Below are 72089 nucleotides of genomic sequence, written 5' to 3'. Positions count from 1 at the left end.
ACTGACAATATCATCCCAGTTTTGGTGTAAAACTGTTTCCCTTCCTGGGGCGCCTGGGTGGCTCAGTCGGTTAAGCATCTGACTTCAGCTCAGGTCATGATCTCAGGGTCCATGAGTTCAAGCCCTGCGTCAGGCTCCGTGCTGACAGCTCAGAGCCTGGAGCCTGCTTCGGATTCTCTGTCTCCCTCTCTCTTTGCCCCTCTACCACTCGTGCTCTGCCTCTTTCTCCCTCTCTCTCTCTCTCTCTCTCTCTCTCTCTTTGTCAAAAATAAATAAACATAAAAAAAAAACTGTTTACCTTCCCTTCCCTTAAAATAGTTTCTGATATATGTTTTAGCTACCCTGTGCTATAGGGTTTTTTTTAATTACAAGTTGATATAAAACATTTTTTGAAGTAGGAAGAGTGGGAATTATGAAGAGGTTATTCTTAATGGCTTTGAAGAATACTAAAGTCCTTTAGTCTAAATATTGTCTAGATATTGTTCTCTCCTATCTTGGGAGATCTTTATCTCCTTTATCTCCTTTATCTCTCCTATCTTGGGAGATAGGATCTTTATTTCCCCCATCTAACTTCTAGAAGCTTTCTGAGTCATTAGTGTTCATGAGCCCTACAACCCTAATCAACTACTAGAAATGAAGGAGTTTCTGCACCGGATGTTATAAGCTGTTATGGGGGCCCAGGCAGGTCATGCCCACCACAGAAAGATTCCGCCAGCCTTAATAGAAATAAGCTGTCCCATGACATCCCAGTGATTCAGTTCTCCCAAGCATTAACGAGCGGTTATGCAAATATTCATGAACTGCAGAGGGACTTTGCCTTTTAAGAAGCTACTCACCAAACCAGCATCTGATTTTTTTAATCAATGCAATTGCCACCCACCCACCCACCACACTATTCCTCCCTCTTTCATCCTTATGCCCGTCCCCCCACAATCCAGGTACACTCACGTCACGGAAACTCCCAGAAGCTTCCCAAGGCTTCCCAAAGTCTTCCAGGAAAATCAAAGGAATAAATGTTCTGAGAGAGAAGAGTGAACCCACATAGGTCACTTTAAATCCGGAATGAGACTCCTTGAAACTTTACTCTGAATGAAGCACCCATTGTCTCCACCCACTAAATGTTGATTTTGGCCTGACTCACTGCTATTGAGAGGAAGTAATGAGTTTTCTTACTGAGTTTCTGATAAAGAATAAGGAGAGCTAAGTGGTCTAACTTCAGTTCTGCCTTTGACCTTCTGGAGACCCTAGGCATATTTTACCCACTGGTTTCTCAACAGGCGCTAATGATTGAATTACTCCTTAGAAAGTACTCTGATCTCTTGAGAGGAAAAACTATAACCACAACCTACACAAGGGCTTGACTTCTGCTAGCAAAGAATGGTTTTCTGCTTAGGGAGTAGTGGTCAACTGAAAAGAAGGAGGAGAAGGAAGAGGGGAAGGAAGAGAAGGCAAAACAAAACAAACCAAAATGCTGAGGCTGAGGCTGAAATTTCAAAACTGATCTTACACACTGTCCTTTGCCAAAGTCTGTTTAATCACAATGATGATTTGAGTTTACACTAGAATCATAATTTCACGATAAAAATGCCATCCTTGAGAAATGGACAGATACTTCTCAGGAAATCAGAACACTAAAAACAGCATTAAATCATTCAATAAAGAGATAGTAAATAACTACTATGGGTCAGGCCTTGAAATAGAAATCGGGCATTACTTTAGTGAATAAAACAAACATGGACAGCTTTTTGGTCTTTTTTCAGAAAGTTAAACATACATCCAACCTTTGACTCAGCAACCCTATCTCTAGGTACTTGTCCATAGGAAATGAACACATATGTACATAAAAATACAGTAAAATCTTGGATTGCCAGTAACTTGTTCTACTAGTGTTCTGCAAGACAAGCTAACATTTCTAATACATTTCAACTTGACAAACAGGCAATGTCTTGCAACAGGAGTAGTACGTGACACTGAACATCACATAATCACAAGTGACTGCCAATGGTTCTTGAAATTCGCTTTGATATAAAAGTGCTTTGAATTACAAGCATGTTTCTGGGATGAATTATGCTCGCAAACCAAGGTTTTACTGTACTTGTACAAGAATGTTCATTATATGTATGTCAGCTATACTTCAATAGTAAAAAGTGTTTGAAAAAAGAATGTTCATAATGGCCTTACCCATAATGCCAAAAACTGGAAATAACTGAAAATATCAGCAATAAGAAAATGGAGGACCAATTTTTTAGTGTATTCATGCAATGGATTGTTACTCAGCAATAAAAGGGAATAAGTTTTTGATATCTACAAAAACATGAATGAATCTCAGGCATTATGTTGCCTGTTCTTGGGCAGGCTAACTAAATGTATGATAACATATGTCAGCAAGTGGTTACCTCTGGTGAGGAATCAATCAGAGAGGAGCATGAAGGAACTTTCACAGATGATGAAAATATTCCATATGTCATTATAAGTGGTGATGACGTGGGCATACATATTGTCAAAACTCATCAAACTGAACATTTCAAGTATTTCCTCCTTATTTTATGTAAATTCTACCATAATTTTTAAATAATCTATAATTATTTCTTCTAGATCATCTGCTTATTCTCAAAAGAGAGAGAGAAAAGAAAAAAATAACAAGCACAGTCCTTGTGAATCACAGTACTTGTGGTGCAGTAATAGAAAATAATGGAGGTGTCCTATTGTGTGGTTGTAGAAGGCCTTTCTGAGAAGATGGCCTAAGAGTCAAATGGTGAAAAGAAACAGCCATGTAAAGAACCCACAAGTAAAGAGAAGCATTTTGAGAAGAACAAACGGTGTGTGCAAAGACCCTGAGGTAAGAGAGTGTGGTGGTTCCAGGAACTGAAGGGGCAGTGTGACTTGAACACAGTAGGTGAGGGCTTTGGGGAAGATGGCGGCATAGGAGGATGCTGGGCTCACCGCGTCCTGCTGATCACTTAGATTCCACCTACACCTGCCTAAATAACCCAGAAAACCGCCAGAGGATTAGCAGAACAGAGTCTCCGGAGCCAAGCGCAGACGAGAGGCCCATGGAAGAGGGTAGGAAGGGCGGCGAGGCGGTGCGCACTCCACGGACTGGCGGGAGGGAGCCGGGGCGGAGGGGCAGCCTGCCGGCCAAGCAGAGCCCCCCAGTCTGGCTGGCAAAAGCGGAGGAGCCGGAAGGAGTGTGTTCTGACAGCAAGCTCGACTTAGCGTCTGGGAGGTCATAAGTTAACAGCTCTGCTCAGAAAGCAGGAAGGCTGGAGGACAAAGGGAGGGAGAGCTGCTGAGCCCCGGACGACAGAGCTCAGTTTGGTGGGGAACAAAGGCGCTCGCCAGCGCCATCTCCCCCGCCCATCCCCCAGCCAAAATCCCAAAGGGAACCAGTTCCTGCCAGGGAACTTGCTCGCTCCGCGCAAACACCCAACTCTGTGCTTCTGCGGAGCCAAACCTCTGGCAGCAGATCTGACTCCCTCCCGCTGCCACAGGGCCCTTCCTGAAGTGGATCACCTAAGGAGAAGTGAGCTAAGCCTGCCCCTCCTGCCCCCGTGCACCTTGCCTACCCACCCCAGCTAATACGCCAGATCCCCAGCACCACAAGCCCGGCAGTGTGCAAGTAGCCCAGATGGGCCACGCCACCCCACAGTGAATCCCGCCCCTAGGAGAGGGGAAGAGAAGGCACACACCAGTCTGACTGTGGCCCCAGCGGTGGGCTGGGGGCAGACATCGGGTCGGACTGCGGCCCCGCCCACCAACTCCAGTTATACACCACAGCACAGGGGAAGTGCCCTGCAGGTCCTCACCACTCCAGGGACTATCCAAAATGACCAAACGGAAGAATTCCCCTCAGAAGAATCTCCAGGAAATAACAACAGCTAATGAACTGATCAAAAAGGATTTAAATAATATAACAGAAAGTGAATTTAGAATAATAGTCATAAAATTAATCGCTGGGCTTGAAAACAGTATAGAGGACAGCAGAGAATCTCTTGCTACAGAGATCAAGGGACTAAGGAACAGTCACGAGGACCTGAAAAGCGCTTTAAACAAAATGCAAAACAAAATGGAAACGACGACGGCTCAGATTGAAGAGGCAGAGGAGAGAATAGGTGAACTAGAAGATAAAGTTATGGAAAAAGAGGAAGCTGAGAAAAAGAGAGATAAAAAAAATCCAGGAGTATGAGGGGAAAATTAGAGAACTAAGTCATACATAAAAAGAAATAATATACGCATAATTGGTATCCCAGAGGAGGAAGAGAGAGGGAAAGGTGCTGAAGGGGTACTTGAAGAAATAATAGCTGAGAACTTCCCTGAACTGGGGAAGGAAAAAGGCATTGAAATCCAAGAGGCACAGAGAACTCCCTTCAGACGTAACTTGAATCGATCTTCTGCACGACATATCATAGTGAAACTGGCAAAATACAAGGATAAAGAGAAAATTCTGAAAGCAGCAAGGGATAAACGTGCCCTCACATATAAAGGGAGACCTATAAGACTCGTGACTGATCTCTCTTTTGAAACTTGGCAGGCCAGAAAGGATTGGCACGATATCTTCAGTGTGCTAAACAGAAAAAATATGCAGCCGAGAATCCTTTATCCAGCAAGTCTGTCATTTAGAATAGAAGGAGAGATAAAGGTCTTCCCAAACAAACAAAAACTGAAGGAATTTGTCACCACTAAACCAGACCTACAAGAGATCCTAAGGGGGATCCTGTGAGACAAAGTACCAGAGACATCACTACAAGCATAAAACATACAGACATCACAATGACTCTAAACCCATATCCTTCTTTAATAACACTAAATGTAAATGGATTAAATGCACCAACCAAAAGACATAGGGTATCAGAATGGATAAAAAAACAAGACCCATCTATTTGCTGTCTACAAGAGACTCATTTTAGATCTGAGGACACCTTTAGATTGAGAGTGAGGGAATGGAGAACTATTTATCATGCTACTGGAAGCCAAAAGAAAGCTGGAGTAGCCATACTTATATCAGACAAACTAGACTTTAAATTAAAGGCTGTAACAAGAGATGAAGAAGGGCATTGTATAATAATTACAGGGTCTATCCATCAGGAAGAGCTAACAATTATAAATGTCTATGTGCCGAATACCGGAACCCCCAAATATATAAAACAATTACTCATAAACATAAGCCACCTTATTGATAAGAATGTGGTAATTGCAGGGGACTTTAACACCCCACTTACAGAAATGGATAGATCATCTAGACACATGGTCAATAAAGAAACAAGGGCCCTGAATGATACATTGGATCAGATGGACTTGACAGATATATTTAGAACTCTGCATCCCAGAGCAACAGAATACACTTTCTTCTCGAGTGTACATGGAACATTCTCCAAAATAGATCATATACTGGGTCACAAAACAGCCCTTCATAAGTTTACAAGAATTGAAATTATACCATGCATACTTTCAGACCACAATGCTATGAAGCTTGAAATCAACCACAGGAAAAAGTCTGGAAAACTTCCAAAAGCATGGAGGTTAAAGAACACCCTACTAAAGAATGAGTGGGTCAACCAGGCAATTAGAGAAGAAATTAAAAAATATATGGAAACAAACGAAAATGAAAATACAACAATCCAGACGCTTTGGGATGCAGCAAAGGCAGTCCTGAGAGGAAAATACATCGCAATCCAGGCCTATCTCAAGAAACAAGAAAAATCCCAAATACAAAATCTAACAGCACACCTAAAGGAAATAGAAGCAGAACAGCAAAGGCAGCCTAAACCCAGCAGAAGAAGAGAAATAATAAAGATCAGAGCAGAAATAAACAATATAGAATCTAAAAAAACGGTAGAGCAGATCAACGAAACCAAGAGTTGGTTTTTTGAAAAAATAAAATTGACAAACCTCTAGCCAGGCTTCTCAAAAAGAAAAGGGAGATGACCCAAATACATAAAATCATGAATGAAAATGGAATTATTACAACCAATCCCTCAGAGATACAAGCAATTATCAGGGAATACTATGAAAAATTATATGCCAACAAATTGGACAACCTGGAAGAAATGGACAAATTCCTAAACACCCACACTCTTCCAAAACTCAATCAGGAGGAAATAGAAAGCTTGAACAGACCCATAACCAGCGAAGAAATTGAATCGGTTATCAAAAATCTCCCAACAAATAAGAGTCCAGGACCAGATGGCTTCCCAGGGGAGTTCTACCAGATGTTTAAAGCAGAGATAATACCTATCCTTCTCAACCTATTCCAAGAAATAGAAAGGGAAGGAAAACTTCCAGACTCATTCTATGAAGCCAGTATTACTTTGATTCCTAAACCAGACAGAGACCCAGTAAAAAAAGAGAACTACAGTCCAATATCCCTGATGAATATGGATGCAAAAATTCTCAACAAGATACTAGCAAATCGAATTCAACAGCATATAAAAAGAATTATTCACCATGATCAAGTGGGATTCATTCCTGGGATGCAGGGCTGGTTCAACATTCGCAAATCAATCAACATGATACATCACATTAATAAAAAAAAAAGAGAAGAACCATATGATCCTGTCAATCGATGCAGAAAAGGCCTTTGACAAAATCCAGCACCCTTTCTTAATAAAAACCCTTGAGAAAGTCGGGATAGAAGGAACATACTTACACATCATAAAAGCCATTTATGAAAAGCCCACAGCTAACATCATCCTCAACGGGGAAAAACTGAGAGCTTTTTCCCTGAGATCAGGAACACGACAGGGATGCCCACTCTCACCGCTGTTGTTTAACATAGTGCTGGAAGTTCTAGCATCAGCAATCAGACAACAAAAGGAAATCAAAGGCATCAAAATTGGCAAAGATGAAGTCAAGCTTTCGCTTTTTGCAGATGACATGATATTATACATGGAAAATCCGATAGACTCCACCAAAAGTCTGCTAGAACTGACACATGAATTCAGCAAAGTTGCAGGATACAAAATCAATGTACAGAAATCAGTTGTTCTTATACACTAACAATAAAGCAACAGAAAGACAAATAAAGAAACTGATCCCATTCACAATTGCACCAAGACGCATAAAATACCTAGGAATAAATCTAACCAAAGATGTAAAAGATCTGTGTGCTGAAAACTATAGAAAGCTTATGAAGGTAATTGAAGAAGATATAAAGAAATGGAAAGACATTCCCTGCTCATGGATTGGAAGAATAAATATTGTCAAAATGTCAATACTACCCAAAGCTATCTACACATTCAATGCAATCCCAATCAAAATTGCACCAGCATTCTTCTCAAAGCTAGAACAAGCAATCCTAAAATTCATATGGAACCACAAAAGGCCCCGAATAGCCAAAGTAATTTTGAAGAAGACCAAAGCAGGAGGCATCACAATCCCAGACTTTAGCCTCTACTACAAAGCTGTAATCATCAAGACAGCATGGTATTGGCACAAAAACAGACACATAGACCAATGGAATAGAATAGAAACCCCACAACTAGACCCACAAACGTATGGCCAACTAATCTTTGACAAAGCAGGAAAGAACATCCAATGGAAAAAAGACAGTCTCTTTAACAAATGGTGCTGGGAGAACTGGACAGCAACATGCAGAAGGTTGAAACTAGACCACTTTCTCACACCATTCACAAAAATAAATTCAAAATGGATAAAGGACCTGAATGTGAGACAGGAAACCATCAAAACCGTAGAGGAGAAAGCAGGAAAAGACCTCTCTGACCTCAGCCGAAGCAATCTCTTACTCGACACATCCCCAAAGGCAAGGGAATTAAAAGCAAAAATGAATTACTGGGACCTTATGAAGATAAAAAGCTTCTGCACAGCAAAGGAAACAACCAACAAAACTAAAAGGCAACCAACGGAATGGGAAAAGATATTTGCAAATGACATATCGGACAAAGGGCTAGTATCCAAAATCTATAAAGAGCTCACCAAACTCCACTCCGAAAAACAAATAACCCAGTGAAGAAATGGGCAGAAAACATGAATAGACACTTCTCTAAAGAAGACATCCGGATGGCCAACAGGCACATGAAAAGATGTTCAACGTCGCTCCTTATCAGGGAAATACAAATCAAAACCACACTCAGATATCACCTCACACCAGTCAGAGAGGCCAAAATGAACAAATCAGGAGACTATAGATGCTGGAGAGGATGTGGAGAAACGGGAACCCTCTTGCACTGTTGGTGGGAATGCAAATTGGTGCAGCCGCTCTGGAAAGCAATGTGGAGGTTCCTCAGAAAATTAAAAATAGACCTACCCTATGACCCAGCAATAGCACTGCTAGGAATTTACCCAAGGGATACAGGAGTACTGATGCATAGGGGCACTTGTACCCCAATGTTTATAGCAGCACTCTCAACAATAGCCAAATTATGGAAAGAGCCTAAATGTCCATCAACTGATGAATGGATAAAGAAATTGTGGTTTATATGCACAATGGAATACTACATGGCAATGAGAAAGAATGAAATATGGCCCTTTGTAGCAACGTGGATGGAACTGGAGAGTGTGATGCTACGTGAAATAAGCCATACAGAGAAAGACAGATACCATATGGTTTCACTCTTATGTGGATCCTGAGAAATGTAACAGAAACCCATGGGGGAGGGGAAGGAAAAAAAAAAAAAAAGAGGTTAGAGTGGGAGAGAGCCAAAGCATAAGAGACTGTTAAACACTGAGAACAAACTGAGGGTTGATGGGGGGTGGGAGGGAGGGGAGGGTGGGTGATGGGTATTGAGGAGGGCACCTTTTGGGATGAGCACTGGGTGTTGTATGGAAACCAATTTGACAATAAACTTCATATATTGAAAAAAAATAAAAATAAAAAGGTTGAAATTAAAAAAAAAAAAAAGAACATAGTAGATGATGGGGAAGCTAGCATGAGATGAGGCTGGAAGGGGAAGGCAGAGGTCAGACAATATAGGTCAGAAAGGCCATGTTAAGATTTTATCTTCAGAGCAATAGAAAGGTATTGAAGCGTTTAATATGAGGAAATCGTGTCATCTAATTTATGTGTTTTAAAGATCAATTTGGCTTCTGGGATAGAACTGGAGGAACACATGAGCTAAGTGAACCAGATTCTCTCTTAAAAGCCATTATTAAACCCTTTCAGATTGAATTTAGTTTTTCAAGTGTATAAAGTAATTTTACTCTATCATATCAATCTTTTGGGCATAAGTGGCAAGTGTAAAAGAAGAGTCATTCTCTACTCAATGAAATGAGTTTGCCTTTTTCTGAATCTTTCATTCTTCAACCTGAAAGTACTCAAATACTCTTGACTACTGAATGGAGCTCATTCATTAAGAAATTCAGCCTTTGGGCACCTGGGGAGCTTAGTCAGTTAATTAAGCACCTGACTCTTCATTTCGGCTCAGGTCATGATCTCACAGTTTGTGGATGGAGCCCCGAGTCAGTCCCTGCACTGACAGGGTGGAGCCTTCTTAGGATTCTCTCTCCCTCTCTCTCTCTGCCCCTCCCTGCTCACTCACTAGCTCCCTCTTGGTCTCTCTCTCTCTCTCATAAATAAATAAAATTTAAGAAATGAAACCTCTTCTGTTGATACTGAAACTTCAGAAAGGACATACACAAAGCAAAGATAAAGGAAGAAGTTATCGCAATCAGCCAGTCTGCTGGGTCAACTCCAAATTAATGCCCACATTAGCCCTCAGGCTTTCTGCAGCTATCTTACAGACAAATGCTTAGGTTAGCAGAAAGAAAAGCAGTTTTCTCATGTCTTCCCCCAGACCTTGTCTCCCAACCTCACAAAGGAGATAGCTCAGCCTGCAAAGCTAACGTGGAAAATACCCATCAGATCAGCAGCTGAGGAGCCCCCAGAGACAGGATTTCTTTATGCACCAAAAACTCTGCAAACACCCTGAAGTGGTCTGATTATGCACAACTTGGAACAATGAATAAGATTCCACCCACATGGGGTTGCCTGATTAAACAAAAAGTAAAAGTTGACAAACAAAGGGAAAGAGTGACTGACATGCTCAGACATCTTATATCTGCCGTGGAAATCAATGCTCAGCAAACACGCGATAGGGAAATACTACATCGCAGAGATCAAAAGAACAAGCTCCAGCTGTTTAGTTTGTTTTCAGCCTGTCAGCTAAAGTAGGTGTCTTCTCACTCAGAAATCAGTAGGAGAGGGAATACCCACAGTGACCCCCGCCCCCTCCTCCCACTCGGAGAGCAAACTTTTACTTGAAAAAAACACAAATTTCCCCAATATCTTTAAAGTGCTAAGTAGCTTTAAGAGCAACAAAATAAATACAGGTAAAAAAGAACCACGATGGGGTCTAATCAAGTCATAAGCAGAAAAATAATAGACATATCACAGAGAATGAGCTCTAATATAGATACACTGGAACCTCATTGTCATGCCTCTGGCCAGGAGCTGCCAACCAGGGGTACCTGGGTGACTCAGTCAGTTGGGTGTGTGACTCTTGATTTGGGCTCAGGTCAGGATCTCACAGTTCGTGAGATTGAGCCCCATGTTGGGCTCCGAGCTGGTAGCCTCGAGCCTGCTTGGGATCCTCCACACGCCCCCTCCCCCACTCCAGTGCACATGCCCATACATGCTCATTCGCTCGCTCTCTATCTCACGTGTGTGCATGCTCTATCTCAAAATAAATAATAATAATAATAAAAAAGAAGCCAACCAAGGACCTTGATTTATTTCAACTGTCCAAGAGTTCTTCACTCAACATGAATTAAGCCCTGGCCACAGTACTTGCCACTCTTTTACTCCCAAAAGTCAACTCCTGATTTCTTTACTCTCAAAATCTATACTCTCTCCCCCCCCTACTCTCTTTCTCTCCATATATATGAGTTTAAATGCTGTGTTAAAGTAAAGGATCTGAAGGTTAACAATTGGTTCCAACAGACTCCTGGAAGGGTATTTAGACTCTTTTTAATTAACCATGAAGTTAAAACTCAGTATACTTCAAGCCTATTACCTAAAGGAGAATACATACATGAGGACTGCTTGTTTAGCTTCAGAACCTAAGCATCTCCATGTTATTCCAAAATGAAAATAAGGTAGTATTTCAAAAGGTACTAGAACAGCCAAACATTCAAGATGCCTTCATAGCTATTTCAGAAAAGGTGAAGCAGGCCAATGTTGGAGGAGGTCGTTAAGAGGACATGACCACTGGCTGACCCTCTGGAGGGACCCAGGTCACTGTAGGCTCCTCACCACTCCCCAATAAAAAGTGGCCTGCCTCTTTCTTTGGTCTCTCCTTACTCTCTGTATACAGAGGCCAGTTAATTAATCAACAGCCAACATTTTATTTAAAATATCTTAAGTGAATAAATCACCTAAGTGCTGGTTTTCATGGAATCTTGGGGGTCTTTAAAAGTGCTGAATTAGTGGTACCAGGAGGCGGGGAATGCCACAGCCCACGCTTGGGGCTGTTTTAGTTCTGGAGACCCTAAACCTAGATTCCCTGTAACATGTCCATGAATGTAGTCACTTCCTTCTCAGCCTGGCTGGGCAGTGCAGCAGATCCTGGGAGCTATCTGATGACCACACAGGGAAAGTGAGTCAAGAAGCCAGCACAGTAGAAAGCAGAGGACCCTGCAGGACTGCAGGGCTGCAGGACTCCACTGGGCTGCTAAATCCATACTAACCAAGAAGTATTGTCCTGCCTCTGAGCTTTCAGAGAAGTGAAAGAATTCCAAACCTTATCTTCAAGGCATATTTGAGTCTGGGAATTTTGCTACTTGCTGGCAAAACCATCCTGACACAGGGAATCAGCATTAAGCAGAAAATGTCTTTTGGGTGTCTCCTATGTGCCAAGCACAACACAAGGCACTTGAGTCCACTGTGGTGAAAAGAAAAAGAAGTCTCCCTTATGGAGTGCAAACCCCAGTGGGGAAGACACACATGAAATACATGAACACAAATAATTAAGAAATTTCTAGTGTGAGAACATTGGAGACTATGAGAGCTTATAACTAGGAGACCTAATAAAGTCTGGGGGACCCGAGATGACCTTCCTGAATAAAGTGATATTTAAGCTGAGTAGTGAATGAAGGTTATTTAAGCCAAACATGTGTGTGTATAAATGTGTGGCTGAGGAGGAGGGAAAAAGGAGGGAGGAATGGTTGGTAGTTTCCAGGTAAAGGGACAGCCTGGAGGTAGCAGGAGACTATGTGTCATCTGCTATATCTGAGGAACTGAAAAACATGAGGTAAAGCTGGAGCAGAGCAAGCAGGAGGTTCAGGAGGTTCAACTGAGGTTCAACTCAGGAGGGGTAACTGAGGTTCAACTGAGGTTCAGTAGGGGTAAGCTGTGTTAAGAATCTGAGGCTAAACTAAGTCAATGAAAACCCATAGCAAAGGAATGAGTGGCACAATCATGTGATTTTAAAAGAACATTCCAATATTAGGGTGACAAATGAGTTATTGGAGTTCAAGAGTGTGGCCAGAATAACAGGTGAAAAAGGATGAGGATGGGAAGACATCTGAGAGGATGGAGAGAATTTTAGTGGTAGACCTAACTATGGGTTGGATATAGGGGTGAAGGAGAAGTGAAATCAGAAAGGACCCAAAGATCTCTGACCTACACAGAGGGGTGGAGGACAATGCCATTTACTGAAATTCAGGACAAGGAAAGTAGAATTGGTGGTAGGGAGGGAGAGGAGGACCATGAGTTTAGTTTGAGGAACGTTCATTTTGAGGTACATGAGAGAGAGCAAAGTTTACTCTCCCTGTAGAAAAAATACGTTGATCAGATTTAAGTGGGCTCAGAAATCTTGGGACCTAATTTACAACACTGAGTTTAGATACTTGAGATAGTTATACACACAACTGAGGGCTTAAGACCAACACACACACCTGACCCTTGTGGTTTTCCAGCTGGGTGAACTACCCTAAACTCCTACTTGGGTGTGGGGACCCATATAATGTTGCACTTTTCTCCTCTTTCCTGAAGCCCATAAAATGACCACAATGTACTGTTGAGATTACTAGAGGTGATCTTCGATGAGGTCACAAAAATAAAACTGAACTGAAAAAAGGCTTCTATCCCACTGCCTGTGCTCCTCACGTCAATGCAGGTAATCCTTCATTAAGGTCACGCCATCTTGGCAATCATTGTTTATTCTGCTCCCAACGGGGCACTGTAGGCCATTTCAACATGTGATCCTCATTGGCCCTAATATGGTCCAGATAGAGGACTTTATTCACTGGCACAATTAAATAACATGTCTATACTCTCAATCAGGGAGAACCTATTCCATTTATATTTGCTGCTATATCTATACTTAATATAACTATTAATCACTATATACAAGGTACAGGTACAAGCAAATGACCTGAGTTATGTTTTCCTTGAGAAGAAAAAGATTGAAAACAACCAATAATCATGTTAAATTATTACAGACTCCTCTAACCAAGTCATCTAAAGGGAGTGTCCTTTATTTATGGCATATAAAATTTAGAATATAATTGGATGTTTAACGTGGTAGTCATGGTGGGGAGGGAGGGCAGTTTTGGGTTTTGTGTTCTTCTTTTTTCCTTTCCCCCCACCCTTTGGACTGGATAAGGAGGAGCTGGCCTCATGGAAGAAGTCTATCAAATGAAAAACAAACAAAACAAACTGTTTCTGTCCAGTGGCTATAACCACAGCATTTTAAGACAGGAAAGACTGTCTGACTATGATTGATTTCTCCAATAATCATCACTGCTTTCCTCTTTTTGTATAGCCTCTTGCAATTATGGTAAAACGTCACCAGGACATGTTGAGATGAATCATCCATCCCCCTAAATGTCTGTTTAGGAGTTAACAGAAGTTACCAAAAGCAACTCTGGTCTAAGGCTCATCTACTTATAGCCCTTGTTCGTTATGAAAATTCTTGAAACCTCAACCAAAGCCATCTTCAGATCAGACCACAGCACCCTGCCAGGAAGTGCGTTTTCTTTCACACAACGGGACTCACACAAAAGCAATTTTCTTTTCTTCTGGAAGGAAAGGGGTTTTTGGTGTCTTGGAATGAGAGCTCAGACAGGTAAAGCTAGGAGAATGAAAGGTCAGGAGCTGAAGGACTGGTTTTAACAACTGGCTCACCCTAACATTAGACAAGCCCAGGCCAGTCTCCTGAAGTGAAGTCGTGGAAGGTAACAAAGTGTACTTGGAAGGAGCCAGGATGCAGGGCATAAGCACATCACTGAAAGAATGTCATGTAGATTGGGAAAGCGGCTGAGGAAGAGGGCACAGCCAAGGCGCTCTCTTTGCATTTTTCATTCAGTACATTGTGCCATGGCCCCTTTGTTCAGCAGCCCTCCACATGCACACGTGCTTGTTCCTATAGATTCTCCCAGGAAACAAGCGTTTCACCTGTGAGTTGTCTGGGTGGCTCTGAGCTGGGTAAGCCAGCAAGCTCCTCTTGTATTCCTTCTCCTTAGGATGCAAGGTATAAAGTTATAGAAGTGGAGAGAAGATGTACATATTGCATATGCTATGGATATCTTAATTAATAAGGGGACTTATCCACGTGAATACTACAAAAAATGCCTTCCCCCTGCACAGGGAAGACACGTAAGCCACGGCACAGGGCCAAGGAGCACTCTCCTTGAAGTCTGACCCTGTCTATCTAAACAGTGCTTCATACTCTCTTTCTCTCTGCCCATCTCTGGGTGTACCCTCTTTGTAAGTACCACCCAGAGCAGGGAAGAGGTAGGGTGGCTACCTCCAAAAGGATGAATAATTTTTTAGTTTTGTTTCTTCTCAATGACTCAAAATTATAGTTTGTTGAGAGGGGGGTATCACAGCTATGGACTAAAATAAGATACTAAAAAGATGTACAGGCCCCATCCATTAACTTGTTTCCTAACTTTCCCCTATGAAACATCTGCTCAGCTATAGTGAGAACACCAATAACGTTACCATTCCTCGCCTTTGTCTATGTCTCTCTGCCAGCTCCACTTGTCCATCTCTAAAGGGATGTGAATCCAGCTCTGGACCCAGATATTTTTCTAGAAATGGTTTTTACCACCTCATCTCACAGGGCTGATCTGGAACTTCCACTTTTTTTAATTTTTTTAATGTTTATTTATTTTTGAGAGAGAGAGAGAGCAAGTTGGGGAGGGGAAGAGACAGAAGGAGGCACAGAAGCTGAAGCAGGATACAGGCTCTGAGGCATCAGCACCGAGTCCAACGCGGGGCTCGAATTCACAAGCTGTGAGATCATGCCCTGAGCTGAAGTCAGACACTTAACCGACTGAGCCACCCAGGTGCCCATGGAAACTTTCACTTTTATATATAGATCCTGTCTTACCAAGTTGGCTACAAACTTCCTGAAGGTGCTTGAAGCACCTAGCACAGTGCTGACTGTGCTAATAGAGGGCTTTTGGTAACCCTTAGAAGTAAATGTCACTATGAGAAAAGATCTTTAGAGATTATCAAATCCAGTCATCTCCTTTTACAAATAAAAGGTAAAAGTGAGGTGTTTTGCCAAGGTTACAGTGTCAACCAGAACTTAATCTTAAGCCTCATCCCCCCCACTACCAATCCATGTCTTTACTCTAAACTGTTGAATGATTGAGGCACCTGGCTGGTTCAGTCAGTTAAGCATCCAACTTCTGCTCAGGTCATGATTTCCTGGTTCATGAATTCAAGCCCCGTATCAGGCACTGCATTAACAGTGCAGAGCCTGCTTGGGATATTCTCTCTCTCTCTCTCTCTCTCTCTTTCTCTCTGCCCCTGTCCCACTTGCTCACTCGCTCTCTCTCTCTCCCAAAATAAATAAACTAAAAAAAAAATTACAAGCTGTTAAATGAATTGATTCCTTCTCTACCCTTGTACTCCCTTACCAAGAACAACCAATCAGAATCCCATATTTGTAAGGGGAAACTATTTGGCCATCAGTTCCAAATAAATCTGCGAAAGAACAGGCACCATCATCCTGAATCACCAGGACAGTTTAAAGAAAGGGGAGTAGATGAGGGACTTACTTCCTATAATTCTCCTCATTCTTCAGTTCACTTTCGACACTGAATTCCTTGCTATCCTGAGAATATGCCAGCAACTCTGCTACCTCAGGTCCCTTTGCACCAGTTGTCACCTCAGCTTGGTAACAGACAAAGCCCTAAAATCTCCCTTACTCTCCCCAAGTCTCTACCCAAATGTCATTTTTTTCAATGAGACTTACTCTGACCACCCTATTTAATACTATGACCTCCCTCCACCTCATACTCTTATAACTAACTCTCCTACCTTGATCTACACTTCCTTTGTCCTTTTGTCTTTTTGTCTACCCTGATCGATATCTCCCCTTATCACCTATGCATTTATCTCCTTATCACATATACTTATTCATTTATTATTTGTCTCCACTAGCTACAATAAAAGTTCCATGAGGATAGAAGTTTTCTTTGTGTGTTCACCAACGCATCTCAAGTCCCTAGAATGGTGCTTTCACATACATAATGAATGAATGTGTTCAGGAACCCTCTCAATTCCAGAGCATTAGGGAACCATCTCTGCACATGGCTTTAAATGAAAAAAGACAAATCCAAAAGGGACTTGACTACTAATCAAAGTAGAAGTTCAAGTCTTAGGATCCCATTTTCTCTCTCCTTCTCCCACATAGGTCTCCTATGCCTCTCTTCAGGTGAGTAGCTATATAGGAAGGGATTTTCACTTTCCTAAAAAAAATGAAAAGGTATGTAGATTCCATTCAACCACAAAACTGGGAAGGAATGGGAGAATGAGGCTATAAATTCTTATCTACTCTCCCCAAGCAAGGACAAATTCTCTTCTTTCAACAATTATGGAGCTCTCTGTGCCAGGAACTCAGAACATATTGGTGAAGAAGACAGAAAAGAACCCTGATCTCCTGGAGATTAAATTCTAGTATAATTATGTATCCTAATCCTCAGTCCTTACCAACATCTGTACCCAGATGCCCAATTATCAGAACTTATTTCCCCTGATGAGGAGAGAAAAAAAAAACCCAAGTATTTGATGTTATACTCATTCCTTAGAACCCTGCTGCTCAAGTATGGACCCCCAACTAACAGCATCAGCTCACCTGGGAGCTTATTAGAAATGCAGACTCTCGACCCTATCAGGGCTTAATGAATCAAAAACTGCATTTTAATAAGATCCCCAGGTAATTCTTATGCACAGAAATGTTTGAGATGCATTTGCTTGGGAACTCTCCACTGAATACAAGCCCATTAGCATCACATAAATTGTGGGCAAGGAAAATGTGAGAAGTAAAGAGGAGAGAATTCAGTTCATTTTTCTTTTTGCTAATGAACAAAGAATATTATTTGATGCCATGGATGATAATAGAAATTGTAGCAAAATATTCTAAACTAATATCCTTGATCATTTAAAAATTCACAGAATACAAGGGTACTTGGGTGGCTCAGTCAGTTAAGCGTCTGACTCAGCTCATGATCTCATGGTTCATGGGTTTGAGCCCTGCATCAGCCTCCCTCCTGCCAGCACACAGCCTGCCTCAGATCATCTTGTCCCCTCTCTGCCCCTCCCCCACTCTTGCGTGTGCGTGTGTGTGTGTGTGTGTGCAAAAATAAATAAACAAAATAAATAAATAAACATTTAAAACAATTTTTGAATAACAAAAATTCACAGAATACAAGGCTGCTCTGAAATAAATATATGGTAATCATTTGCTAATGCTTTGTGCAGTTATACACTTTCAAGAAGTAGTATTTAAAAGTATTAAGTAAATATGTTTAAGAGCACAGGCTCTGAGGTCAGACTTCCTGATTTCTAAACTGTCACTATATCATTAGTTGTGTTTCCTGGCCTCTCAAGTTTTAGTTTCCTCTTGTGTAAAATAGAAATAATAATACTACTTACCTCATGAGTTTACTCTGGGGACTAAATGGGGTAATATCTATAATAAAATAAGCATACAGCATACATACAAACTTTCTGTTGCAATATGAGAAAATTCTAGAGATCTAATGTACCACATGGTACTATACTTAATAATATATACTTGGAATTTGCTAAAAATAGATCTAAAGTATCCTTGCCGCAAAAAAAGTTACAAAAAAATTAAAAATTAAAAAAAAGCATAATGTCCAGTATCTAATAAGCACTCAACAAATATTACCTTTTGCTAATATCATTATTGTTATTTGAATCAACATTTAACTTATTCAATAAATATTTTAGTAATAGGATACAACAATAAAGAAAATCATGATAGAGGATGAGGAGCCTACCTAAATAAGCTGGTCAAACAAGACCCCTCTGAGGAAACATGGAAACCTGGAGAGGGAGAACAGCCAATCACAAAACAAGTGTTAGAGTCACATGGCAAGAAGGAAAGAGCAGTTCAAAATTGACACATTTCATGCAGGGCTTCAAAGTCCAGAAGAAAGCGCTGGATTTTATTCATAATCAATGGAAGGCTACTGAATCATTTTTAGACCAGAGAGTGAATTGTTGTGGCTCCACTGGGGGCAAAGGTCTAGGAAAAGTCACTGGGACATGCAAAGATGAATCAGATATGGTGTCAGCTTCTAAGAAATTATCATTCTAATAATCTGACTTGACTTGTAATGCCAAAGTGGAAAATCCTCCTCCCAAGTCTTCCTGCCCTTCATTTCACTCCCTGAGCCCCTCCTCACTGAACATTTCCATGGCCCAGTTCATGTGTCAGCTCCTTTGTGGAACTTGTCTGACATCTGTACCCTGCGTTCCCATTCCTTGTCTGATCTGTCAGAGCATACCTGTGGAATACACAGAGCCTTAGTCTCATGTGACTGTAATTAGCGGTACCCCTTGTTACACTTATTTAAGGCTGAATCTACCCTTTCTATCTGCAGTCTCACCAGAGATAGAATTACAATGCTGGCATGGTGGCACATGGTAGGTACTCAATAGATATTATTTGACATGAGAGAACTAATATTTGTTTACCATCTATTTCATTACAGCAAAATATATGTGCCAAATTCAGCTTCTGCATTTCAATGACAAAGTAGAGACCCTGAGACTGGGGGTTTTCTTGAGGAAAACTATCTCTTTTAGCGACAACCCCTCGTAAGAGAAAAATCTCAATCTGAAATGCACTTTACTAACAAGTAGACAAGTATTTTATTCACTTTATATGTTTTTTTTAAACTTCAGCCCAAGATTATTGCCATAGAAACCATAGGAGAATGTATCTACCACTAGTGTTTTGGGTCTATTTTTCTTAGCTTTTCCTCCGCACAGCCCTTTGTGGTGCTTCTCATCTTACAGAAGGGGAAACTAAAGCACAGGAAGAGCAGGCCCACAATGAGTCAGTGATCAAACAAGCTCTTCCTGTGAGCAGGGTGCTCTGGAGGTGTCTCTGAGGCAGCCACACTCACCTCTGACATCACCTCACTTTCTGCACTTCTGTCTCTCTCTTGTGTATTCTTCCGTATAACTTCAACTCTTCCCTTGTCCTGTGAGTCTGGGCCCGTGTCCTTGGCCAATCCCAGAAAATCCAGCCACCCCCACTCCAGACCCCTTACCTGGACAAAACCTCTATGATGGCTGGCTCACTTATTCTTCCTTAGAGCTACTCACCTCCTCCCCATGGCCATTCTCTCTCTGCCGCCACTTCCCCTGCCTTGTCCCAGATACTAATTGATTCTTCCAGCCCTGCCTCCCTTATCCTTGAAGTCCTATTCTTTGCAACAAATACAGAACTTCAAGATGACAAAGGTTCATTCAATCACACCCATTAAGATATCTTCCAAAGTATTAGTAACTAACCTGCTCAACCAGTCTGTGCTAATAGGAGGTTAAAGGAAAAGAAGAAAGGCCAACATGGAGAGGAACCAAACTAAAGTATGCTTTCAACATTCAGGACAACTTAACTGCTGTGCTTGCTCACGACCACCATATTAACATGTTCTAACATAAGTTAGAAGTCATCTCTACCAAAACTGTTCTTGGACCCAAGAAGACAAGAGAAAAGAAATCCCCTTACTGAAGAATCTGTTACATGAACATAGATTCTTGCCGGGAAGGATTCAAAGGTGGGAAGGACCCAAAGCTTCCAGAGGACCAGAAGCTTAGGCGATATGAGTAGTATCTTTTAGGAAAAAGAATATAAACTGACAAACATGAAATACGGTACTAAAGTGAACACTTCTTTAGAATGAGAAATCATAACAAACAGCACATTTTTTAAAAGCTGATAAATATCAGAGGTGCCTGGGTGGCTCAGTTGGTTAAGCCTCCGACTCTTGATCTCAGTTCAGGTCTTGATCTCAGTCAGGGTTTTGAGTTCAAGCCCCGCACTGGGCTCCACACTGGGTGTGGAGCCTACTTAGCCAATAAATATCACAAAATCCAAGGCATCCCAGGGCCAGAGCAGCGAAGAGCCCTGAAGTCGTTTCACCGGAGTTTGGTAACAATGACTTTAATCCTGGAGTTCTTTTTCTTTCTTCATTTCCTCCCTGCATTTTTTGAAACGTTGTCTGTCTCCCTCTCCCCCATTTACTCACTACTAAATCTCTCCCTAATCACAGGCACTCAGTTCCAGTTCATGCCAGTCCACTGAAACTAGCTTCTCAATTGTCCCCAGTGGTTCCTGGTCACCAAGTCAGATGGCTTTTGCTCAGCTTTCATGCTCCCAGTCTCTCATTAGCCAGAGACACTCACAACTATGCCTACACTCGCAGAATTCTATCCGCCTTAGCAGGCAAGAGACTGTATTGCCACAATTTCCCTACTACACATGCTCATCTTACTCTTTCATTGGTTTTACTTCCTCCTTCCTTCTGCTAAATTGGGTACAACCCAAGGCTCAATCCTCAGCCTTTGCTTTTATCAGTCCATGTGTTTCTCTACCACCTCTCAGAGCTTTAAAAACAAGAATAACACCCAAATCTGTAACGGTGACCCTGACGTCTCCCCTGTGTGTCAGTCCTGTCAACTGGACACCTCTACATAAAAGTCCCCCCAGACCTCAAATTCAGCATGCTAAAAGACAAACTAATACCATGCATCCCAATACTAGTTGACCTCCATAGATACTGAAATTCAGTGTTTCTAAAATTAAACGCATCATCTTCTCCATAATTAGCTGGCTGTCCGAACTTCCCCCTTTCTATTAAACGTCTGACTTAAATGAATGAGTGTCAAGTCATAATCTCAGCAGAGGAAATGACACTCTCTTTTTTCTGTCTTTTCTGCATAAAGTAATTCATTCGGGTTTGTTCCTCATGAGAACAGGAAGTTGCTCTGAAGGGTTGTCTGGGAGAAAGAGCATCTGCAACCCACTTCATGAGGTTGGTTTAAATATAATTCTGTGTCTGTCTCCATCAAGACTTGGAGCAGAGGCTCCAGGCCCCACCAGAATAAAAGCATTTTTGTGGTCAATGATGCTACTGTGGTTGTAGCAGTTAACAGGAACTGTGGTATTTAAAAGGAAGGGGAACATTATATTACTGGCAAACAATAACAACAAACAAACAAAATCTATGTACCTGTAGAGTTGGTACACAAGAGTAAAAACAACAGTTAATCCTCTTCATAGTACCTGAAGGAATCAGAAAATGTCATTACCAATGGCAGCGAATGGCAGAGTTGGGGGGTGAGAGGGTAAGGGCTTAAGGAGAAGAAAAGGAGAGAAGAGGGAGTGGGGAAGCAGGAGAGGGGAAAAGAGAGCACTAACATAAAAATGGAAACTAACCCTTGAAGAATACAACTGACTTTTCAATGCCATAAAGGAAAAAAATAAAATTTTCTCAACTGGCTATTGAGGAAAGATGGATAGAAACTGACTAATCAGTCTCTAAGACTGACATACAGAATGGTTTCTGATGGAAATAGACCTACAAGTCTGAAGAGATGTTTTGCTGTGGAAGCAGAACCCCGCCAAGAAAACAAGCTAGAATGGAAAACCAAGAGAATTAGGATCCATTTCCCTACAAAATCAAATGAAAGACCTACCCTGGGAGGGAAAGTGTTTTATTCAGGAAGAAATGTACAGATTGCTATTTTATCTTCTCTAGGTAATCCAGAGAATCCATGTGCATATTATAGCTCTAAGTGATTGGGTGGCATATACAGGGAATTATTATAGTAATACATACCCTCATTTATATGCTAAAGTACATAATATCACAGAATAAAGAAATACCTTCAATACTCAGAACTGAGCATGTCCAAATGACAAATGGTCAGTATGTGAATATTTACCTAAGGTTCTGTCTTTGGCCCTTATTCATTTTCCCTTTGTGATCTTCACTTAATTTTGAGAATTGCACATAACAACTCCCTACTACATATTTTCATTTGTGTGACCCTCAGGGTTTTTGTTTCCATCCTACTCCCAAATAACACACTACCATTCAATAACACATAACACATTCAATGGCAAAAAACACTGATTCTCATGCTCATGAATTTGCAGATTGACTGCAATTCAGCCAACCTAGACTGGGCTCGACTAGGCAGCTCTGCTCTAAGCTGTGGTTTTGGCTCAGATCCACTCCGTATGTGTTTGTTTTGAGTCCCAGACTGAAGGGACCTTTTATTTTCATGGTAGGGATTGGATGCTCCTTCCCTGAGTAGAAACACAGAGTTCCTCTTATGGCTTAGCCTTTGAAAGGGCACACTATCATTTTTATCCGTATTCTGTTAGTGAAAGCACATCATGCAGCCAAGCACAACACCAAAGGCTCAGAGAAGTAGTTTTCTCATAGAAGCTAAGAAAGAGGAAGTGCAGACCTGCTGAATGATCACTTCATCTACTACACTTCTCAAACTCAATGTCTCCAAATCTCTCATCTGCCTTGTTTTTCTCTTTTAAATGACTGGCATTGTCATCTACCCAGTGAGAAAACCAAGAGTCATTCTAACTTCTGCGTGCCCTCAGTAACTCTTTATTGCCAAATCTTATTGGTTCTCATTCCTAAATTATGCAATTATCTATACTTAATTTAGGCCTGCAGAAAAAATTGTAATGATTCCCTGACTTCCTACTGACCCTTTCCATAGCTAGTTATTCTATTACCCTAAAATGAAAATGTTAGAATAATCAAGGAAACCTAGATAATGACAAATTAAAAAAAAAGTTCCTTTATTAAAAACAGAACTCCAGCTAATAAATGTGGACACAATTATAGAATGTGTACACCCTAATGAAACAGTTAATTCATAAATATTTGAACTCATCAGATCAGGGCTTCTAAACCTCAGCATTACTAACATTTTGCATCATCAGACTTAACTGTCTTTCTTCAGCACTCGGCCATCTAAGTCCATCATCCTAATGATTTCACATCCCTTGAACATTTCAAATGCTTGAGATACTGCACCTGCCAACACATTCCCTTCAACTGCTTCCCATCCCAGTTCCCCACCAGCAAAAGATTTAACAACTGCACTACAGGTCTTAGAACTCCCCTCCCACTGGTCATGGGATCCTTAGTGCCAGCTGGCTGGTGAGCTATTCCACTCTAAAATTCTACTTTATAGTCTGCTTCCTCAGACCGACTCTCTTATGTTGAGTTCACTGGGAATAGACATTAAGAGAGAGACGTGTGGAAGATCTATTTATTGGGGTTTGCTCTCAGGAAGAACACTTGAGTGAAAGAAGCTAGACTCTACACAGAGAGAAAGTGAACTGCAGTGAAGTTGCAGCAAAGGCCACTGCCTATCCCGCGGGAGCTCTGGAGGTAGGATGGCCCTTTAAAGTTGTTGTGGCAAAGAGACAGCATACTATCCTATTAAGCGGTCACTAGATGCAGGTGCCTACAAAGAGGGTGTGAAACCCTGCACAAGGCAGCTTCCTTCAGCTGAGGGCAATCTTCTTCAGCTGTGAACCCTCCGTGGCCAACATTTTCAGATGCTGGGAAACGATTACCTCAGTCCTGAAGGGAAATGGGGGCAGTGCACTACATTACCCACTACACCTGTTAAATGTGTTCTAAGGTTTGAACAGAATCAGGTTCACTTTTTTTTTTTTTTGTATTAGGGGAGAGGGCGGAGGGCATATGACATCAGGACAGTTGAAGCACATAACACCTTGCTCCACCCTAACAACCTTTTATCTCATGCAGTGGTTCTCCACAGGGTCAACTTTGCCCTCATGAGCAATCATTTGGTAATCTCTGGAGATACTTTTGGTTGCCACAACTGGGGAGAAGATGGGGTGCTACTGGCTCTGGTATGTACATGCTAGTGATGCTACTAATCATCCAACAGTGCACAAGACAACACCACCCCCAACAAAGACGGATCGTGTCCAAAATATTAATAGTGCTGAAGAGTGAGAAAGTCAGGAGGCCTCTTGGCAGCATCAAAGAGACTCTAACCCCTAAAGCTGGAGGACAGAGCCATCTGAACATCAGGTCTAAGTTAACAGGCTCCAGAGAAATTTAATCTCAACTCTGGCAAATCCACTATGCCAGAGCAAGGACCCAGGTTGGAAAAAAATGGCACCCTGAGACTGGGAAATGGGACACTTGGGTTAAGGCATTCAAAAACCTCAAAACACCAGATTCCCAGGCCCGTTCTGGGCCTAAAAGAGGCCTACTCCTCCTTATTAAAAGTTAACATTCCCCTTGCTTGAAGATGACACAGAGGCCTCTGCTTTGCAAGAAACCACTTGCAAATATCAAAATTTACTTCCACCTCCCTCCTAGCCACCTGACAGATAACTAGGGTCATTCGCAACCTAACACATTATAGTGGGGAAGGCCAAACTCCACCACCAATCACCCTTCAGCCAAGATAGTAAATCATAAACATTACTGCATGCTGGGAACAATGGCAGGAGTGGCAGTCCTCATCATATCTCCATTTAATTCACCAGTCTGACTCTTGAAGTAACCATGTGGATCCTGGAGGATGACAATGGACTGCTATAAACTCCATCAATACTACCTCTAAGTGCAGCTGTGGTGACAAATGTGAGGTCACCACAGCTTTGTTAGAGCAGGTTAGTGCTGTCTCAGCTACAAAGTACAAGCTATTGATCTGGGCAATGAGTTCTCTTCTGTCTAATCAAGACAACAGATCAGACACAGTTCACATTCACATATGGAAGGGACAACAGTCTTTGTGTATGGCCTTGCCCCAAAGCTATAACTCTCCCTCTGTCATAATATACTCTGAATGGGCTGGCACATCTGAGCACACCACAGAATATCACTTTAGTCTATTCTACAGATGGCACCAAGTTAATCAGCCAAGAAACGGCAAGTATTTTGGAAGCCTTGGTAAGATACATGCACTCCAGAGGGTGGGAGAGGTATCTCATGAAGACAGATCTCATCAGTAAAGACTGTAGGGGTCTAGTGGCCTGGGGCATAATTTCCCAGCATCTCCATCTCCCCTTGCAGTTATCCTTCCACCAAATTTACGCAGACTTCTAATCACCCCATTCTTTATGTCATGAATGACACCAAAAAGCACATATCTAAAACTCAACACCCTCCCCAGAGACCTTGCTCCTCTCCTGGTTTTTATCTCCTGTCAAATGTCTCTACCACCCACCCACTGCCCTAACAGGAAATGTGGCTATATGCCCAGGCTTTAACTCTCCCTTTATCCCCACATCCAATTAATCACTGAATCCTAAATATCTCCCACGTCAGGCTTCTCATGTCCTTCTCCACTACTACTCTCATCCAGGCCTTCAGCATCCTTTTCCTGGGCTGACAGTGGAGACGAATATTTGAGTGGAAAGGATAACAATTTTGGAAACTTGTTGGTCATCTGACTCGTAGGTCTAGCCACCCCATAAGGCTGGTATGAGGAAAAAAATGGAACAAATGTGTAAGGTGCCTGACAAAAAGGTAGAAGTTCATAAATGACAGCAATCTGCAACATGGCTGTAAGTACTAGGGGTCCAAAAGCCTTCCCTGCTGATCTCACTGCCTTTAATTTCAAGTCTGGTTTACCTTACCAAAGTGATTATTTCAACAGGTAGATCTGGTTACGGTGCTGTGTTGCCCCCTTGCTGAAATTTTTTCATTGATTTCTATCTAACGAAATGAAATTCCTTTGCGTGATTAACAAGTTCATTTATGACCTGTCCTGTATTGTCTTTACACATTCCCCACCCTGTGCTACCACCACATCTTCATTCAGACAACACTAAAACATTTGTACATCTCTCAACAACCAATACTCTCTCGCGCCTCAGTGCCTTTGCACATGCTAGTCACTCCACCTAAATGTTCACCTGCCCAGCTCCTACTCATCTCTTATGTTTTGGCTAAAAGCTCTTTCCTCCAAAGAGCCACCACTGAATCCCTCGAATAGATTTAAACACTATCTAAAGCTCCCATGAAGTTTATACTCTGCTCCACTCTTGCAAGATCCCATTATATCCCCCTGTAACTCTATTCATGCTATTCTCCCCAACTTTACTGTGCAACCCTTGAGGTCAGGGAGTCTGTCTTATTCATATTTGTACCTCACCTCACTCTCTACATGTGGTACCTAGTAAAAGCTGAATGAAGGAATGATAGCCACCATCTTGTGCATAAGTAAGTCCATATTTAATAACATAATAATGATAAAAATAGCCTAAAAATGCAGGAGTGTGCAAATACACCTTTATTTTATCATTCATTTCAATGTTTATTTTGTGTCCTCATTCCAGTGCTGCAGGAAATTTAGTTTTAATTTAACTCAGGGTTTTCTTAGTTAATTCCAGATTTCTTTTCCCACCCTTCCACCTGGATACATCTAAGTATCTCAGGTTGTAAAGTGTACCAAGGCAAGGGTAAGCGAAGGAGAAAAACCTGGCCCTTGGTGTTCACTTGGGTCCTTTAGCATCAGCTCAGACACCATCAATTCCATCTAATTTATAGTTGCTGGGCTATAATAGGACACAGCTACATTCTCCTTGCCCTACCTATTATGTCTCCTCAGGTTGGTGTCCATCTGTCTGTCAGTATCTCTCTCTCTCTCTCTCTCTCTCTCTCTCTCTCTCTCTCTCTCTCTGCTACATCCAGAACATATGTAGTTGTTTCACATGCTTTATGGGGCAAAAGGAAATTCTACACGGTCTTTCTGCTTGACTATTGCACATGGTCCTGTCTACTCCACTACACCCATACTATGCAGAGTGGAGGGAAACTTCTATAAAACTGTCACTACTCCTGGCTCCATCGAGATTATAAGCACAGTTATCATCTGCTCTCTGACTCCCCTGACTTCATATAAGATTCTTATCATATGTTCCTCCCATCTCCAGACTGTGCCTGAAGAGGGGTATGGAAAAGGTCCCTTTTCACAAACACATATCAGCATTTAGTGTTCCAGTGAACATCACTGCTTTCCATCAGGGTACATCATTTCCTCAAAGGTAAAACAATCATCTAGTCTGGTATACAAAAAACTATCTCTAACTGACTTCTGCTTTTCCAAATCTAGAATATTTGTCTTTAACTTGATGACCTGTGCCTTTGGGACATGAGCTATTGAAACTTCAGAACATGGGTCCTTAGAACTCAAAATAAGCTCTTGAAACACAACCACCAAGAATCTGATTCTTTTCTTCATCAATTCAACAATCACTGATTAAGTACAAATAGGAACTATTGCAGGCTTTGGGGACACCTGGAGATAAGTCCTTTCCTTAAAGAGATTAGAGTCTGGTGGAAACTTATTTTCCTGTTTCTAGAACAGCCTGTCCTAGGGCAGTAAACATAGACAATCCTAGATGATTGTAGCATGGAAGGATGGTTCCTAGGCTCTAGAAAGGGGGGAAGGTAGCACATAAGTTAATGTGTAACTAAATGCTATCTCACTATACTATGTAAAGCCCTTCATGAGATACCCTACTTCTAGACTACCTTCTGTTTACCCCCACAAATATTCTATACTCCAGCCTTACACAGTGCTGACAATAACCACAATGGGTCATGCTCTCTTACCTCTTCATGTTTTTACCCTTTCTTTCCCAAGCAACTTTTTAAGTAGCTTCAACTGGACCTCCCTATTAAGCCTTCCCTGCCCACTACGACTAAGTTAGGGGCCCTTTACTGGTGCTGCTACAGTATTTGTGTTTACTCCTTTCCCAGCATTTGTCCCAAGGAATTAGCTAGGTGCTGGATTTTAATTTTAGCACCTCATCATTAACCTGTGAACCCCTTGAGAACAAGGGCGGTTTCTTTTATTTCTGTATCTTCATGCCTAACACACTGTAGATGCTCAAAGCAGATCTGTTGAATGATATGTAGCTTTTAAAATTAACATATTTTCCATGTAAAAATTTAATGTAGGTTGAAATTAAAAAGAAAATCATTGCAATGGTTTAGGAAATGGACAAATAGAGATAGGAAAGGGAAGGTGTCTGTTAAAGCAAAACTATGACAAAATCGGGAGATGGACTCCTTCACGAGGACTGCAGTAGCATCACAGGTAAAAACAAGTAACCCATAATGACTTCTTCCTTCCTCAGCCCTCCCTCCAGTCTCTCACCAGTGTCCCAGAAGCCTGGGCAATGCAGCCTGAAAGGGTCAAGGCAAAGCAGAGGAAATGAGCACCCAGCACGAGGGCAAATAGGGTAAGAAATGAATGCCATTATCTAACTTCCCAATTATCAGCCAACACCTTAGTTAACGGCTAATATTTTATTATGTGTTTCTGGATAACAGCCTGAGAGCAGAACCTTTCAGAAAGCAGTATTGGATGGTTGTAGCTTTGACAAAGCAGTATTGGATGGTTGTGGCTAAAGGAGATAAAAGCATCAAAGAGTAAGAGAAAAAAAAACTAATTGTTTTAAGTCTAGCCCATTGGGAACTAAGGTTTCAATAACGTAGCTGGATATAAAACTATAAAACATATAGAAGAAAGTTGAGAAATGCACAAGCCTATATAAAAAACCTGCAGTAATTATAAGACATAAACATATCTGTATACAACTCAATATAAAAACAATAACAAACAATCCAATTAAAAAACGGACAGAGGACCTCAACAGACATTTCTCCAAAGACACACAGATAGACAACAGACACATGAAGAGGCACTCAACATCGCTCATCATCAGGGAAATGCAAATCAAAACCACAATGAGATATCACCTCACACCTGTCATAATGGCTCTTATTAAAAAGACAAGAAATAACAAGTGTTGGTGAGGATGAAGAGAAAAGGGAACCCTCATGCCCTGCTGGCAGGAAAGAAAGCACAACAATGCAACCACTATGGAAAACAGTATGGAGCTTCCTCAAAAAAATTAAGAATAGAACTACCAACCAATCCAGTAATTCCATGACTGGGTAATTACCCAAACAAAACAAAAACACCAACTCGAAAGATATATGCACCCCTATATTCACTGCACCATTATTTACAATAGCCAAGATATGGAAGCAACCGAAGTGTCCACTGTTAGAGTAATGCATAAAGAAGTTGTGATATACATATACATATGTGGTATACACGTATGGTATACATATACATGTACAATTCCAATATACAATGGAATATTATTCAGCTATAAAAAAGAATGAAATCTTGCCATTTGTGGCAACAAGGATGGACCTAGAGGTTATTATGCTAAGGGACATAAGTCAAAGAAAGACAAATACTGCATGATTTCACTTATATATGGAATATAAAAAACCAAACAAAACAGAAACAGACTCATAGACAGAGAGAATCTGGTGTTGCCAGAGGTGGGTGGGGAGATGGGCAAAATGTGGGAAGGGGATTTAAAGGTACAAACTTCCAGTTATAAAATAAGTAAGACATACGGATGCAATGTACAGCATAAGGAATATAGTTTATGATATTGTAACAACTTTATATAGTAACATGGTAGTGGTGATCACTTCATAATATATATACTAAACACTGAATCACTACATTGTACACATTAAAATAATATAATACTGTATGTCAGCTACACTTCAATAAAATAAGTAAATATCTCAAATTAACCTGTTCTACACCTGAAATTTACACAATATTACATGTCAAATACGTGAGAAAAAAAAAAAAGAAAACTGTAACTTTCCTGAAGGAATATAAAAGAATCAGTAAGTGCTGAGCCATACCATATTTTCTTATAAGGGTAGACTACGTAGTGTAAAGTGGTCAAATTTCCCCCCAATTAAACTATAATAAATTGTATGTAATTTCAATCAATTCCAACACTTTTTCCAATTCTACTTTTCGATCCTGGAGAAAAATACTAGCAGAAATGCACAGACATATATATAAACATGACCTTCCAGCATTTTTTTGAAATAGCAAAACTCTGGGAAGGAACTACATGTCCCTTAGTAGAAAAATGACTTCAGCAATGTGGTGATGGGTCTATGTACACAGCCACTAGAGAGCAAGAGGTAGGACTGTGTTACGGGGTGAAGGGAGTGTTCATTGCGCTCTGTTCAATCATTTACTCAACACGTGTTTATTAAGCACCAGAAGAAAAGTAGACATGGATCTAACTGGAAAAATACACAAAGGAAGAAAAAAAAGACTAGGAAATAATTACAATAGATGCTGTAAAGGAAACAGTAGAAAACAGTGGGTGTAATCCTTGATTCATCTCTTTTCCATGCACCCAACACCCAATCAACAGGCCTGAAAATTCTTACTACCAACGTGTAGATCAAATGTTTCCACTTCCCTCCAATTCCCCTGTATGATGCTTTTCAGTGGCTTCCCATAGTACTGACCAGAAACTCCACAGCCCCCAGCCCAGTTCAGAGAGCCCTACCTGATTCGGGCTCGGTCTACATCTCCAGCAGCTCTCCCGCCACGCTCCGCCTCACAGGCCGTCGCTCCTTCTGTGCTACACGCCGAACTCGCTCCTGCTTGGAGGTCGGCGCCTGCCTGGGGGCTTTCAACACGGAGGGATGAAAGAGCCACCCTCAGTGGCAAGTTTGGAAATGTATGTGGGACACATCCGGCTGCCTCAAAGGATTTCAGCCCGAGAGGACTTCGAAGTCAAATTGAACCGAAGAATAGAAAAACACGGAATCTCAAGCATGAGCCCTCAGGAGGCGGCTAAGACCACGCGAGACTGAGGTTCGTAGATGCGTGATTTATAGCAGACTGACGCTTACTTCTTGACCAATGAGCATCCGCCCAGAATCTCTCCCCATCCTTAAGCCAATGAACGTACTGCTTGGACTCTGACTGGACTTCCCGCTCTTTGCACTCTGCCCCATAAATGCAGCCTGACTCAAACTCTGAAAGGACCGCTTGGAGCTTGGTGCGGCACGCCTTTGACAATAGCCATTGCTCTGCAGCTCTGCAATCAACTGTATTTCTGCAGACTTGAATTTGTGTGAGTTTACCTGTTCAGTTGGGTTGACAGTTGTCTCAGTAATGAGGGAACTTAACGGCCCTTAAGCACTTAAAACTGCTATGCATATTGCTATGTGCATTACAGTCCTGCACAATAATGCATTGTGCATTGTTTTGTCCAAAATAACATGAACAGGCTGTCATCGCTGCCCGAGACCTTCTTAGCCTAATCTTTGTATTCCTGGCTCTTGTCATTTCATATATATTTTTTTTTAATTTTTTTTTTTTTTTAGGTAATCTGTATGCCCAAGGTGGAGCTCAAACTCACCACAGAGATCGAGAGTCACTTTAAATGGCACCTCTTGTGTCTCTTGTCATATTAAATGGCACCCCCTCAGAGAGGCCTTCCCTCTAATGTAGTTATCTAGTCTCTATCTCAATAACTTATTTTAATACCCTACATTGTGTTTATCAAATGATAATTTGTGTATTTTTTTGCTTGTTTGTTTTTTTTTTTTTTTAATTTTCTCCACTACCACCACCATCCCTGCCCCTAACTAGGACATAAGTTTAAAGGAACAGGGAACTTACCTGTCTTGTACACCACTGTATCCCCTAAACAAAGCATGGCACCTAGTGGGTGCTTAGTAAATGTTTGTAGAGGGGCGCCTGGGTGGCTCAGTTGGTTGAGCAGTAGACTCCTGATTTTGGCACAGATCATGATCCCAGGGTCCTGAGATCCAGCCCCCAGTAGGGCTCCACAATGAGTGTGGAGCCTGCATGAGATTCTCTTTCTCTCTCTGCCTCTGCCCCTCTCGCCTGCTCATGTGCTCTCTCTCTTTCTCGATAAGATAATAAAAATTTGTAGAATGAATGAAGAATATTGACATTATCAGTTCTGTCAGAACAGAATTCTCCACCTGCTGAAAAAAAGGCATACAGTTTGTGATAGTTGCCTATTATTTTTTTAAACATTGCTATATAAGCATATATATTTATAGAAAATTAAAAACACAAATGGGAGTAAGACAAGTTATTGTTATAGAATTAATCATCATAAATTGTGAAGTGTCTAATATCCATCTCAAGCTTTTATCAGGAAAAAAAAAGGATAACAGTACTGGGCAACTGGGTGGCTCAGTTGGTTAAGCACCCAACTCTTGGTTTCAACTCAAAGTCATGATCTCAGGGTTCATGAGTTCTAGCCCTGCATCAGGCTTCATGCTGACAGTGGGGAGTCTGCTTTTGATTCTCTCTCTTTGTCTTTGCCCCATCCCTGGCCTCTCTCTCTCTCTCTCCAAATATAAATAAATAAACTTTTAAAAAAAGAATAACAGTACTGAATTCATGATCTTGGTACCTATTCATGAAAGATAGTCACTTTTTCCTATGAAATAAAAAATGCATTGATTCAATTACAGAGTCTTAAAAGAAAAAGAATATTGACATTATAATGGGGGAGTATGAACCTGATTTAGGTAAGTTTCCTTGGTTCAGAAAAAGCCTGGTATTGAATTCTGTTTCTGCTACCCTGTGACCTGGGGAAAGTTACCTAACTTCTCTGAACCTAAATCAGTTTTTTCACTTACCAAATGGAGTTAGTAACACTTGACTTACAGAGTTCTGAAGATTAGTAAAAATAAATCTAAGATGCTTTGCATAATCCTTACAAAAAGGGAGTCAATAAATTGCAACTATTATTGTTATCTATTGACTTCATGGATTGGCTTAGGGCAGGAATAAGTCCTGTAATAAATGTCCCGTTTTTTTTAAATAAGTTGATATTCTTACCCATTTTGTAAGCCATAAAGTATGGCAACGTAGGCTTGGAGGTAGGGCAGAAAAAAACATACCCCAAGTTCACCTTCCTTTCAAATGTGGATCCAGCCACCTCCTCTACTGACTGCACCTCCACTCACTTCCCAGAGCAGAGAAGTCTTTTCACATTCTTCTGGAAAGTTAGAAAGAGCCAATTTGCTATACCAGTCAACACGATCAAGTAACCCAAGAACAGAGTGCTAAAGTTCCCTGCATTGCAGTCTTTTCTTTGCCACCTTCCCAGAACTCTGCAGCAGCCTCCAGACTTTCTTAGAGACCAGAACACAACCCACCCAAACGATGCAAAGAGGATGCTGAGGTTTGAAATATCTTCCCTTGCAGCTCACACCTTAGAGTTCTGTTTAACACTTCTGTGTCTCTTGCTCATTACTGAGTCAAAGCTGTTTTTTCTTCTCAATGAAGACACAGTGAGGAGAACAGAACACATTTCATGTTACTGGAACCTCCAATTTCTTCAGTCTGCAATCTTTAATCTCTGTTATGAAGCTCTAGAATCGTAGTTCATTTATTTAAAGCCAGAGACCTTTGTAACTTCCTGAATCTTCCACCTGCCTTCTCTTCCAATCAGGAACAAGTTCTAGAACCTTCCCTTCCAGAAAATGTGCACCAAGTTCCCTTCCACAGACTGGAAGTGGTGCGGGTGTGGTGTTAGGGTTGTGTGTGTGAGAAAACTAAGACCTAAACCAAGTGAAACTAAAAGATCCTTACCCAGAGAAGTATTCGAGATAACAATAGATGCCCATCTGACTCTCCAGTCTCCTTTGCAAAGGTGCTTATCTAGTATATGGTGCCTTACATGTGTGGACACTTTCAGAGTTCGATAACATCAAGGGTGCCTCTTACTAACTCACACTCTTTGAAGTGGTTTACCCACAGAAAGCCAAGGCTATGACATGAGAACCAAGAAGTTCTATCCCTTCTGTAATGAGCAGCTGGAGGAGGGGGGATTCCCTAAGCAGCTCATATCTCCCAAGACAAGCCCAGGTTAAGCTGGGGGTTTTAACTATATATAAGGACAACAAAGAACATAAAGTATTCTCTCTCCCCAGGCAAATGTTTAAACAGTACCCTATTTAATTATATGTCATGATTTAAAACATAGGCACCAAAATGGCATCACACAAGGCTGTAAATATAATGAGCACAGAAGGTATTCAATATATTTAGTTAACATTTCTAGAGAAGCTGACACATGCCAACTGCTTTCATGTGTATTACATTATATGTTTAAAAAAAATAAAAGCAAAAGTCATGTGAGAAAAGTTTTAAAGGCTATGAAAATGTAAGATATACTTTTATTTTTATACCTCAGAATCTTTGTTGTTTCTAACTGGCGTTTTTATGTTTGATGGCATTCATACATAATATTATAGGATTATGGGTGATTGATTTTGTACAAACTAAAACAGCAAGTAAGAATTTTTTTTTTAACAGTGACTTTATCAGGGGATGGCTGACTGGCTCACTCAGCACAGTATGCGACTCTGATCTCAGGGTCATGAATTCAAGCCCTACATTGGGCATGGAGCCTACTTTAAAAACAAAACAAAACAAAAGGTAAAGAGTTTATCAGGAGAGTTGCTGAGGAATATAACAACTCCACTGGCCTATTTTCAGAAGTACCATTCCTCACAAAGTGGCTTCATTCCATTTAGCATTAACAATATTCCTATAAAATCATAAGAATAGGAATTGGTGTCCTCATTTTAAGAGGACACAACTGAATCTCAAGATATTCCCTGTCACTTACTCAAGGTCACACACATAGCTAGTTGAGTAGCAGAGGCTGGACTCAAACTCAGGCCTTCTGACTCCAAGTTCAATCTCTTTCCTTCTCACTTTGTTAAAACTGAGGCCACTGATGGCAGATGAGCAATAAGGGTGATTCAGATAAAAGACAGTAGAGAGAAGAAATGAAAGAAAAAGAATCTAAGAACAATTTCAACTATGACCTCTTTAGGGTTGTGGTATCAAAGATGTTTTATATTATATTTATTATATTATGCAGAATGTGGGCATTAACCAAAGTGAGATTTAAACTAAAATGCAAAGTGATAAGGAGTCACTGAAAATTAATAAGACTCATCTTGGGTGCCATGATCAGTGCTAAGAAATCTCTCTGCATGTGGAAAGAACGTAAGATGTAAGGTTTTAGATGACTGGGATTTAGTCTCAGCTCCACCACTAATTGGTCATGTCACATTAAGCAAGGCTCATAACTTTTCAGTGTCTCAGTTGTTCTTGTGTATAAAATGAAGACAACTATCTACCTTCTGAAGTTGTAATGAAAACGAAACAAGATAAGGTACATGAGAAACTTTATGTTATAAAATACTATAGGAATATTAAGCAGGAAAGAACTGTGACCAATGTGGGGAACTTACAATGCAGAGGATTTCAACTAAATCTGAAAAAGAACTTTCTAAAATGTAGTATAGTCCAGTGCAGTTATAGGCTCCCTTACATTTCAGCAGGCCCCTTACCAGGAAGTTTTCAAATTAAGGATGTGTTAGAAATGTGTTCCATCTGTTGGAAATGTGGCTATGAAAGCTTCTGCCTTGAAAGAGCAGTTGCTTTATATTATTCGTAAAAGACTTTTTATAATGTGGGCTGCCCAAGACAATGCCTCCCTGAAATTCTTGGAAAACTTGGAGAGAAGATTTGACTTCCCACAGAATGTGATATTGACTTCATGTTATTCAATTGAGATGTAGAAGAAAAGATGATCCCATAGAGCTGAAGGAGCTTCCAAATGGGATAGAAGAGATATCTGCCTTGTGTTTCTCTCTGAAGATAAACAGTTGGAAGGAGGAAGTTTTGGCAACAGTGAGAAAGTCATCACTGAGGCGATGCTTTCCTATCTTCTGGGTGAGCTGTAAGGAGCAGAATACCCACTTAGACGTCTGTATTTCCAAAACTGGTTGGCCCTTAGGTGAATCCCAAAGGCTCCTGGCTACCATCAATAGTGTAAATATTTCTGGGGGTGCTTAGGTGGCTCAGTCAGTTAAGTGGCCAACTCTTTTTTTATTATTATTTTAATGTTTGTTTATTTATTTATTTTGAGAGAGAGAGCGAGCACTTGTGAGCAGGGGAAGGGCAAAGAGAGAGGGAAAGAGAGAATCCCAAACAGGTTCCAAGCCCAATATGGGGCTTGAACTCACAAACCACAAGATCATGACCTGAGCCAGAATCAAGAGTCAGATGCTTAACCAACTGAGCCACCCAGGCGCCCCAAGAGTCTGACTCCTGATTTCAGCTCAGGTCATGATCCCAGGGTCCTGGAATCCAGCCTTGCGTTGGGCTCTGTGCTGACAGCATGGAGCCTGCTTGGGATTCTCTCTCTCTCTCTCTCTCTCTCTCTCTCTCTCTCCCTCCCTCCCCTGCTTGTGCACTCTCTCTCTCTCTCAAAATAAATAAATAAATAAATAAATAAATAAATAAATAAATCTTTTTAAAAATTAAAAAATATATTTCTGTGTAAGGTTCATTTCTCAGTCTGAAGACCCTAAGGAATGGGGTTCTAATTCTACTTTCCTAGGATCACCTCATTCTGTCTGGATGACTCAAAACCCTGGCAAAGGGGAAAACAATACAAAACAAAACAGAAAACCAGAAAGTAAAAAATTTATCTCTACTAATACCAGAACTAAAACAGACCCCTTAGTAAAATGTAATTTAACATACAACTGGCACACTTTCAGATAAGGACCTGCAAATATCTGTGGCTTAACCCTACGGAAATCTTACAGTCTGGCTCGAAGGAGTCAGGATTCTCTCTCTAGTGCTCTTCTTCCAATGATCTATCAGTTCAAATGAGCCACACTAAAAATGATGGTCCCTGGTAGAGCTATTTTCCTACTAAGCTGTGGTAAGTCAAAACCTACTTCAGAGAATACAAGGTCACCACTCTGGGGGGCTAAGGAAAAACACAGGTTTTGTGTGGTTTTGGTTGTTTGAAAAGAAAGAAAACCTCAAACTACTGAACCAGAAGTAATCTTCATCTTCTCCTTTTTTTTTTAAGTGTTCTACTTTGAGTCTATCATTTCACAAAGTAACAATGGCAGATCCCATTTTAGTGAGCTAATCAAAAAAATATATATATATATGTGTGTGTGTGTGTGTGTGTGTATATATATATATATATATACACACACACACACACACACACACACATATATATATATTGGCATTCTTATGTTCCTACAGAGGTAAAGAAAAATAACTCAAGATTCCTGAAGGAACTGTTAGCATCTCTTTCCTGGAACAAGTACTTAAACCATGGTAAGTTATGGCTTTATCTTCAGAAAATCCCAAAGGCATCCTAATAGAGCTTAGACTTGGAGGGATAAAAGTGCCAGTAATACCACTACTAGCTGATGGCCTTATGTTTTCTCAGGATGCCCCAGTGCCATTCCTACTTCCTTTTTGCTCTGGTACCATTATCTAGAAGGGTCCATTGATTTCAAAAAAAAAAAAAAAAAGGTCCAGTAAACTTCCCATTATGCTTAGAACTGGTGTACTTGATGTTTGGAGCCAAAAGAGGAGAAAAGGGATAAGGAGGGTTTCATCATGAGGGCTAGGAATACAGACAAGCAGCCAAAAGAAGGGTGAATATATACCTCCCTGACTTACTCCATGACGTACTGGTCAGGAAGCAGATGAATCAACAGAAGAGTTTTAAGGAGAGCAGGTGACACACTTCAGCATGCATCTTTGATTTTGTTCATTAATTTATTCAACAAATATTTATTGAATATCTTCTAAGGGACAAGTTCAGCCTAGTTACCCAGCAGTTTTCCCTCAACAGTCTCCTGAATAACTCCTGGTAATGCCACACACCAAATAAGTTTTTCTCATTTTCCAGTGCTAAGAATTAGGATGCACGATTTCTTCCATCTGTAGCCTCAAATTCCCATTAGATAACCTACTCAAAGCTGGATAAACACTCACATACATTCATGAGACAATACTACGACTAGTAGTGAATATATTCATTAGGCTGAGAAACATACACATATGCCCCAAACTGAGAAATATTTGCTTTATAATTAAGGTTATTGAGTCAACAGCTATCTATTGAGCTCTTAATATATGCCAGGCACTGGGTTTGGTGATGAGGTTACAGTGGTAAACAAAGCAGAAAAGGTTTTGCTTTTGGAACTTTTATTCTACTGGAAAAAACAGATATTTTGAAAGTTGTCAAATAAAGAACATAACCACAAGTTATGCTAGTTACTAAGAAGGAACTAGAGAGCAATAAAATAATGAGAAAAAGAGGAGGCTCTAGAAATGGTCTGAGGAGGTGACATTTAAACTAAGGCCTGAACGATAAGAAGTCAGTTACATGAAGAGCCTGAAGAAGGCCATTCCTGGCTAAGGAAATGGAGCCCATGTATGTGGAGACAACCTTCTCAGATGTTTGTCTCTACCAGGAAAATGAGAAATGCAGCCATCACTGGAGAAGAGGAAAGGTAAAGAAAGGTTTGGGATCTTTTTAGTTTGGGTTGGGCTGTCTTTTATTGAAAAAGGATGCTTGAACATATGTACATGCTGATGGAAACCATTTCATAGACAGTGATGGTTTGAGAATCCAGAAGAAAGAACAATTTTAAAGAGGCGAAGTAGGGGAGAGGAAAAGGGTCTAGTGCACAAATGAAAAGATGGCCCTCTTCCTCCACTATAAGGATAAAAGAAAGAGATCATGCAAATGTGGGTGATTTGTGTTCTGGTGGTATAAGTGAGGTTCCATAGTGGGAGAAGGTGATATGGCAGGTTTGCAAGAGGAAAAGATAAGACATAATTGTTTCAAACAGTGGAAAAATGTGCTTGGCAGGGAACAGAAGAAAAAGTCTAGGTAGGATTAAATGATATGTGACCACTGATACAAAGCAGTGTTCTCAATCAAGTAGAGCTGATTATGTCTTCCCACCCCCAGCTTGGGAACATTTGGCATTGTCTGGACATATTCTTGTTATCACACATGGAGGAGGGAGCAATGCTACTAGCATCTAGTGGATAGAGGGCATGGATACTGCTGAACATACTACAGTGCACAGGAAAACCCCCACAACAAAGAATTATCCAGCTCAGAATGTCAATAGAACCAAGGTTGGGAAACCCAGATATAAAGTGATGTCATACTTACATATAGACCATCTCCAGAAAGCTACAGAAGGAGACAGTGATACACTCTGTGGGCAGAAATGGGACCATGGGGCACAATGAAAAGAGGGTTTACTTCCATTCTTATACCCTTGTGTGCCTTTTAACATTTGTATTATATCCATGTATTGCTTATTCAAATCAATCAAAAGATAGAAATAAATCAGTGATAAAGAGTAATCTATTTAAGTAGACAATAGATAAAAAATAAACCAATCTGTCTGTTTGGGTAATTTTTCTCCAGCAATGTTCAGCTTTTAGGATGCCAGCTTAAAGAAAATGGGATTTTTGCAAGGAGAATACAGTGAAGGAAGCAGAATATTCTGGAGTTGAAAATTTTTCCAAGATAATGATTGTCCTGATAAGGGTAGAATCTAAGCTTATCAGAGAGAGGAGTAAAGATAAAGAAGGAGCTGATGGATATGTAAGGAATGATAGTTTATTGGAGGTCTCAATATGGTAAAAATATACATATTTTAGGAGAGAAAACGTTGAAGCAGTTGAGCTGTAATAGTAAGAGGTGATATTGTGAAAATAAGAAATCAAATTGTAAAGGAAAACCATAATTTTTTTTTTATTTTTAAAAGTGGGTTTTTTTTTAATGTTTATTTATTTTTCAGACAGAGAGAAACAGAGCACGAACGGGGGGAGGGTCAGAGAGAGGGAGACACAGAATCTGAAACAGGCTCCAGGCTCTGAGCGGTCAGCACAGAGCCTGACACAGGGCTCGAACTTGCGACCACAAGATCATGACCTGAGCCAAAGTCGCACGCCTAACTGACTGAGCCACCCAGGCACTCCAAGAAATACCATAATTTTTAACAATAACAAAGTCTAAGGAGAAGCCATGGTAGTGAATAGTTGAAAAAAAAATAGGAAAAAGTCATTGTGAGTGAAGAACAGAACAGTGTAAGAGACCAGGGGTTTGGATGGATCCCTCAGGTCAATGGCTTCTTCTGGAGCATGAAGTGCCTCTCACAGAGTGGCTTATTAATAAAGATAGATGCCATTGTTTAGACAGATGCCATGTATCAATACTTTATGTACATATCAGCCATTTTTGTCCAAGAGAGGTCAAGTGACTCGCCTAGTGATTACACAGTTAGTAAGTAGAAGAACAAAGATTGAAGTTCAGGTTTTTCAGTCCAAAGTCTTGCCCCTTCCACTCTGGTATGGCTCTGCCCCTTGGGGGGTGGGGGGAAATTGTCATCAAATCTATTGCAAGTTGGATGAGCTTAATACTGGCAATAGCATAGGTAATGAAAACTTTGGATAATGGGAAAGAGGCTGAGGGAGAGGGATGTCTGGCAATGACAGATTTGCTCCACAGTTCTTCTCACCCCAGTGAGTTCTTCTTAACTTGGCCTTAAGTCAAAATAAGTGAGGAAGCCATGGAGGAGAGAAATAATAAGGAAAAAATCCAAATCTTAGTGATTTCCAAAAAGCACATTCATAATGTTTATCTGTATTCTAAAATGTAATTTTTATTACATGTATTCTTTTCATTAAAATACACAAAATGTATATAAATACTGATTATATTATAGGAAAACAGCATCAACAGCTGACAATCAAAGAGTCTTGAGGACTATTTTGAGGACAGCTGAGTTCGTTGCCGAGAAGTACTCAAAATCTACCACTGAATGCGACCCATGTTTTCCTAACATATCCTTCCCAATCTCCACATTGTCCCTACTTAGGTAACTCTTCTAGTCACATGCATGTGAACATGTGCACATGCATGCACGCACACACGCACGCACACACGTGTGCACACATACACACCTCTACAATTGCACTGAAAATGTACATGCTGTGTAGGGAAAGGACCAACTTCCCAAAAGATCCCCCCTTCTACTCTGTTAGCATCACCTGGTAGCTCAGGCTATGCATTTAGAAATAAAGATGCCGCTGGGGTGCCTGGGTGGCTCAGTCGGTTAAGCGTCCGGCTTCAGCTCAGGTCACAATCTCGCGGTCCATGAGTTCAAGCCCCGCGTTGGGCTCTGGGCTGATGGCTCAGGGCCTGGAGCCTGCTTTCGATTCTGTGTCTCCCTCTCTCTCTGCCCCTCCCCCGTTCATGCTCTGTCTCTCTCTGTCTCAAAAATAAATAAACGTTACCAAAAAATTTGAAAAAAAAAAAAAAAAAGAAATAAAGATGCTGCCAATGGGACATTGGCCTTTTCGTCTCTTTAGCTTATCATGCAAGCCTAGTCTTCTTTTTCCATCCCTTATACACTCATGTCACATCCATATATCTGAAAGGCGGCCTCCCCTGAGGTAGACAGTAAACTCACGCCAAGAGGTGAGTTAATTGTCCTTTCCAATGGGCCAAAATGCTTTTGGCCACTTAAGATGAGTGTAGAACACCTTGGTAGCTGCTTCTCCCTGCCTCTGCATCTTCACATGGCAGCGAGAGTCTCACGTTCTTCAGTCATATTCCCCTCCTGTCTGGCACATGGACCAGACAGATGGACATCTACAGTGAGATGAGGAACTGTAGACCTGCTGGACCCTGTAGTCTCAAGGTCTACTTGGCTCATGTCTTCTCACTTGACCTCAAGTGGGCTTAAGAAGACTCTCATTCAAGATCATATTCTCAGTGCCTGTAACAAGGAACCATATGGAGAGAATCCCAAAGTGCTTTTCTTAGAGCTTATATAAGCCAAAAAATGTCTTAGATTCCTCAAAACTGACCAGAGATAATTCAGATACATTGACATATAAATGGTCAGCACTGGTGAGATTGAATACTGCCCCCAGGTAGCTGCTGCGGGCCCACATCTGGCCAGTAGTGCAGTAGTTCATGATCTTCCCTTCCATCAGCACCAGGTCCTGGGGATACTTAGAGTTCCTCATATAGACCTTGTGGTTCAGGGGTTGGTTGTTGCAGGACTGACCCCTGAAGTTCACTTTGGAATATACAAAGTACATCCCAGTGTCATTGATCACAAGGCCACCCTTCTTATACTTCACCCCAGAGACAAGGGCAATTCCATATGTGTCTTCCCATTCCAGAGGGATGGATCTTGAGTTGGGCTTGCCTGAAATCAAATCAGAGAGGAGTGTTCAGCCAGGAATGCTCATGTATCCAACAAAAGAAGCTTCCAAGGCAAAAACTGTGGGCCTTTCCTTGAGCATATGACCAAAGTGACATAGCCCATATAGAACAGGCCACTGGGTCAGACTTGATCCATTACTGAATTCCTTCAACACCTCCATCAAATTGCTTGCCTCAGCTTATCATCTATACAACTGGGACAATAATATATATGCTAGTCAATTACAATGGGACATTATTGAGATTATTTTAGCTCTCTGGAACAAAGATTCTATAGTCGTCAGAACTAACACCAAAACTTCTAGGCTTCGAGGTCCCCCCAGTGAGGAGGAAAGCCAAACCCAAGGAACTCTGAAATCCTAAAGTTGGGAAGAATCTTTAGGGATCACCAGGTCCAACTCCTTGCCTACACTAAGGAGTCTTCAGTCCCCTACTTTGGGCTAAAATTCCCTTTCTTTTATGTCCCCACAGCTGTATATACATACCTTCACCAGAGAACACTCCCCAGTACTTAAATTACTGCTTATGTACCTGTCTTTCTCTATTAGACCTTAAGTTCCTTGAAGGCAGGAACCATGTGTTATTCATCTACATGTCCCCAAGACTTGGCACACAACATGTGTTCAATGAATATCTGTTGGTCCAAACTGGATCATTCTACAGCCTCTGCCTAAATAATTCCAGGGGCAGTGGCACATCAGTTTCTGTGATACTTTTCCACTTTCAGATGTTAATGGACTATACCCTGGAAATGCCCATACCACACTGTTATCAAATCATTTCACTCCACTACGTGACCACATGCAGGAAGTCCCACAGTGCCAGGACTGGGCCTTTCTCTTCATTCCCAGTTCTACTCTTGCAGAAAGCAGGGTGAGGCTCTTCCAGAAAACCAGAAAAGCACTTACTCCCCACCTTCCCAGATCTCACCTCTTAAGCCCATGCCCCAAATCTCATACAGTTCTTTGGAATTATTGAAGAGTGGGCTCCTGGTGGAGCTCCATTTCTCTAGTTCAGAATATGGCCTAGACCGCGGTAGGGGTTCAGTCTGCATGTGAGGTTGACTTGACTAGAAACATAGGACCATTCTTGGGTGTCAAATACTGTCACCAGAAAGTAACAACTCCCTCAGAGCACAGTACCCAACCAGCTATGCAGCTTTCTGTCAAAGGCTTTCCCAAACCCCATGTACCTTCCAGATACAGACCTGTTAAATGGGCCACTTTTCTCAGCTCCTTTTTTTCAGAGGGTGGATTGAGTTGACCTGTATCATAGACAGATGAAAAATACATGTAAAAATGAGACACCAACCATTCTTTTGTTGGGACTCTGAACAGATCATTTAAATAAAAGTGATTTTTTAAAAACATAAGTGACAACAGTCTGACATATACTAATCATGCAAATCGAAACCATAGAACTCACAGGAACCTGTATTTCAGAAACAAAGAGGTCAAAAATAAACCAAATTGAAATAGACATGTGCATAGTTATAATGTCCCAATAAAACAATAAAAAGGTTGATTTATAAAGAGCTATCAGATCAGTTACTGCATTTGAACTTGCCACAACCCTTTGAAGCAGACGTTATTGTTCCACCTTATAGATGGCTAAATGAGCTTAGAACTTGGGTGGCACTGACCCAGCTACTCAATATCAGAGAAGGATAGACACTCAGGTCTCCTGACTCCAAATTAGGATTTTTCTACTCTGGTTCTGCTGTCTGTAGCACTCCTCAGGACAGAGGCCAACGAAGACTGTGATTTCACCTCCTGGCCATTAGGTCTCCCCCCAGGTGGCATTTGACAGTCTGCCCAAATTAATCATCTTCAGATCTCAAATGCCTTGAATAGCTCCTCATTGAATATATAATTGTGTAAAAGTTTCCCCAGCCACACGATCTCTGCCTGTCTGACCAGCCTCATCTCCTCTACTTGCTCACATTGGCCAAGGCTGCACAACACGAGTTCTGATATAACCTGAACACACCCAGCTTCCAGCCCCTGTGCCTTTGCTCATGCTGTTCCGTCTGCTCAAAACGCCCTCCAAACAGATCCTTCTGGAAAATTCCTATCAATCCTCTAAATACCACCTACAACACCTCTTTCTTTGGGAAACCATCCTAGGCCTTTTTAATCAAATATTTCTCCCTCCTTTGAAACCTAGAATCACTCTGTCTTTACCTCTCTTGTCAGTTGTGACTCCCCGTTTCTGAGGTGCCTGTGTAACTTGACTTATTCCCCTCAGATTAAGGGCAAATTTCTTACTATATATTTAATCTACCAGAGTACTTAGCTCATTTTCTGACACAGGGCATATAGCCAGTAAATATTTGTTAAATTTAATTGGAGGAGTTAAAATAGACAATAGTTCCCAAGGTAGACATTGTGTCTCTGACTTCAGGTATTTTCATCAAACTGAGCTACCACTTAGCTAATGAATTCAGCTAAGGCATTCAAGAAAGATTCATAGAAAGGCACTCATCCACATCAAGTTCCTTGTGATTAGCCTGTAAGACTCACATATGGCATGAGAATGCCCCAGTCAACTCAGAATGTTACTTGACTAATCATTACCTCTCTAGCCACCCAAGACCACCCACAATGAATGAGGTGTTAGTGAACAGGAAAGGCAAAACTGAGTCTCCTCTACATTCCTATACCACAAACCATCTGTGCAACTCGTCTGACATTCAGCCAAGTGCTGACAGGAAATGGAACAGAGAACCACATGTTGCGTATCTTTATATCCCTCACAGAGCCTTGTACAGTGTTATTCTCATAAAGGGTACTCAATAAAAGTATCTTCTGGATAAATATTGAAATAAACTGGAAATATGTCTTATGCTTCAGTGATGAATGTTTCCTGCCCCCAGGGTCTTTGCACATGCCATTCTCACTGCTGGAATGTTTTCCTCTATCCTCCCACTGCACCCGACACACATGCACACTCATACATACACATGCACACACACAGACACAACGCCTCCTTAGAGGGGACTTTCCAGACCACTCTATCTTATGTTGCACTTAGTACAATTTGAAATTATGCCGTGGCTTGCTTGCTTTTGTTTATCCTTTCCAGCTTGCTGAAAGCTCTGTGCAGGCAGGACCCTTGTCTCTCTTGTTCTCAATCATCACCCAACACCCAGCACCCAACCTGGCACATAAGAAGCACTCCAGGAACATTTGTGAATGAATAAAAGACTTAATGAGTTAACTGTGGGAAAATGGAAAGTGAAAAAGGAGCAAATAAGAATGTTTAAATAACTAGTCCTTCTAGTTCTTTACTAAGAATAAAAAATATGCATATGCACTTATATAGCCAATATTAACCTAAGCATGCTGTTTTATAACTTGTTTTTCTAACATAGAATGCACAATCTCCATGACATTAAATGTCCTTCTAATATATGGATTTTAGTTGCTGCATATTAGGACCTCTGAATACACCATAATGTATTTAATCTCCTGTTAAGAGGCATTTAAGTTTCTTCTGACTTGTTTATTATAAATAGCCTAATAAGGAAGTGATGAACATCCTTATCTATGAGATTTTAGGTAATATCTCTGATTATTTTATCAAGATAAATTCTTTTTTTTTTAATTTTTTTTTTTAACATTTATTTACTTTTGAGACAGAGAGAGACAGAGCATGAACAGGGGAGGATCAGAGAGAGAGTGAGACACAGAATCCGAAACAGTCTCCAGGCTCTGAGCTGTCAGCACAGAGCCCGAAGCGGGGCTCGAACTCACGGACTGCAAGATCATGACCTGAGCCAAAGTCGGACGCTTAGCCGACTGACCACCCAGGCGCCCCTCAAGATAAATTCTTAGTGATGAGGTTGCATGGCAAATGAACACTTTTAAATTTTTGGTACATTTTTCCAACTGCTCTTCAGATAAGGTATAGCAATTTACCTGTTCCCTGGCTGTCAACTAATGTTTAAGCAAACTTTCTCTCACATTTTGCCAATCTGGTTTTTTTTTTTTTTTTTTTATCTTTACTAATTGGATGGATGAAAATGGGTATCCTCTTGTTTTAATTTGCATCTCTTATCTTATTAATAAAGTTGCTAATTTGATTTCTATGGGATAATTCACCAATCTCTGGCCCATCTGGGTTGATGTAAAGAAGATACTTGTTTACTGGAAAAGGTAGACCTGACTCATCTGTTCACTTAACTTTTAGTTACTAAAATGATCCCAGAGAGTGGGTGAAAGATGAGTAATTAGGGACCTGTTTCACCAGCCACATTCCACTGATTTTCAAAGCTATTTTATTTTAGAAATCCTCCCAAGGTTTCATTTTTCTAACAAATATTTCTACTCTGCTTGAATACACCTGGACTTTCTAACACTTAGGGACTTGGACCTAGAACTAGAGACCAGAGCATCCAAAGGATGGCTCCTAAAGAGCCTACATTCTGGAGCAGTAGGATGACTTGGGTCACCTACGATAGGCACATAAGAAAATTTGGAAACAGCCTCCCCTCATTAGATGGCCAGTGCTGTCTTCTGTTTGCTTCCCAATTTCTAAGGATGAGATTTACCTATTGTCTTTGCAGACACATCTTGCTTCTCATCTTTATTTCTCATTCCATGGCCATCATAGACAGATGGAAGTTTCCCTATTTCCTAAGGCGCCAGTCTATATACTGGAAAGCCCTGTAGTTGACAAAGCATCAGGAGCCTGTGTTCCTTTCCTTCAACCCCAGTTCTACACCTGTGGTTTTGGGCATATCCCCTAATCTGTCTGGTATGTTGTTTCTTTTCTTTTTTTTTTTTTTTTTTTTTTTTTTTTTATTTTTGGGACAGAGAGAGACAGAGCATGAATGGGGGAGGGGCAGAGAGAGAGGGAGACACAGAATCGGAAACAGGCTCCAGGCTCCGAGCCATCAGCCCAGAGCCTGACGCGGGGCTCGAACTCACGGACCGTGAGATCGTGACCTGGCTGAAGTCGGACGCTTAACCGACTGCGCCACCCAGGCGCCCCTGTTGTTTCTTTTCTGAGAAGTGAGATGACTGGACTAGATTTGCTCCAAGCTCCCTTCCAACTCTTACCAAATCCAAAGTTGAGTGAACTTGGTTTAATAAACCAGAGCATCCTAAATCTACCTGTCCATAGTTTCCAAACTATATCCCAAAACTTCACAAGGTCAGTGTTCAACATTTTCATCTTCTCCCTTGCTCTGAATCTCACATAAAGGACTTTCCTTTATTATTGAAGGTAGCTCATGATTGCCTTTGTGGGGGAAGTTGGACTAGCCTTAGAAAAATGCCTAAAGTCTTTCCCCAAGTTTGCCAGTGAATGCAAAAGATCAACCCCAATGTGGATAATTAATTGCCTACTTTTTAAAAAACTTAAGGGCGCCTGGGTGGCTCAGTTGGTTGAGCATCCGGCTCTTCATGTTGGCTCAGGTCATGATCCCAGGGTCATGAGACCAAGCCCTAAGTCGGGCTCCATGCTGAGTGTGGAACCTGCTTAGGATTCTCTCTCTCTCCCTCTGCCCCTTTCCCCTGCTCACACTCTCTCTCTAAAAACTAAAATAAAAATAAAAATAAAAATAAAAGCTTAATTATATAATATATCCTATAAAATGTATATCCTATATATATCCTATAAAATATATCCCCAAAATTTTTTAAAATAAAGCTTGACTCTTGAGTAAACTCTTAGAGAATTTAAAGAGGAGAAGACTTTTCCCAGAAACATCTGTCTGTTCCCCCACCCTGCCCCCCTCTCTCTACGAGTTATAGCCACTGCCCTGTTCATGGAAAGCAGGAGCCCTGAGGAAGGGGACAGGCCTGGAGCCAGCTGCTTAGGGGACAAAAGTTGTATATGTGTGTCTCTTTCCAAAGCCAAATGGAAATTATTTTGAATTGTGTGCAATATTCAGTTATATTGGTTTTGAATGATTAAATTCACTTCATGTTTAGGGCAGCTCAAGGAACCAAAATGACTAGAGATTCAGAATTAGCCAGGATTCCTTTTGTAGTATACAATTATCCAAGAATGAGATGGAATTCAAGGCATTCCACCAACGTGGTTCAGCAGTGAGGGCAGTCTTTAGAAACTCAACATACATGCATGAAAGAACTCACCTATTTGTTTCTCCAAAGATGATGCTACGTGCTTTTGGCTGGTGGACTGGCAAAAGAGAGAGAGAGAGAAAAGATATATAATAAATATGAAGTTCTTTATGCTTAAGGAGGCAAAATTGTCAAATAAACCAAATAAACCTGAGAAGGGAATCTAAACACCTCAGAACCTTTCCTAACTCAGACTTTGGCCATGCAATTGTTCTTACCATGCCTCCATTTGTGTGTGTGTATGTGTGTGATTTGGAATAGTTCTAATATTTTTAGGTATTTTCAAGGAAATTTAGTTTGGTCATTTAAACGAATTCACTTCTAAGCAAGACCTCAAAGTTCCTTTTCTTTTTTAAATCACTAAGCTCTAGGGAGGGAAGGGTTCAGCAGACTGACTTGCCCACTGAGAAAGAAAGAACCAGAACTGCCAGTCCTATTTTGGCCCCGATCCTTTCCAATATAGAAAGTATTCCTTTCACTCGTTGGAGCTTCCATTTCTCTGCCTACAGAATAGAATCACTGGAATGATCCATTTCTTTTTTTTTTTTTTTAAGTTTATTTATTTATTTTGAGAGAAAGAGAGAGAGAGAGAGCATGCACAAGCAGGGGAGGGGCAGAGAGGAGAGACATAATCCCAAGCACGCTCTGCACTTTCAACACAGAACCTGACATGGGGCTTGAACTCACGAACTGTGACATCCTGACCTGAGCCGAAATCAAGTTGGACAGTTAACTGAGCCACTGAGGCACCCCTAGAATGATCCATTTCTAAGACAAGAAAAAAGGATTAAAAACTACTTCGCGGGGCACCTAAGTGTCTCATTAGGTCAAGCGCCTTCCTCTTGGTTTTTGGCTCAGGTCGTGATCTCAGGGTTCATGAGTTCAAGCCCTGCATTGGGCTCTGTGCTGACAGCACAGGGTCTGCTTGGGATTCTCTCTCTGCCCCTCCCCTGCTCATACTTTCTCTCTGTCTCTCTCAAAATAAATAAATAAACTTAAAAAAAATTTTTTTAAATACTTTGCAAGTGAGACCATGATCCCTGTGGGCCCCTGTAGTCCTCCCCACCCCTGCCCTGTGGCTTCAGGGCACAGCCATCCACACAGCAGCTTACCTCTCTGAGTTCAGCCAGCTCCTTCTGGAGGTGGAAGAGCTGAAACATCCCCAGCCCCAGTCCAACCAGGGCCACCAGAACCATGAAAAACATCACAAGAAGACACAGCCCTGTGTTGTGGTCCCTCCTCGTCTTCAGAGGTGGCAATGGCAGTGGGGGCAGCGGTGGTGGCGGTGGTGGTGGCGGTGGTGGTAGTGTTGGTGGTGGTGGCGGTGGCGGCCTCCTTTGTCCAGGCCTTCCTGGCACAGAGGATGGACACGGGAGGACCGACCCAGGAGGGCCCCAGGGAGAGCTGGCCCTGCTGTCCACCCAGTAGATTTGGGGGTATGGGTAATTCAGGGGCTGCTGCATGGCAGCCTGTTCCTCGGGCTGGCCCCCAGTGAAGATGTCAAGGCCAGGACCGCTGTTTCTGAATGCTCCAGGGAAGAAAAGCCGGCTCTGTCTTTATAGAGTTTCCATAGGCAAGGGAAACACCTCTCTCGTTCTCTCTTTCCTTCTGTCTTTCTGCTTCTCAAAGAGACACCCACTCACTTTGCGTCTGAAGCTGAGAAGCCTCAAACCGGCTCAGAGCAAACCCCGGGAAGTTTCCGCCCACAATTTTCTGGTGAAAGCCTGCAAGGCCCCAGCAGCTTCTGCTGTGTTCCCTGAGATGCCTGTAGAAGAGCCTTGTCTTCCTTGGGCCCTGCGAGAGCAGGTGGTACTGGGTGTAGCCCCATGGGCTTTGTCCACTGCCCAGCACCAGGGAGAGTAGCCAGTGGGGTCTGTCCAGGCCCCCAAGGGCAAGACTGTGGAGCCTCAGCCAGAGGAATTGCTTGCACATCTTACCTTTCGCATGAGGGACTCACTCCCTTGCTGCTGTCCTTTCCCCACACCCAAGTACTCACACTGCAAAGCACTGTAACTCATGGGGTAAAAGTCTGCCCCACCCCCTCCCTAGAGATTAGACCCTAGGTGGCAACCCAGTGGCTGATATGCCTTTTGGACCCCAATTGACCTGCTTTGTTCATGCCTCAAAATGTTTTTTGTTTCTTTTCACTGTTGTCCCCTTTTAAAACCTGGGATATTCCAGGGACACCTGTGTGGCTCATTTGACTGAGCGACCCACCTCGGCTCGGGTCATGATCTCCAGGCCCATGGATTTGAGCCCTGCATCAGGCTTTGTGTGGTCAGTGCAAAGCCCGCTTCGGTTCCTATCTCCCTCTCTCTCTGCCCCTCCCCAGCTTGTGCTTTCTCTCTGTCTCAAAAATAAAAACATCAAAAAATATGAAATAAAATTGGATATTCCACATTAAAATCTACATTTTTTTATTATTATGTTTTGAAACATTACAATACTGGCGTCCAGACCTGCACTGCTGCGGTCCTCTCAGAACAGACAGAGCTGCTCTAGGCCGGCCACCTGCTCCCCTCCCCACCATGCTTCACACCCCCCTCGCCCTGTGAAATGGCCTTCCTGGCCCCTGCAGGCATGTGTTTGCAGCCTGTGTTATGGTTGTCAGATGTAGTACTTGGTGCCCAGATAAATTTGAATTTCACATAAATAATTTTTAGGATCAGTATGTCCATACACAATGTGGGCAACACACACAAAAAATTATTTTCTGTTTATCTGACATTCAAATTTAACCAATTGTCCTGTATGTTTTTTTACTAAAGATGGGAACTCTACCTGGACTGACATCACCCTTTTCTCTGGCTTCAAATACTATTTATTTATTATTTTTTAATATATATTTTAAAGTTTATTCATTTAGTTTTGAGAGAGAGAGAGAGCAGGGGAGGGGCAGAGAGAGAGGAAGAGAGAGAATCCCAAGCAGGCTTTGCACTGTCAGCACAGAGCCCAATGCAGGGCTTGAACTCATAAACCGTGAGATCATGACCTGAGCCAAAATCAAGAGTCAGATGCTCAACCGATTGAGCCACCCAGGCACCCCTTCAAAGACTCTTGAAATGCCAGTAACTCCCAAGTGCTTGGCTCCAGTCACAATCATGTTCCCATATAACCCATAAAAACCTCTCACAAAACCCATTTTCCATTTTACCAGAAGTCTCCACGTTTCAGATCTCATTAGCATTTATATCATGCTTTGACATTGCTGTGGCTATTCTGACTCTCCACCTGTGCCAAACCAATACCAAACTTATTTCCCGGCCACATTCTGCCCACCCACCTGGGTTCCCATACTACCTGTTTCACTTGAAACTTGTTTCAACTTGTTTCACTTGAAGTTGTCTTTCTGGTGACAACTTCAACTCCTCTCTCTTTCTCTTCTGCAACGTTTAAGCCAGGACTATTGATTTTCCCCCCAACCTGCTTCTCACATCGGCACACCCTGTCCTGTATTCTTCCTGTCATTGCCTTAGGTCACACTCTTATTATCTCTCACCTGCAATAGTGCAAGGGCACCCTGACTGCTCTCCCTCCCACCAGCTGTCCCAAGCACATATCACCCTGCAAACTGAGGCAAGAATCATGCTTGTGAAAACAAACTCAATTATCTCACTTTCTTGCTTAAAACCTTCTGTCGGAAGGTTTGATACCAGAAGACGTCCAGATTCCCTAGCGTGACACATGCATGGACTCTTTCCAGTTAGACTCCAACAGCTGGCACTGCCTCTTCCCCAGACACTTCTGCCCACATCCTACTCTCTGCCCATGAGACAGTGTGACAGGTAAGAGCAGAATTGACCGCACAAGGTTCTCACTATCTTTCAGAGGTGAGTAGGGTTAATGTGCTTTCAAACTCACATATGGCTTTATTCATAGTCATTAAAAATGGCAAGTTTAAAGTTCATAATCATCAAAATATATCATTTTAAGAACTCCACCATATACAACAAAAAACCCAACAAACAAAAATGTTGAAAGTATCCTGAAATAACTCAAACAAAAAAATTGTAGAGTCATATTTTTAAACTGTAAAAATTTTACTGAAAATGGCAAAGATTCAAATAAGTGAAAAAACACACTTATTTTTCTGTCCTCTGGGGAGGACAGAAAGTGTTGCATGATGCTTAGAGCTTTGTAGTTCTACCTGGGTTCAAATTCCAGCTCTTCCACTTATTAGCTGTGTGAACTGGACAGGTCACTGTCCCTCCTCTGTGCCACAATTTTCTCATCATAAAAATAGGCATGGTCAGCAAGCTGGTGCAGCCACTCTGGAAAACAGTATGGAGGTTCCTCAAAACATTAAAAATAGAACTACCCTACAACCCAGCAATGGCACTACTAGGCATTTATCCAAGGGATACAGGTGTGCTGTTTTGAAGAGACACATGCACCCCCATGTTTATAGCAGCACTATCAACAATAGCCAAAGTATGGAAAGAGCCCAAATGTCCATCAATGGATGAATGGATAAAGAAGATGTGGTATATATATATATATATATATATATATATATATACACACACACACACAAAGGAGTATTACTCAGCAATCAAAAAGAATGAAATCTTGCCACCTGCAACTACGTGGATGGAATTGGAGGGTATTATGCTAAGTGAAATTAGTCAGAGAAAGACAAATATCATATGACTTCACTCATATGAGGACTTTAAGAGACAAAACAGATGAACATAAGGGAAGGGAATCAAAAATAACATAAAAACAGGGAGGAGGACAAAACATAAGAGACTCATAAATATGGAGAACAAACAGAGGGTTACTAGAGGAGGTGTGGGGGGGAGATGGGCTAAATGGGTAAGGGACATTAAGGAATCTACTCCTGAAATCATTGTTGCACTATATGCTACCTAATTTGGATGTAAATTTAAAAAAAGTAGAATTAAAAAAAAAGGGGCATGATCAGGTGTGCCCAGGTGGCTCGGTCAGTTAAGCATCCAACTCTTGGTTTTGGCTCAGGTCATGATCTCACGGTTCAGGAGATTGAGCACTGAGTTGGACACCATGCTGACAGCCTATTTGGGATTCTCTCTTTCCCTCTCTCTCTTTCTGCCCCTCCCCCACTCACGCTGTCTGTCTTTCTCAAAATAAATAAACACTGAAAAAATTGGGCATGATCACAACAGTACTTATTTCATAGGGCATTGTGGGCACTAAATGAGCCAAAGCATTTGATATGCTTAAAATAGTCCCTAGCAGCAAAGTAAGCTCTTATCAAATATTATTGTTGTAAATGTAGGAAATCTTCCCACATGTAATTCATCTGTAGACTTAAGAAACTGATGGTCTTCCACTAAAGATAAAAGAAGGTGGAGACAGGTTGCAGGGAAAAGCACAAGTCGATGCCCAACAATCAGTATCTGGATATTCTACCGGTGGACTGACTGATGGACTGATGGAACCCTCTGTTTCAGACTAAGATCCCCCTTGCTCTTCTCTCTCAAACTCCCACAGAAACTTCTAGCATTCTTCTATCAGAATTATGCTATACTTTCACATCTCCCTCTGCCCTGCTTCTTGATTCATTCTGTAATAGGAGGAGGAATAAAAATCATAATATCTGCCCCCGACCCACCCAATGACCCCTAATCCTGGGAGAACCTGAACAGAAATAGAGGCCGAGAGCAGTGTTTAAACACCACTATTGCTCTTTGATAATGCCACCAAACATCGTATGTCCGCAAAATCATGGAGAAATAAAAACCATAAAAAACAAGAATAGGGACTCATCACAGGGAATACTACTAGAACCTTGCTAATTAGCAGAAACAATCTTTTCAAACCAGATTGCTGGGGCGGGGGGGGGGGGGGGACATATATATTTGCGTTTGAAAGATGCACTGAGGGCGCCTGGGTGGCTCAGTGTGTTAAGCATCCGACTTCAGCTCAAGCCATGATCTCACGGTTCATGAGTTTGAGCCCCGAGTCGGTTTCTGTGCTGACAGCTAGGAGCCTGGAGCCTGCTTGCGTCTCCTCTCTCTTCCCCTCCCCCGCTTGTGCGTGTGCGTGCTCTCTCACGCGCGCTCTCTCTCTGTCTCTCAAAAATAAACACTAAAATTAAATTAAATAAATAAATAAAAAGGAAGGAAGGAAGGAAGAAAGAAAAGCACTGGAGGGATGCCTGGCTGGCTGAGTCGTTACAGCATGCAGCTCTTGATCTCAAGGTTTGTGAGTTTGAGCCCCATGTCGGGTGTAGAGATTACTAAATAAATAAACTTAAAAAGCAAAAGGTGCACTGAATAAATAAATCAAGGGGCCAGCATGCTGGCAGCTCCCATGTGTGGGAAACTAATTGAGGAACTTTCTCATCCTCACCTTATCCCTCCTACTTCCTCTGGCAGCATCTCTGATTCTGGAACCAGGGTTCCTTGAGGATGGACGGGGCAGGAAGATTCAGAACTGGGATTTCTTTCAGAAAAAGGTAAAATTGCCAGTCGTAGAGATTTAATGGGACGTGGGTGAAACTTGAGAGCAAGTTTAAGTGCAGAATCAAATCAGAGAACGCTCCTTGTACAAGTTGTTAGAATTTTATAGGCATCTTACCTCATTAGATGAAATTCAAATTATTTTTAATGATGGTCCCTCTAGCGTTGTAATTCTCTTCAGAAATTGTCCTGACTCTTTAGTAAAAGAATTCCAATGATCTTTCCCCAGTGTGGCATGTTAGCTACATGGAGGTTAAGAGGACAGAACAGGAAGCAGAAGGGACCCTTCTTTCTGGCCTTCCAGTGTTTAAGCCAGAGAGCTGACTCAGTGGACTGTGGCCTGAAGCTCTAGACGTGACTCAGCAGTAGCCCAGAGAGCTCCATGGTGGACAGCAGCTAACTCTTCCCTGGGGACAGGGAAAAGACTAAAAAGACAGGGATAACTGAGTACTAACAAATTACATGTGGTACACGGTCTATACTGTTCACTATCACTGGGTGAAAACTCAAGAAACATATGTTCGCTGAGCTAATAAATACAGAAGAGTCTGAAGTCAGAAACAGGACTCCTGTGGGAATTAAGATTCTTCTGGAACCTCACTCAGTGATGCTGTGTGTTCCTTCTCCTGATGATACTCTTCAGGTGTGGTTGGCCTGCTGTTGACATGGGGGAGCACAGCAACATTGTCCTTTCGCCTCCTTTCTCTGAGGCCAGCCATGTCACTCCTTCAGTTGCCATTGATGGAAATGTAATTCAGATTGTGTCCGTCTGTTTTTAAAATAACACTTCAGGGGGTGCCTGGGTGGCTCAGTCGTCAAACATGGGACTTCAGTTCCAGTCTTGATCTCATTTCGAGCACCACAACAGGCTCTCTGCTGTCAGCACAGGGCTCGCTTTGGATCCTCTGTTCTCTCTCTCTGTCCCTCCCCACTTGTGCTTTCTCTCTGTCTCAAAAATAAATAAATATTTATAAATAAATAAATAAATAATAAATAAATAAATAAATAAATAAATAAAATAAGACTGAGCCTGGATGGCTCAGTCTGTTGGGCAGTCGACTCTTGGTTTCAGTTCAGGTCATGATCTCAAGGTCGTGGAATTGAGCCCCGAGTGGGACTCCCTGCTGAGTGTGGGGCCTACTTGGGATTCTCTCTGCCCCTCCCCTGTGCTCTCTTACTCTTTTGCAAGATAAATAAACATTAAAAAAAATAAAAAATAATAGTAAAATAACACTTCAGCGGCTTCCCATTGTCGTTAGAAAAAGTCCGGTATCTTTAGATTGACTTCCAATCCCCTCGTTATCTGGGCTCTTCCTTCCTCTGCAACTCTCTACTCTCTTCCTCTCATGACACACTGTGGCCACACAGGCCTTTCAGTTCATTAAAAGTTCTTGCCCACCTCAGGGCCTTTGCCTGAGATGCTGCCATTGGCTGGAATGTTCTTGACCCCACCTCTGCCCTACTTTATTTATTTATTTATTTATTTATTTATTCATTCATTCATTCATTTAGAGAGCACAGGGAAGGGGCAGAGAGAGAGAGGGAAATAGGGAGAGAATCCCAAGCAGGCTCTGTGCTGTCAGCACATAGCCCAACTTGGGGCTTGAACTCGCAAACTGTGAGATTGTGACATGAGCCGGAATCAGCCACGCAGGCAGCCCACTTCTGCCCTACTTTTATATGACCAGCTCCCAGGATCCTTCAGTTCTAAACTGAATATTACTTCTTCAGAAAGGTTTTCACTGGTCATTCCATTTAAATGAGAGAATCCCAGTAGTATTCTCTCTTATAATACTCTGGGCTTTTTAAACTTTTTTGGTACTTATCCCATTTTCATAAATAGATACAGGTACAGAGTCATGTCTATCTTCTGCACTCTATTGTATATCTAGCCCAGCATGGTGCCTGATAACTAATGTGCATGCCATAAATAAACGTTGAAACAATTCTTACCAGACACCCCCTACGATAGTTGATAGCACTCTCAAATTACAACTCATTCACTTTCTCAATTTCTCATCAAATTTTGGCTCTTAAACCCTGAGACAAGTCAGAAGGCATTAGAAAAAAACCACACAGGCCTACACCAAAGCCATCCATCCTGTTAATAATCCAACTGGATCTCAGAGCAGCCGTTGGTCTTTTCTGCCTCCAGATGACTTCCTTGCCACCCAAGGCATGTCCCAAGAAGGCAGGGAAAGTCTGTCTTCCCTCCTGACTCAAAAGTTTTAATACCATCCAGTGCAGTCACTGTTTCTTTCAAGAGACTTACCAAGTTGCGTGCAGTTAGAACCCTGTTAACCCTGACATGATAAAGTTTAGGTGGCGGCTCAGCAGATTGACCATCTTTTTATTTTTTATAGTTTTATTAAAGGGTAGTTGACACACAGTGTTACATTAGTTTCAGTGTAGAGCATAGTGATTCAACTTCTTTATATGTTATGCTGTGCTCCCTACAAGTGTGGCTACCCTCTGTGACCATATAATGTTGTTACAATACTATTGACTATATTCTCTATGCTGTACCTTTTATTCTGGTGACTTATTCATTCCACAACTGGAAGCCTATGCCTCCCTCTCCCCTTCACCCATTTTGCCCATCCCCCCATCCCCTCTCCTCTGGCAACCATCGGTTTGTTCTCTGTATTTACGGGTCTTTTTTTGCTCTTTGTTGTTCATTTGTTTTGTCTTTTAGATTTCCTGTGTAAGTGAAATCATACAGTATCTTTCTCTGTCAAATTTATTTTACTTAGTATAATATCCTCTAGGTTCATCCATATTGTCACAAATGGCAAGATCTCATCCTTTTCATGGCTGAGTAATATTCCACCACACACACACACACACACACACACACACACACACATACACACACACACGGGAGCATGTATCTTTTCAAATTAGTGTTTTCATTTTATTTGGGTAACCAGTAGTGGAATTACTGGACCATGTGGTATTTCTATTTTTAACTTTTTGAGGACCTCCTTCCTGTTTTCCACAGTGGCTGCATAAATTTGCATTCCTACTAACAGTGCATGAGGGTTCCTTTTTCTCTACATCCTCACCAACACTTATTATTTCTTGTCTTTTTTATTCTAGCCATTGTGACTGGTGTGGGGTGATATCTCGTTATAATTTTAATTTGCATTTCCCTGATGATATTAAGTACCTTTTCATGTGTATGTTGGCCATTGGTATGTCTTCTTTGGAAAATGTCTATTCAGGTCCTCTGCCCATTTTTAATTGGATTATTTATTTTCTTGGTCTCACATTTAGGTCTTTAATCCATTTTGAGTTTATATTTGGGTATGGTGTGAGAAAGTGGTTGTCCATTTTCATTCTTTTGTAGGTAGCTGTCCAATTTTACCATTTATTGAAGAGACTGCCTTTTCCCTACTGTATATTCTTCCCTCCTTTGTTGTAGATTGACCATAAAAGTGTGGGTTTATTTATGGACTCTATATTTTGTTCTATTGATCTATGTGTTTATTTTTGTGCCAGTACCATACTGTTTTGATTACTACAGCTTTGTAGTATAAGCAGACTGACCATCTTTTCTTCTGAGTCCTTGTATGCAAGCGCAATAATACATTGGAACCACTGGAAATATTGGTTACTAAATCATATGAGTGACTAAATTGCCTGGATTTCTGACCATTGGAAAAGGAAATGGCTAATGTAGAATCTAGAATAGAACCTGGTATTAAAGGCACTCAATAAATAACTGTTGATGAGATTAAAAACTAACACAAATAAATTAAGTGACTTGCCTAAGGTCACACAGCTATTGGTATTTGAGCCAAAATTCTAACCCCAAAAGGGCAAAATGTGAAAGTGATTAGGAAACAAGAATGCTTGAGACTACTCCATGAGTAGCGCCCCCAGGTGCATAGGGCTGGGAGCCAGCTGCCTCTAGGGCAGTGAGGAGGTGGGACAGGGTGTGGGACACACCCTAAACAACATCTATTAAGATTAAAAACACCGTCCGATGCCTGGGTGGCTCAGTTTGTTAAGGGACTGACTTGGGCTCAGGTCATGATCTCACGGTTCATGAGTTTGAGCCCCGAATCAGCCTCTGTGAGGACAGTTCAGAGCCTGGAGCCTGCTTCGGATTCTGTGTCTCCCTCTCTCTCTGCCCCTCCCCCACTCACACTCTGTGTGTGTGTGTGTGTGTGTGTGTGTGTGTGTCAAAAATAAATATTTTTAAAAATATTTTTAAAAAAAAATTGGAAATGCCTGGGTCTTGTGGGTTCTTTTATGAACCCCTTATTGATGTTTGAAAAGCTTCATCACAAAAACACATGTCATGGTGGGTTTGTGGGAAAGGCAGATGCACCAAAGACTGACTCAAATGTCAAAGTCGTTGTTTTTGTCACCCACTGCTTCCTTTGAGTGTCTAGCAGATGTTGGGGAGGGCTGTGCAGCTGGATGCCTCGAGAGCCTTCCATCCTCAGGGTCTCATGAGGGGCAACCTTTGGCACACAGCCTCTGAGCCTGTAATATGTTTGCTGCCTGGGCCTTCGGACAACAGGAAGAGGTCAACCTCAGTCCAGTGAGTGAAGAGCCCTGAGTTCAGGACCAGTGTGTCAATCTACAAATGAGGCTCTCACCTCTGAGCCTTGTTTGCAAACCAGCTGCAATACTGTCGTACCAACCCCAAGCCTTTACACGGCTCTCAAATCGCATGGCTTGAATAATGTGGCGGTCATCCTGCTATGCCCTTTATTTCACTGATGTGGGCCTGAGCTCCAGAGGTGAGAGGATTCTCCCGAGACTATAGCCAGTGCATGGAAGAATGAGGGTGCAAACCTGTCTTGTCTCCTGACCACTGCCCCACCATGTTGTAAATACCTGGACAGGAAAAAACAGCATTTATTTCTGTCCAATTCTATCTCTACATTCCTGAGCACCAGTTCATGCAAAGCACCATGGAGGGTGCATAGACATACCTGTGACCATGGCACAGTTCCTTAAGGAGTGCCTCGGTGGATGGGATGTCCCTGCTGTCTTCATATTCCCTCAAATCCCCACCAGCCTTTCCTGGCCCTCGTAGTCAAAATGCTGACCCACTGTTGTGTTGGGATGGCTGGTGGGGAAGAGGAGAAGGAAAGAAACATTTATCTCGAGACTACTATATTCCAGGCACTCTATACATTCTCGTATTTGCCTCTCAAGCCACCTTCTAAGATAAGTACCGTTACTTCCATTTCCAAATGATTAAGAAAAGTTGATGGACTCAGGAAGTGGCTGAGCTTAGATTTGAATTCAGGTCCTTCCACCACACCACACTGTCACTCTTTAGCCTTCTCTTCTTCCCTGAGCCATCCTCCGGTCCCCTCAGATGCTCACACGCCTTAAGAACCTTTGACAAGAAAGTTCCCCTCCCCCAGAACATAACACCAAAATCCTGCCTTGTCATTCTAGGGAACCTGGATTCTAAGCTGAAGGTCTTCCTTCTCACTTCTCAATCTCCACACTACCACCCACCCCACCCTTCCATGCCCCTCCTGTTTTTATAACATCTACTTTCCTGTGAAGCCACACTCTCAACCATTAGCTATACCCCCTGCCCCCGCAAGGCACTGTATTCCAGGCACTGAGGCTTCCCAGATCCCACCTTCCCCTTCTCCTCAACCTCACCTCCAGACAGGCAGCCCAGGTATTGTCAACTCCTCTATTGACAGAAGAGGACATGAGAGCCCAACAAGGCTGTCCTTCCAGGAGGATTTCCCTGCCCAGCCCACACCTCCACTCTTCAGGGTTCCTGCTGCCAGACCTCACTGCACCACACTGCAGTGATATGGGTGTGGTTCCCATATCATGTTGCTTGGGTTGTTCCCTTTCATTCACAGCTAATCCTATTTTATCTTATTCTAGCTGCTTAGCTTAGCCCAATATTTCCAAATTACACCTGGGAATATCCTCTGCCCGCAATGTCCTTTTGTCTTCCTGGTGAACTCTTCTTTCCAAAGTCAGTTCAGACAATAGCCAGTTTGTGAAAGCCTTCCCTGGGTACAATGAATCCCTCCATCCTCAAGGTACCCACAGCCTGTCTATTGTAACACAACACAGAAAGTCACTGGGAATCTCTCCTATTTCCTAGACTCGAGCATCTTCACTAATGGGACACTTTTTTCTTTGTCAGTTTTGCAATCTGCAATCTCTAGCCTAGAGACTGATGCACAAGAAATGTTCAGTAAATATTTCCTGAGTATTGCTTGTCTATATATACCTGATGGGGTAGAACTAGAACCAAACAGTGGAAGGTTCTGCTCCACTAGACTCCAAGTTCCTCAAGGGCAGGGAGACAACTTCTTCCATCAGTGGATTGCCACTGTGCCAACAGTCCAAGTGCTACAAATGCAGAATGAGCCACCCCAGGCTATGATCAGTTCCCCATTCCAGGGGATGTCTAAGCACTGGATGCCTTGACAGAGTCACTGATGCCTTGACAGAGATTTGGGGCAGGCAGCTGCACAAGGTATTTCTGAGCTCCCTTTTAGCCCCAAAGACGATGGTTCCATGGTGAGCAAGAGGTTGGTTTATAGATCAAAAGACGGACAGGAAAAGTAGACGCAGAGGAATGGAAGAGAAAGAGGCACAAAGGTGGAAAATAAAGGGTCCGTGAGGAAAGGGAGGCTGAACACTGGTGAAAGGGAGGAGATTGGAAAGATTGGATGGAAGAACAACGTGAGAGAGTGGGGGCTCATTAGCCACAGGGAAGTGCTTGCACACCATCATGACCATCTGCATGAGACCCCTGCTAATCCAGAGGCAGGAGTCGTAGAGAATGTTAAAGCTGACATGCTGAAAGCCACTGCGACAAGAAATCAGCCAGAAATGGATTTCATGCCCATTCCACCGAAACAGGAACCTGAATCCTAGAAAATCAGTTGCAATTGACAAAAACCAAGCCATACAGGAACACAGGGAAAGCCCTTACTGCCCAGTGCCATCCGGCTCCTCTTGACGTGCTGCAGCCTGGCCAACCCTGAGTCGACACGCCAGGAGCACCAGGCCCGGTACAACAGAATTTGCAGAGGGCAACCCACCCCCAGCTCTAGTGACCACTGGCTTCAGAACCCATCCCTTTCCCAAAACATATTGCACATTACAGGCGGTGAACCGTAGGCTGAGCTCTGGGACCAGTCCACCTTCCAGACATGAAATAACAGGAGACCTGTACTCATGTGACTTCCGCTGCAGATCCTGCTCTACCTTCATTCCCTGTTCTTACCAACACACAGCTACCTGGTGCCCCAGGACCGTTTACAAAGTATCTGAGTAGTCATGTTTATAGAGTACCCATTATGTCCAGACACTGAAGCAGACCCTTATGTGGATTCTCATGCTGACTCCTCAAAATAAGCCAATAAATATCATCACTGGTAGGTAAGGAAACTAAAGCTCAGAAAGGTTAAATAATTTTTCCAAAATTACACACACAACTATTAAGTGGCAGAGCCTGGATCTAAAGTTTATTTATTTACTTACTTATTTTTTGAGAGGCTGGGGAGAAGGGGTAGAGAGACAGAGGGAAAGACAGAATCCCAAGCAGGCTCCGCACTGTCAGTGCAGAGCCCAATATGGGGCTCAAACTCAGAAACAGTGAGATCATGACCTGAGCCGAAGTCAAAGTCAGATGCTTAACCAACTGAGCCACCCAGGTGCCCGCCCCTCCCCACCCCAGTCTAGATTTAAACCAGTTCCAGCGCCCATGACCCAGTGCCATCCAGGAATGGAGACTTGTTCCCCTATCCCCTATCCCAGAATCCCTGCCCACATGTCCCCTCCTCTTCCGCTCAGGCCCTGGTTTGCACACTCCTGTCTTCTAAGTCTCGCTCACCTGCCCCAGGCTCTCCTCCCTGTGTCATGCCCTGGCACCTGTGCCTGAGCCCCTGAGGCAGCCAGAGGACAGGTGCTGGGCGAGCCTACCCAGGCACCTCCCAGCTGTCTCCTGCCCCACGTCTCACTGCTGTGGGGGCGGGCCTGCCTGCCCTTTGATTGCCAGCTTCAGAAACCCGCCCCCATCACCACTACAGAGGTTAACCTTTGCATCTTGCTGTCCACATCTCTTCGGTCCTTCCCCCCACAGAGCTGGTTTGAACACACACTGAGACCTGAATGCATCCCCAGGCAGCGACTGACAGATGGCTGAATCAGCTTCTTCGCTGTAATCGAACCCAGGAGCGCCCTCCGCCCTACACTGAGCTTACACTTGCATGGCTCCCTTACCACGGTTACTTGACTGTAAAGAAAGGGAGATCTCAGCCCTGGGTCTGGCCCTCCTCGGACTCTGATCCTCTAAGTGGGGCGGGGGATGGATTTCAGCTGCGGGATTAAAGGCCTTTCACTGTGCAGTTCTGAATTCCCTTACCTCACAGCTCTGCACCTTCCTCATGGCTGTGAGGTGAGTGCTCCTCCCACACCTGCAGCCTGCCATGTGCGCATTGTGTGTGTGTGTGTGTGTGTGTGTGTGTGTAACCTCTTGCCCGGATGCGCTCCGGTTAACCGCTGCACCACGCAAGGCAGGGGGGAACCTGTGGGGACAGGCGCAGAGAAGAAAGACGCCGATGAGCCGGTACCTGTGGTCACTAAAGCAGCTTCGTTTTCCCAGCACTCCCTGGGTTGATTCACTTCCAGCTGCAGCTCCACAGGGTGAAGCAGGTCCTGAGGAAGTGGTCAGAGGGCAGCAGAGAGCGCTTCCTTTCACACAAGGCCTCCAGGGCAGAAGCGAAGCCTCGTGACATCTCCATCCAAAATCTCTCCTGCCCCACAGCCCCTCTCTCCGGTTTACAGACGCACATTTTTTGTGTTGTCCATTTTTTCAGATCCTCCTATACCTGTGTAGAGTTTTCCTTCCAGGTGGGAGATCCCTGTGTTTACAGTCATGGGAGCTGGAATACCTCTTAGCACTCAGCTCTCTGCTCGCCCACGTGTTCATGTGTTCACTCGGCATCCACCATGTGCCCTTGGCACAGACGCTGCCCTTGGGCTTCACACAGTGTGACCATGCAGCATGACCTCCTCATTGTCTGTCCAGCTGGAAATCTGAGGAGAAAGACCTTCCCGAGCCACACTGAGCATCTCTTGGCTGGCGGCATAGCATTTCCAAAAATAAAATCTCACAGAGCAATTACATATTAAAAATGTTATAGTCACAGGTTTCTCGTGCATGGATGTCTCCTTCCCTGCCTCATGTTCTCGACGCTTCAGGCACGCGGGGGGCATCTTCTTGCATTGGTAGGCAGCTTCGTGCACAAAGTCAGTGGACACCTGATAGTTGATTGTGTCCCAAGAAACTAAGTCCAGTCCATGCTAAAGATATCCATGTGCCATGCGGCACCTCTCATCCTGAAAGGAAGGTTAAATGTTATTGTCACTCTGACACTCCTCTTGAATCAGGCAGAAAGCTTCTTAGTTTTATTTTAATCCTAAATTCTGCCACCTAAAACTTGGGGAAGGTACAACCCATATTATTAAGGATTTGAACTATCAGCTAAAAATCAGCTGCTACGAAGGGAATGGACTATACCAGAGAGAAAACACCTTGCCCCAAACCTAAGGAGAACACTGAGAACCAGGGAAAAAAGTGAGTTAGTTAGCCTCCTTCAGGTTGCTAGTGGCAGAGCCAGGGCCAAAACCTCTATTCTCCCTATATCAGTCAAGGTCAGCTGTGTCCCACAGCAGGCTGAGAACACCCTGACCTCTCTGGCGATGTGGCTCAAACCGTGTGACATTTTAGTTCAATTCAGACAAATCTATCATGTTTTTTTGTCCCCAAGGTAATTGGTTTTAGCAACTTTACATGTGTCCCCATCTAGGAGTAGAGATTGGATTTCTTGATTATTTTGCTGGACTGGAAAAAGTGAAATGGTATTTGCCCTCTGGATGATTTCCCTCCACGAGAAAATATCCAAATTTCTAACAAAAGACAAAACAAAACAAAAACCACCAACACCCAGCTCTTATAATGGAACCGTGAAGGGAGTGGAAATGAAGAGACCCAATTTAGGAGCCCAGCCCTTAAGGCTTAGGCAGAAAGAAGGGTTCCTATAGGAACACTTACATGTAGGAAGGATGCAAAAATCCTTATAGAGTGACTGTACTTGCCCACTGAAATCTAAACTTGCCCCCCCCCCCCACTGCCCCATAGTTGGTAACAACAATCCAATTTTCTTTGAGGGACCACCTGCCCTCCCTCTCTGTCCAAGTGGTTCAGTTGCAGCTGATCCCACCTAGATGCCCTCCTGACCAGTCATTAAAACCATGAATCCCACTGGCCCCAGTGATTGGAGCTGAGAGATGGGCCAAGACAGATTCTTGGTGATATCATCATCTGAGTATCTGAATCCAGCAGGGGCTTAATCTTGGAGTCCTACTCCTATGTTTTACAAGTTATGGAAGCCATAACATTTCCTTCCCTTCCCTTCCCTTCCCTTCCCTTCCCTTCCCTTCCCTTCCCTTCCCTTCCCTTCCCTCTCTCTCTCTCTCTCTCTCTCTCTCTCTCTCTCTCTCAGTATAAGCCCATTTGAGCTGGATTTCTGTCACTTGGAACCAAAAGAGACCTACCTAATGAACCCACAGCAAGGACACTGAGTGGGTGCTCAAAGAGAATGAGAGCTTCAGTGAAAGGGTAGTGACAATATTTTGGGCACCTGGCCTGAATCCTGCTAGCTCCTGAAAGAAGGAAAATTCAGCACCACCCAAATGGGGGTGTGGTGCAGGCCCTAAGGAGGTGCCCTGGTGCCACAGCACAGCTCACCAAGATAGCAGAGCTCATCCTGAGCTGACATCTAGTCCTCCACCCACCTAACCTTCCAGTGAGATTCAGGGTGAGAATATGAAACTGCTTTTGATGAGGTTTCACCCACTCTGACTCCTACAGTGCTTTCCGGGTCCCCAGAATATAATTTTTCATTTAGAGGCACCCAAAGATGCCCAAACTAGAGTTCATCATCAGCCACACTTTTTTCTATTGCTGAAACCCAAGCTTCCTCCATTTATAATAGACATCTATCCCAAAGTCCTTCTTTCTCTGTGACTGCTGTCCCTCCCCGTGTTCGCCCGGCACAAATAGGGTGGACATCGGCCCTTTAACAAAAGTGCAGTATTAGACCTTCATGACTTACTGCAAATCCTACCGTTTGAGTAGATGCTTTGATTTCTTGTTGCCTTTCCTGGTACATTTCCTGCTGATCCTTCCTTCCCATCTAGAGTTGGAAAGAGTAGGTACGTTACAGACTAATGTGCCACCACACAGCCACGAGCTAATCAGTCATTCTACCAACCTCTGCTGACCATCAGGCACCACACACCACTGCGAGATACAGTGGAACACACCATATCCCCTGTCCTCAAGGATTTTACCCAGCAAACCATCAGAGGGGAACTTATTTCTAGCTCTCACGTTGCAAAATGGGCAGGCTAGAGACACAACACCTCTTTGAAGCCCATGCCATGCTGTGTGCTCTACCTATCTGGCCTCATCTATTCAAAACACATTTACAAGATCTGGCAAAATTCCCTTCCCAGAGTGTGACCAATGCAGGTCGCCAGTCACTGGGAGTGGGCAAGGGGAAGGTGCGAGTGTAGGCGTCCTTGGTTCTACATTTGATCTTTGAGACCCTTGGGGCCAAGCTCTGTGCTGCCTCCAAACCTCAGAGCAGGTGGCCCAATCAGAACAGGGCACTGAAGCAACGGAGTGATCACGTGACTGTAACTGATTTGCAAGACCAAGGATGGCCAGCACTCTAGATGCCTCCAAATTAGCCCTGGGGTGAAAGGGAGAGAAGTCCTATTTGAGTGAGGTTGGGGGAATGGACAGAGAGGGGGCTTGAAAAATTTAGCTCTTCTTGTTTATTTCAACTGTATGTTTAAAAACAAACAAGTAAGAAATTGCTGCGGCTGAGGTCAGAGAGGTTTTTTCCTGTTTTCTCTCTAGGGTTTTGATGGTTTCCTGTCTCACATTCAGGTCCTTTATCCATCCTGAGTTTGTTTTTGTGAATGGTGTGAGAAAGAGGTCTAGTTTCATCCTTCTGCATGTTGCTGTCCAGTTCTCCCAGCACCATTTGTTAAAGAGACTGTCTTTTTTTCCATTGGATGTTCTTTCCTGCTTTGTCAAAGATGAGTTGGCCATACTTTTGTGGGTCTAGTTGTGGGGTTTCTATTCTATTCCATTGGTCTATGTGTCTGTTTTTGTGCCAAGACCATGCTGTCTTGATGATTACAGCTTTGTAGTAGAGGCTAATGTCTAGGATTGTGATGCCTCCCGCTTTGGTCTTCTTCAAAATTACTTTGGCTATTCAGGGCCTTTTGTGGTTCCATACAAATTTTAGGATTGCTTGTTCTAGCTTCGAGAAGAATGCTGGTGCAATTTTGATTGGGATTGCATTGAATGTGTAGATAGCTTTGGGTAGTATTGACATTTTAACAATATTTATTCTTCCAATCCATGAGCACGGAATATTTTTCCATTTCTTTATATCTTCTTCAATTTCCTTCACAAGCTTTCTATAGTTTTCAGCATACAGATCTTTTACATCTTTGGTTAGGTTTATTCCCCGAAGTCAAGGGAATTAAAAGCAAAAATGAACTATTGGGACCTCACGAAGATAAAAAGCTTCTGCACAGCAAAGGAAACAATCAACAAAACTAAAAACAACAGAATGGGAAAAGATATTTGCAAATGACATATCGGACAAAGGGCTAGTATCCGAAATCTATAAAGAGCTCACCAAACTCCACACCCAAAAAACAAATAATCCAGTGAAGAAATGGGAAGAAAACATGAATAGATACTTCTCTAAAGAAGACATACAGATGGCCAACAGGCACATGAAAAGATGCTTAACCTCACTCCTCATCAGGGAAATACAAATCAAAACCACACTCAGATATCACCTCACGCCAGAGTGGCTAAAGTGAACAAATCAGGAGACTATAGATGCTGGCGAGGATGAGGAGAAACGGGAACCCTCTTGCACTGTTGGCAGGAATGCAAACTGGTGCAGCCACTCTGGAAAACAGTGTGGAGTTTCCTCAAAAAATTAAAAATAGACCTACCCTATGACCCAGCAATAGCACTGTTAGGAATTTACCCAAGGGATACAGGAGTGCTGATGCATAGGGGCACTTGGACCCCAATGTTTATAGCAGCACTTTCAACAATAGCCAAATTATGGAAAGAGCCTAAATGTCCATCAACGGATGAATGGATAAAGAAATTGTGGTTTATATACACAATGGAATACTATGTGGCAATGAGAAAGAATGGCCTTTTGTAGCAACGTGGATGGAACTGGAGAGTGTTATGCTAAGTGAAATAAGTCATACAGAGAAAGACAGATACCATATGTTTTCACTCTTATGTGGATCCTGAGAAACTTAACAGAAGTCTATGGGGGAGGAGAAGAAAAAAAAAAAAAAAGAGGTTAGAGAGGGAGAGAGCCAAAGCATAAGAGACTCTTAAAAACTGAGAACAAACGGAGGGTTGATGGGGGGTGGGAAGGTGGGTGATGGGTATTGAGGAGGGCACCTTTGGGGATGAGCACTGGGTATTGTATGGAAACCAATCTGACAATAAGTTTCATATTAAAAAAAAAAAAAAACAAGCAAGCAAAACCTTTGGGCCCATTCCATGGAAAGATCATTTGAATGAAGCTAGCAAGCAATTAGCAAGAAGTTGTCATCAGGTGTGTGACTGAATCTCCGCTGCTCAGTGTGCTCAGAGTACCCCCTCCACCCCACCCCACCCCCAGAATTGTCCCTGAGCCCAAGCCCCACTGTCCTCCTCCTCCAAGCGACCCCCAGGGCTGCTCCATCCGGGAACACACTCCCCAGCAGCTGCCTGCTGCCTGGGGCTTTTGTCTCCTGGCGCGGCTGCAAGCCTGGTCACTTTGTTTGGGGGAGGCTCTGACACAGCCTGAAAAGTCAGGGTTTCCAGAGTTGAGACACATCAGAGGCTGCTGTGCCCACACGGCCCTGTGCGGGCTGGGCTGAGATCTTGCGCGTTCCGAGCGCAGTGGAACATGTGCGCTCCCCAACCACCGCCCCCCCGCCAGTGACAGCCCTCACCTTGTTCCACAGGGCGGCCGCAGGGGCGTAGAGGGAGCCCCAGCCATGGGTCTTCTAGAAAACCGAGCCAGCCTCCAGGCCGCTGGTGTCCTCAGAATCTTAATGGAAGCGAAACACCCCTGAAAACGCAGGCATCAGGAGCCAGACGGAAGCCCTGCAAACAGAAAAGTCAGAGATGCTGGTCTGTGATCAGGCTGTGCCAGGAGCCTTCTGGTGTTTGATGCTTGTCAATTGTGAGTGTGCATCCTGTTTGCCTAAGTTGCCTAGAGCAAGTGCACGTGGTTAAGTCTGTACACACAGGGGATATATTCTTCATCTTGCGTGCATGAATGTGTGCATGAATACGCAAATGTGCATATATGAATATGCAAATAGAAAGTATATCAGCATCTTCTCACGACCAAGTAAAGTAAGCTTTGAAGTTAGCTTTGGCTCCTTGACTCACTGATAATCTAAGACAGTATTTCACACTCATTAATAACCTGTCCCTAAACCAAAGGACATAAACAACATCCTTTACCTTCTTCATTTTCCAAGTCACCAAAGCACAGTTCTGTGCTTCAACAGCAGAGGGAAGCACTTTTCTTACTGGAAAGGGAAAGAAGAAAACAAGTCAGGAGCATTTGCCTCCCCCCCCCCCCCCCCCCCCCAGCAGCTTCCTCAGGAAAGATCTTCACAAAGAGGATGTTCCATTGATCAACAAAGATTTATAGAAAATGTAAAAAAATACAGAACCCCCCCAATTTACTCACTGTCTGGTGGGAGATACTGAAAAGTAAATACCAACTTAAGAAACAGTTATAACCTCACAGTAAGAGCAGGCACAAGTGCCCTGGGAGCTAGGAGGAGGGTCACCAGTCTTATGGCACAGAGAAAATATTGCAAGGTTGTAATGCTCAAGCTAAGTCTCCAGTGAGAGGTAGGAAGCAACTAGGCTACAAGGGAGGGAGAGTCATTCAAGGCAGACAGAAGAGCATGACAGGAAAGCAAAGGCATGTCCTGTAACCAACCATGCTGGAGCTCACCCTGCTTTATTTTTCTCTATGACACTCAGTGCCATCTGACATTTTATACTTTTATATGTGTATTGGCTGTCTCTGCCAACTAGAATATAGAATAGTCCCCTGAGGGCAGGACTTTGTTTTGTTCTCTGCTATACATCCCCAGCATCTAGAACTTGCTTAACATGTAGTACGAATCAATAGATGTTGCTGAGTGCATGCATGCTGGAGAGGAGTGAGAAACGAAGCTGGGAAGTTCAGGTAAAGTGGCCCCCACGAACACTGGGGCCTTGTGTGTTACGCTTGCGAGTGTGACCATTACCTTGGAGATCCAGCACAGACAGGGTTTACAACCTGGCAGCACACAGACAAAACACATGCGTGTTTTGCTTGACTGTGTACTGTGGTTTGAAAATTGGGATATTTTGGGGTGCCTGGGTGGCTCATTCTGTTAAGCATCTGGCTTCAGCTCAGGTCACGATCTCACTGTTCATAAGTTCAAGCCCCACATCATGTTCTCTGCTGGCAGTGCAGAGCCCTCTTTGGATCTTCTGCCTCCATCTCTCTCTCTCTCTCTCTCTCTCTCTGCCCCTCCCCTACTTGCACAAGCATGCTCTTTCTTTCTCTCTCAAAAATAAAAAAAAAAAAAGGATATTTTATAAATATATCTGGCTTCCCTTAAAATGCAGAAATTTGGGACCTGAAGTCTTGAAAGACAAAGTTGCTAGTGCCAACAGCACATGGTCCTTTAATAAGACCTGTGCTGTCTTGTTCACCTCATCTTCTCCTCCAGCACCTGTCTTGCATCAGGGCTTCCTTCCTCATATGTCACCTGCCTCCTCCATTTAGATAAATGGGTTTGCAAACTGATGTGGGAAACAAAGGCAAAAAAAAAATTAAATGTCCCTATAACATACAGCCCATTAACAAGTCCTTGAAGCAGGCAGAGTGACCTTCCTCTGAGAGCTCAGCTTCCTTGAGGTTGACACTTTGCAAGGCAAAAGGCCATTTTAGCTTAACATTATCCTGACATCCCAGGATCCTGTGAGTCTACTCTAAAATATAGAAATTCCTTTGGAAATTTCCTTTATCTCTTCATCCCAAGATATATGTTAGCAATCATCCTCTAAGCATATGGCCCACCGATACACATCTGAAGGATCTTATGACTGAGGGTTTATTGAACAGTAATAAATGACATTTTCCTAACAATAGCTAGCCACCTCAGGGTCCTAGAAACCTTGTTTCCAAATACCTTGGAGGCTTGTGCAGTCTCTGACCCCCTCCCAACCTGAAAGTATATACTGTAAAACCTTGGATTACAAGGAATTTGTTCTGCAAGACAAGCAAACATTTCTAATACATTTTAACTTGATAAATGAGTGATGTCTTGCAATGTGAGTAGTATGTGACACCGAATGTCACATGATCACAACCAAGCCAATGGTTCTTGAAATTCGCTTTGATATATGAGTGCTTTGAATGGAATGAATTCCATTCCATTTCATTCCATATCTGGAATTAATTATGCTCGCAAACCAAAGTTTTATGTAATCAGTTACCCCTCACAGTCCCAGTGCAGCTCTTTCTACTGCTGGATCCTGTCCCTGTGCTTTAATAAAACTACCTTTTTCGCACCAAGGATGTCTCAAGAATTCTTTCTTGGCCGTTGGCTCTGAATCCCAACATTTCCACATCACAACCACTAGCTTAGGTTCAGAATATCTGGATAAAAATCATATCATGATAGGGACACCTGGATGGTTCAGTCAGTTAAGTGTCTGACTTTTGATTTCGGCTCAGGTAATGATCTCACAGTTCCATGAGTTTGAGCCTCATATAGGGCTCTGTGCTGACAGTGCGGACCCTGCTTGAGATTCTGTGTCCCTCTCTCTCTGCCCTTCCCCTGCGCTCTCTGTCTCTCTCAAAAATAAATATTTTTAAAAATCCCACCATGATAGTGAGTCTCCAAAATAATCCCCCAATGAGACATGCCTTCCATTATTTATGTCCTCCACAGTGAATCTGAGCTGGTCCTGTATAGCTAATAGAATGTGAGGGAAGTGACACTGTGTGACTTCCAAGGCCAGTTCATAAGACGCCAGTCACCACAGTCAGGAGTCTGAGTATGCCAAGGCCACCATGCTGGAAGCAACCCTAAACTAACAGTGTGGAGAGGCTGTATAGACAGAGAGAAGACTGGGCAGTCCCCAA

The 72089-nt window shown here is 42.5% G+C and overlaps 1 protein-coding gene across 1 annotated transcript; it reads right to left on the bottom strand.

The window, feature by feature from the left end:
* Positions 1-41307: 41307 nt before the first annotated feature.
* Positions 41308-50092, bottom strand: FASLG (Fas ligand). The gene is made up of 4 exons (XM_042925383.1): positions 49468-50092; positions 48368-48413; positions 43471-43527; positions 41308-42246 (listed from the first exon to the last, which is right to left on the bottom strand). Exons 1-4 carry the CDS (start codon positions 49816-49818, stop codon positions 41852-41854), a joined length of 849 nt encoding a protein of 282 aa, XP_042781317.1. The 5' UTR covers positions 49819-50092; the 3' UTR covers positions 41308-41851.
* Positions 50093-72089: the final 21997 nt, after the last annotated feature.

Source organism: Panthera leo, chromosome F3, assembly GCF_018350215.1.
Source record: "Panthera leo isolate Ple1 chromosome F3, P.leo_Ple1_pat1.1, whole genome shotgun sequence".
Taxonomy (NCBI): domain Eukaryota; kingdom Metazoa; phylum Chordata; class Mammalia; order Carnivora; family Felidae; genus Panthera; species Panthera leo.
This window is presented reverse-complemented; position numbering and strand designations above follow the sequence as displayed.

What these genes read in the sequence shown, in the direction of transcription:
- FASLG (XM_042925383.1), bottom strand. Translation starts at nt 49,818, where the DNA reads ATGCAGCAGCCCCTGAATTACCCATACCCCCAAATCTACTGGGTGGAC. An exon ending in ATCTTTGGAGAAACAAATAG is followed by an intron (nt 43,528 to 48,367) that starts GTGAGTTCTTTC and finishes TCTATGATACAG; the next exon opens with GTCAACTCAATCCACCCTCT. An exon ending in AAAAGTGGCCCATTTAACAG is followed by an intron (nt 42,247 to 43,470) that starts GTCTGTATCTGG and finishes ATTTGATTTCAG; the next exon opens with GCAAGCCCAACTCAAGATCC.